This window comes from Haliotis cracherodii, unplaced genomic scaffold, assembly GCF_022045235.1.
Source record: "Haliotis cracherodii isolate W230 unplaced genomic scaffold, xgHalCrac1.p SCAF_6, whole genome shotgun sequence".
In the NCBI taxonomy this organism is placed as follows: domain Eukaryota; kingdom Metazoa; phylum Mollusca; class Gastropoda; order Lepetellida; family Haliotidae; genus Haliotis; species Haliotis cracherodii.
Genome location: NW_027266319.1, coordinates 11,652,850 through 11,724,938, shown reverse-complemented (window position 1 = coordinate 11,724,938; position 72,089 = coordinate 11,652,850). Strand labels below are relative to the sequence as shown.

General features: G+C 41.2%; 3 protein-coding genes across 5 annotated transcripts; 1 reads left to right on the top strand and 2 right to left on the bottom strand.

The window, feature by feature from the left end:
- Positions 1–4,345: 4,345 nt before the first annotated feature.
- On the bottom strand, positions 4,346–11,831 carry LOC139446775 (uncharacterized). The gene is made up of 5 exons (XM_071228098.1): positions 11,380–11,831; positions 10,592–10,812; positions 9,328–9,485; positions 7,665–7,849; positions 4,346–4,497 (listed from the first exon to the last, which is right to left on the bottom strand). The coding sequence occupies exons 1-5, from the start codon at positions 11,684–11,686 to the stop codon at positions 4,433–4,435; spliced, it is 936 nt and encodes a 311-aa protein (XP_071084199.1). The 5' UTR covers positions 11,687–11,831; the 3' UTR covers positions 4,346–4,432.
- Positions 11,832–27,785: 15,954 nt separating this feature from the next.
- On the bottom strand, positions 27,786–35,463 carry LOC139446237 (uncharacterized). The gene is made up of 5 exons (XM_071227588.1): positions 35,157–35,463; positions 31,516–31,736; positions 30,833–30,990; positions 29,167–29,351; positions 27,786–27,857 (listed from the first exon to the last, which is right to left on the bottom strand). The coding sequence occupies exons 1-5, from the start codon at positions 35,461–35,463 to the stop codon at positions 27,808–27,810; spliced, it is 921 nt and encodes a 306-aa protein (XP_071083689.1). The 3' UTR covers positions 27,786–27,807.
- A 15,849-nt stretch (positions 35,464–51,312) lies between these two features.
- Positions 51,313–70,861, top strand: LOC139445487 (uncharacterized). 3 transcript variants are annotated; one of them, XR_011651869.1, is made up of 5 exons: positions 51,313–51,961; positions 65,077–65,267; positions 66,233–68,043; positions 69,007–69,098; positions 69,446–69,531. XR_011651869.1 is itself a non-coding variant. In XM_071226628.1 (5 exons), the coding sequence occupies exons 1-5, from the start codon at positions 51,592–51,594 to the stop codon at positions 69,705–69,707; spliced, it is 2,715 nt and encodes a 904-aa protein (XP_071082729.1). In that variant the 5' UTR covers positions 51,313–51,591; the 3' UTR covers positions 69,708–70,861. The 3 variants fall into 3 exon arrangements, 2 of the variants coding, with proteins under 2 accessions (XP_071082729.1, XP_071082730.1); XM_071226628.1 differs by having other exon boundaries at positions 66,233–68,032; positions 69,446–70,861; XM_071226629.1 differs by lacking the exon at positions 51,313–51,961 and adding an exon at positions 64,345–64,457 and having other exon boundaries at positions 66,233–68,032; positions 69,446–70,861.
- Positions 70,862–72,089: the final 1,228 nt, after the last annotated feature.

The following is a 72,089-nucleotide window of genomic DNA, read 5'->3' as shown; positions in this document are numbered from 1 at the left end:
CTCATAGAGATAGCTCCACCGGCAAAAGTGTCTCAGGCATGAGCTTTGAAACCGACTTTTGCACAAGCATTGATCCAGCAACAGATCAGCCTGTTTATCTTGGACTCAGGTTTATTTTCTTACAGTTGTAACAGATGCTACATTTGGGATGCAATGGCATTGTGTATTCATTTCTTACAGTTGTTTGCAATTGTGATATCTATTGTTTTGGTTATTTTCGCTTCATGTTCTTGATATGATCCACAGTGATGCTGTTAGTTAAGTGATCTAAGTTAATAGATTGTTGTAAGAAGAAACATGATATTGTCTTTATTCGGTCATTAGTGTTTAGGGGGCACGAGTGGCCCAGTCGTCTAAGGCGCCACGATTCGCTGTGCAGAGTTGCGTCCTTTGGGCACGCCAGAAATCTATGAATGTGGGTTCGAATCCCGGTTCGACCCGATTATGTTTCTAGGATTGTCAGCACAATACCCGTGCTCGTGGGTTTCACCGAAGTGGTAAACGTCTTAGACTTGCATCAATTCGGGCTTTCCTCCCACATTAAGCTGACACGCCGTGATATAACTGGAATACTGTTAAAAACGGCGTTAAACCAAACCAAACTCACTCACTCACTCACTCATTAGTGTTTATTTGTCGAAAGGTTACGGATATTTCGTAGGGCTTCAGGCAAAAGAATGCAAGGGGAATGCTCTTAGTTTTATTTCAATTTGATGTATACTTTGACCTTGACATCTGGATCTATCCTCATTGGTAACATCGCCTATGCTGGCTACATGTAGAATTAGCAATTGTTTTCAAATGTACACATAATTTGCCTTGTCTAGAGCTGCGTATTGCATATGGAATGTAGATGTCATGTATCAGGATCCAGCGAAGATCTTCCAATCTTGAGTGGTTCACAACTGTGGGCCTCTATATAGGATAATTACCTCTTGAAAGTTATTGATACTTAGAATAACAGTAATAGCATTTGAAATTGCTTTAAATGTTCTGAATTACTCTCAAATGAGAAGACATTTTGTAAATTATACATGAAAATGTAATGCATCCCTCGTTCAATGTATAATTTTTTCAATCGCGTAAAATGTAAATGATGTAATTTGTTCAACACGTTTTTTACGGGTATACTTTTTTCTGTCCCCGTAGCTACTTCATGAGAACGAATTTAGCTTTCTTGCTTCAACACGTCTTTCAGTTTTGAATGATGACTGCTTTTATTTAGAAAATATAATATGTGTTATTATGAGCAATATCATTCTGATTTCTGCTGTAAAGATGATGTTGAATTTTAGTGTATATTTTGCTCAATTTTACTGGTAACCTGACCTTTAAATCACGCAGGATTGATAGATATAATTACAGTATACAATAAAGTCAATATTTTAAGTCTCGAGTAAGAAATAGTAAACATTACATATACGTGGGCCCATTGGTGTTCATTTAACCTGTATGTCATGCAAATGCCGCATTTTTCATGTAATGAGTTCAATTTAGAAATGGGCGGTAGATTAGCATAGCCTTGTGGTTAAAGCGTTTGCTCGTCACGCCGAAGACCCGGGTTCGACTCCCGACATGGGTACAATGTGTGAAGACTATTTCTGGTGTCACCCGCCGTGATATCTGTCGTTCAGCGATTCCATACCGCGCGTTTGGCCGACCCTGACGTAAGAACATCAACGTCGACGCCTCCTGTGCGATACACAGCACGTCAATGGAGAACGGTCAACTCAACTGAGTCACGTTTCCTTCTTCACCTGTCCGATCTCAGTGAGTGAGTGAGTTTGGTTTAACGCCGCTATTAACAGTATTCCAGTTATATATAACACGGCCTGGGAGGAAAGACCGAAGTGATGCAGGTCTCAGACGTTTACCACTTCGGTGAAACCCACGAGCACGGGTATGGTGCTGACAAACCTAGAAACATTATCGGGGCGAATCGGTATTCGAACCCACAACCATAGGTTTCTGGCGTGCCCAAGGACGCAACTCTGCACAGCGAATCGCGGGGCCTTAGACGACTGGGCCACCCGTGCCCCCTATCCGATCCCAGGACACGTGTCAGTGGGAATCGAGGTGAACGTTACGTGACAAGACGTGTTCTTGAAGCGATCACTTTCGATGTGGTGGCGTTATGATCTGAGATGAAATAACATCTACAGGAAGCTTTAGACACATATGATAGATGAGAATTTGAATGATGCTATATCCCAGGATAAGACTTTGCAAAGGTCCAATTTGGCGTTTTTGCAACAGAATGGCCCTTGCAGCGGGTCCCTTGTTTCTCGACTTGTGCGGCAATATGTGACCAAAAACAATATTATATGTTACCTGGGCCTGCAGACCGCCTCCGTGGTCTAGTGGTAGGGCGTCCGCCCGGAGAGCGGAAGGTCCGGGGTTCGATCCCCAGCCGCGTCATACCAAAAGACGTTAAAAGATGGTACTTGTTGTTACTCTGTCTGGCGCTCGGCTTTAAGGGGCTAAAACAAGGACTGGTCGGCTCGGAGTCAGTATACTGTGTCTGAGTGGGGTATTCATGTTAAACTGCGGCATGGTATCTCATTGAGCTAGCACTATAAATCGGCATCAGTCCGGACTTGTACAAGCAGCCACACAAACACACGTACATGCACGTCGCTTTATAAGCGCAATAGTCTTGGACGCGAAGTTAAAACCCATTTCACCTCACCTCACCTCACCTCACCTCACCTCACCTCACCTGGGCCTGCAAGATTTGTCTGATCTGCCTGATGTGTCATCAATCAAACATGTCAATCAAACACGTCTTCTAAATCCTTAAAAAAAACTTTGCCGGAACTTCTGCTTATCCTTCTTCAGACTGCCTTTCTCAACGCTTATTTTTCAACGTTTAGTCTTGTTGAGGCCAGGGGGTAAATCCTGCATTAATGCACAAGGTGGAAATACTCACTATTCAACATGCTTCTGAACCCGGTCGTGTGACAACTCATTTGCAAATGGGACCGCATCCGTGGTCTGGTGATGGAGCGTCCGCCTGCAGTGCGGAAGGTCCGGAGTTCGATCCCCGGCCGCGTCATACCAAAAGACGTTAAAAGATGGTACTTGTTGTTACCCTGTCTGACGCTCGGTATTAAACTGCGGCATGGTATCTAAGTGAACTCGAACTAAAAATCGGCATCAGTCCGGACTGGTACAAGCAGCCACGCACACACACACACAAACACATGCATGCATGTCGCTATAAAAGTGCAATAATCTTTGACGCGACGTTAAATCCAATTTCACCGACGTCCGTGGCATTGAAGGTGTGGCTTCACTGGAGCAGGAAATATACAAGGATGCTTCTTGTCTAAGTAAAGTGTCATCACTCCTTAATGAAACATTTATGTTTACAAAATGACCACGGTCAAGAAGTATTACAATTGATATATGTGGACCAGGTAATAAATTCACTTACCTGTGTTGCAAGGATATTCACTTGCATTTGCAGTTTGTCTTTGGCTTCTTACAGTCGCAAAATAACCATATTTATGGTGCAGCAGTGTATGTCAGTGTGCTGCAAGGAACCCTCCTCTCTAAACTTTGATTTTTAAAATGATTCAGGGGCTGTCGGGTGGCCCAATGGTTAAAGCGTTCGCCCGTCACGCCATAGACCCGGGCTCGATTCCCGACATGTGTACAATGTGTGAAGCCCATTTCTGGTGTCCCCCGCTGGAGTATTGATAAAAGCGGCGTAAAACCACACGAAATCACTCACTCACCAACTACGTGGTTCGATGCTCTTGATGTCAGTCACTGGATTGTCTGGTCCAGTTTTGATTATTTACAGACCGCCGTCATATAGCTGGAATATTGCTGAGTGCGGCGTTAAACAACAAACATCACATCACCTGTATAAATAGCACAGTATTTACTTCAGATATAGTTGAAATTTCCTCTTTAGAGTGTTTCTTAGAACTACTCTTTGGACTTCAAAAAGTTGCTCTTTTTAGCTTTTATAACTGTACACTTTTGTAAAATATCTCGGGTAAAAATTCATACATTTAGCATAAAATCACAGAACAAGTCATATTGTCATTTTAGTTTATGCAACCGGTACTTTCTTTTCCTTTTAAAATATAACATCAACGGCAGAGGATAACCTCTGAGGATAGTCTCGATTAACTGCCGAAACAGACACATAAAGCGAAAAAGGCAAGTTAGGGGTGAAAATATGAAAATCAGTGATGACGCCTTCTCTAAAAGTGTAATCCCTCCGCGCTGGCACCCGCCACACACTCATTGCTTAAAAACGTAAGTGAAACGCACTGGGTTCCAATTGGTATTTTCTTGCATACTTCATGTTCGTTGTAAATAGTCTAAAGTTGAACGGCGCCCTCGCCAGCCAGGAGCTGACTTATCGTTCTTCATTCAGTTAAAGGCGAGAGATTTAAAACCAAACAACTGATGGGTTTTATTCTTCGTAACCTTTGCTATGCAATTTAACAAGAATCACCATTGCATCTCCGTACTCGAAATCTGAAAGAAGCAAACATAATAATTAAACAGCTGCACTTAATGCTGAAAAGTTGAGCATCATACAGCTTTGGGCATCCCAGTCATACACCAATGCCATAAAAGGGCTCCTTAATTTTCACTGACTGTAAATAATGCATATGTACACCGATAGACTTGTGTTGCTTGTTTGTTGTTTAACGCTGCACTCCAGTTTTTCCAGGTCTACTGCCAGATAAACTCGTACACTTGAAAATTGGATTTGGCAAAAAACAACATCGTCAAAACGTTACTATGATGATATATTGTGTGAAACTTTTTGATACGATGCATGTGTTATCGCCCATGATACCCGTATCAAATACATCACCATCGAACATGTTTGTTTTATTTTCAGCCAACATGGATGTAAGCTTACTTTTGCCAAGCAGTTTTCCAGACGGTGGTCAACCGAGTCATCAAGCTTGAATAGCTGGTCAATGTATTCGCCGTGAAGATCCCGGGTAGAAGAGATCTTCAGCAACCCATGCTTGCCGCAAAACGCGACTATGCTTGTCGTAAAAGGCGACTAACGGGATCGGGTGGTCAGGCTCGCTGACTTGGTTCATGCATGTCATCGATCCCACATTGCGAGGATCGATGCTCATGATTTCAATCACTGGACTGTCTGGTCCAGACCCGATTTTTTACAGACCGCCGTCATATAGCTGGAATATTGTTGAGTGCAAAAGGGGGGGGGGGGGGGGGGGGGGGGGGAACGGACTTTTTATGTGCAGGCCACGAAAGAAGTAATTAAAAATGCCAGCACACACCAAGTCCACAGTTGATCTTCGTTCTCCTTGAAGCTGTCCGACCCGAGTGATATATTTTTGGGGGTGCAATTTTTGGGATACAATTTCAGAATCTGCACTATGATAATATTTTTTAAATATTCTTGAAAATTGTCTGTAATGAGCTAAGAACCCTACATTGTGAACAAAATTCCATTGGTAAATGCCCTTGGCAATCCTCCTTCAACCAGGAACTGGCAGATCCCCCAGTCTATTGATGTTTGCCCACACAACCGCAATTAACCCCCTTGGTGCCACGGCACCATATAAGGTCCCTCACTTTTCACCCCCGAAGAGTGCCAAGGGATCACATATGGTCCCCAGAAAATGCCCTTTGTAAACTGTGAATTTAGATATCAAACACTGAGTGCATAAAGTCAAAACTATAACCATCATCACCACAATCACCTTAGCTTTAACATCGTGCAACTCATACTTTATACAATGCTACGGATTGCGAAGTATGGAGAGATTAGTAAAGTGGCTACCGCGCTTCTCGGCCTTTCTCTGCCATGTTTGAACACCAAGCGAATGGCGGCGGATTTTGATTATGCACCCATGTCACATACACGTAAATATTTTCAGACAAAATCCTTGTTCATAAGAAATAATATGACCAGAGTGGTCAGAATACATGTTTCTCACAACTGTATACTTACTCACATAAATGAATTTCTGTTCACTCCTTTACGAACAAGTTTATTTACACGTTTTGTATATTTTTATCGACTATCGGTAATGGCGGAATGGTCGGTACACATGAGAAAACGACAGTGTATATTTCCATTACATTTATGACGTTCATTGAATTAAATTATAACCATCATCACCCTAATCATCTCAGCGTTAATATGGTGTAACTCATATCTGATGCAGTGCTACGGATTGCGAAATATGGCGAGATTAGTAACGTGGTTACTGCGGTTCTCGATTTTTGTTTATGCCATGTTGAACTTAATGCGAATGAAGGCAATTCGTAACACGTAACTATTATTATATCAGACAGCCAATTTGAAAAACCGGACTGGTCAGAAAGATTTACTAGTCCCCACTGTACAGTTATTGGCGTAAGAGTACTAACGTTTAGTCGGCCACGGAAGTTTTTTGTTCAAGTATTGCATATGCTTATCGACTGTGTGTCATGGCGAATTAGCACGGCGCTCGGGACGAAACGACAAGGTCAAGGTCGGTTCCACATGTGGTAGCTCGGCCCCCGTTTCTGTCGATGGTACACGCGATGCAAACATAATGCAACTACTGAAAAAATCAACATAACTTCTACAATGATGACATCAATACCTTTTTGTATTTGGGTTAACCGCTTATGGATACGATGTGCTGTTAAGTTCGATTTCGATTTGTTTTTCCTTTCATTGAAACTGTGATAATGGCGCTGTGATTGGTTTGCTGAAATAGTATTTTCCATGAGTCTAATGTACATGGTACATGCTGTGATTGTAGAAGATAATTGATAACCAATTGTGTATGCATATAAATCATCAAATACACATTACTAATCTCTTCAGAAATTGGAATATATTATCATAACACGACAAATCGTATTTCCAACATTCTGCCAAGGATATTAGATCTAATATAAATATTAGATTTACACATGATTGATATACACTGTACTCTCGATTAACGTATGATAATCTATTGCAAGGCTTCAACTCTTATGTGATATGTTATCTGAAATGTCAGCAATGAGTAAACTTTATTTAATTCGTTACAATCTGCAATTTTACCACGTTTGTGAAACCCCCGAGTACATACATGTCATATGTCTTCAGGGAATTGTTATCTTATACTTTAACTACTTTTTATGCAGTAATATTTTTACCAAAGACATTTAAGATTTATGTTTTGTTGCCCACCGTCTCGATAGAAATAACACCTCTATGGCTTTGTAGCCGCAGTGGTTTCAGAGAAGACGACGCACACCGGACACTTCATGGCCGACGACAAACAATCAGACAATGACAAAAGCCAATATGCTCTTCGGGCAGATTATACAAAAAATAGAAACAGAAAAGATTGATCACTCAGCTTCAACGAGGTTCCTCAAGCCATTCATAACGCCTCTCCATGAAAGGGGCGGTCGGGTAGGCTAGTGGCGGCGTAAAACCATACTCACCCACTCTCCACGAAAGGTTTAATCCCGTATGTGTGTGTGTGCGTGTGAGTGCGTGCGTGCGTGCGTGCGTGCATGCGTGCGTGTGAGTGCGTGCGTGAGTGCGTGCGTGCGTGCGTGCGTGCGTGTGTGTGTGCGTGTGTGCGTGCGTGTGTGCCAGTGTGCCCGTGTGCGCGAGCACATACGTACATACCGATGTAAACTTGTAGTCATAAATTGTTATTTACCTGTTAAATTGCCCGTGACACTCATCTCAGGCTTGGTGGTGTAGAGGAACTTGGGTGTGATTTCTGGGTTATCCCATGGACATACATGGCTTTTTTCATTTCCATCTATAACCACCATCCACATCAAATCTTTGGGGCACGAAATGTAATCGTGAATGATCGCAAAACGACGAGCACTTGGGTGTCTGTAAATAATGTTTTCGAGGATGTGTTAGTTTAGAAGTTGCGACGATTCCACGACCACTGGGAAGCTGATACAGACTGTTACTTACACAAATATAAAACGTCAATGCCAGGGAATAACCATCCTCGATTATCCGGGCTTCGTGAAAAATGTAAGCATATCCTGCTCTACAGGTACCACACAATTTGCATAAGAAAGCAAAATCACAATTCAATCCGGACCGAATCGATCTCAAATAAATCGTTCAGTTTAACAGATTTCCCGATCAACGAACCATGGCTGCCTTTTATGATATAACGCCCGAACTGAAAAGGCACGATTTCAGGACAAACCGGGTTTCGCTGTACATAATTAACCATAATGCACTCCGTTAAGATTAGGGTTAGATATGGTCTTCAGCAACGCAATTGGGATACGATGACATGCAACCAAGTCAGCGAGCCTGACCACCCGATCCCGTTAGTCGCCTTTTACGGCAAGCATGGGTTGCTGAAGACCTATTCTTCACCGGATCTTCACGGGCCGCACACACAATGTACTTGTTCTGATATGACAGATTTGGCAAGTAATCAGGAAATCATCTTCCAGAGGAAAGGGCGTTTAATGACATTAAAAGTCCAGTTTCCACCACTACCGTAAAAGCCTGGTATTATGGAGTTACATTTTGGCTGGACTAACGAGTCTGTGCATAGTCCAATCACAATCGCGAAACAAAATCGAAATCCGGTTCATAAACGGTCATGCAGATTTCGGTCGATTGCAGGATTTGCAAAGCATGTGCATCGCCAACTCGTTGTCAACAGATATTTTCCAAATCTTTTAATGTTTTTAATCAAGGTGCTCATGTGATTTGATGCACTTCGCGATGTAAGACCCGTTTTATCACAATATACATCTTTATTATCGATCAGATCGTCTTGACAGGGCGACGCCATTTTGTTTGAAGTAAATGCAAGTGACACGAGAGGTGGAATCTGACTGGTCAATAGGAGAGGCATAGAAGGGACATAACTCGTAAAAGCCACTGGTGGCGCTACGATCGAGCCCAGGAGTTCCAGCCTAGTTCGGCAAGGGTGGAAACTGGACTTTTATAGTCAGTTAACTCCCTTGCCTCGTGAAGATGTCAGGAAATCAGCATTACAGAAAATACTTCCATATACGTTTACGTGATCGAGACCAATTTGCTATTTTCAGACTGGTGATGACACGTTGTGTCGTCACTGATTTTCAGCAATCTATTGCTATAATTTAACATCCGTTTTCCTTTTACGCCAAATGGAATCTCATTCGACGGATAATCGAGACTGATTCTTCTACTTCTGGGCATTTCTTATTACATTGATTCTAATTTCATTCATTTTATTTTGTATTTGCCCTTATATTCAATGTATAATTGACCTCACGGATACACGAATACGATACGCAATTTAGTTCAGGAATTGTTAACAATGTGTGAACATCGATTTATCGACTACCTACCCCTTGATACTGAAATATTTGAAAGATGACGTCGTGAGATCCGTCCATGTGGAATTGATCACTCTATTCGGAGAAAACCAGGACAACTTATTGGTACCAGTTCCATTAAAGATGATTTCACTTCGAACGCGACTGTTCTTCATTAGAACAACCTTTACCTGAAAAACAATATTGTTTACTGATAATGTTGCAAGAAAAATGTTACTTGCCACACGCACACGCACACGCACACGCACACGCACACGCACACAAATGAATCGGATGATCATGCCCGGTGACATGGCTAATTTTGCCTCATCATGCCGCGATCACACGCATCATTGCTCACCATTCGATAGTCTGGCGGGGGCCTTGGGTATTGTACAAGATATTTGTTCAGCTACAGCTTCAAAAACAGATATTTTTCACATTAAAACTTCGGGCCTAAATATTTAAAAAAACACACATTGCAACAATGTATTTTTTGGCAGACAGTGTATTTTTTAAAACTATGAATCAAAATTGTTTTTATAAAGAATTTTCTGGGACAATGTTATTATTTCACCATCGAAATATTAAATGATCGGTACCTCAGTGACTCGTCTGTTTGGCCTAGATTCCATACTACACAAGGTGCCATGATATGGCGATATATTCCTGACGGCGTTTAACCACAATCCCCAAACTAATTATGTCTACGTATGTACGTGTGCGTGATATGTTTGTGAAAAAATGCAGACGTCAAAAAACAACTATTAAATGTTAAACTATTTCTCAAATTTACTTTTTTTTTACATTTTGGTTTGCTTGTTGGTTACGCCGGTCAGCAACATTCCAGCTATACTACGTCGATCTGTAAATACGACGCAATTGGGATACGATGACATGTATCAACCAAGTCAGCGAGCCTGACCAATCGATCCCGTTAGTCGCCTCTTATACGACAAGCATAGTTGCCTTTTACGGCAAGCATGGGTTGCTGAAAACCTATTCTAGCCCGGATCTTCACGGGTCATTGGAATACGATAACATGCCTTAACCAAGTCAGCGAGCCTGACAACCCGATCCTGTTAGTTGCCTCTTTCGACAAAGATGGGTTGCCGAAGACCAATTCTAACCCGATCTTCACGGGTCCTTCTATAAGTGAAAGGAGGAAACTGGCAAAGGAGAGTCAAACTTGAATAGTTCATCATTGAAACGAATACGATCGTTAATATTGCTTTGAATCCTGGACCATATCCGTGCGTACTATGCTCTTTGTGCAATAGACTAGATATGTACGTACCAGCTGTACACCAGCTGTTTCCCACGTGGAGACAATCTTGCTTCTGAAATGATTATCACAAGGACGAGATGTGTTGGATGAGAAACAGCCAGGCTTCAGTCGAGGTGGTAGGAGTGGGTGGTCCATGTAGACGGCGTCGTACAACCATGCTGCGTAGATGGACGTCCTTGTGTCACTCCGGGCCCTCAACACCACTGTCCACCCGTCCCAGGTCAACACATCTGTCAGGTCATATACAATATACAATTTGTACAGCGCACAGGTCACAAATCAGGTGAAGTTAAACAACGTTTCTCGCGGAGAGTCCTTGTGGACGTGTTCGGTAGCTTAGCTCATGAGCTAAGGTCTTCAGCAATCCATGCTTGTCGTAAAAGGCGACTAACGGGATCGGGTGGTCAGACTCGCTGACTTGCTAGATGCATGTCATCGTATCCCAATTGCGTGGATCGTTGTTCACGATGTCTCTCGTCGCAATATTGCTGAAACAATGCCGATGCGACGTTAAGTTTTAACTCACTCACACTCATGATGTCAATCACTGGTTTGTCTCGATTATTTACAGACCGACGTCATATAGCTGGAATATTGCTGAGTGCGGCTTTAAACAACAAACAAACAAACAACAATTTGTTTCACCTTCTTGGTTACATAGGTGCGCTTGAAAGTATGGGTACTCAATAGGTAGGTATGCTACAAGTGTACGTATACACAATTTCTTCGCGTTGTGTTCATCCTCTGGATCAAAGTTATCGTGTATAGTATAGATACATTTCTTTACAAAATCCTACCTGATTTTGGTTCCAAGTAAACCCAGTCGTTACTTTCCATGAATGTTGCAGTACTGTCGTATAACTTCACATTATGTAGTTCGCAAATCCCCTTAGTTTTACTAAACGAAGCACTTGCGCAATATGAAGCCAGACAGTGCCTGAGACACCATATTGCAGACCACGTGGAAGGTTTATAGCCCACAGTCGACATGGGTGGGTTCGTTAAACGATATCCACGGGCCACTGCATACAACTCCTGTCGTTTTTCTGCTGCAACCACAACCATAAGGAATAGCAGCTGCATTAAAGAGAGGTGTGTCTTCATTGTAACAAGTTGTGTTATCGTGGCTAGATAAATATTACCAATGTTTACAGGCAGAAGCTAATCACTGGTGATGTTATTCTGCTTAAACATATGATGAAGATGTTTTTGTTCCTTAAAATGTTACACTCCCGCGAATCCTTTTACCCGTCGGCTCCACGCTCCGTCGAAAGATATACTGGTTGCATTACTAGTTTCAGGGAAGGAATGTGGGATGATTGATCCATACAATGTAGGCGTCTAGGATTAATTTTGCTAAAGCTACTGAAAGTTACTGCCGAAGACGTTTAACAATATGATACCCATGTACAATTCTCTCAGTCGATACAGATTACAAAAAAAACAATAACCATTTATTGATAAAATGTTATTTGCCAATCCCGCTGCCCACATAAATGTGCTTTTCTTTCACTGGGTTGTTATGCGAGTTTTAATGACGTTAAGCAGAATTTGATTCGACGTGACTAGTCACGGCTCAAAGTGAGTTTATAATACCTGATTAAATGTTTTACAAGTATGTATAAGTTTAACACCCGTGAAGATTCCGGGGTAGAATAGGTCTTCAGCAACCCATACTTGCCGTAAAAGACGATTATGCTTGTGGTGAAAGGCGACTAACGGGATCGGGTGGTCAGGCTCGGTGACTTGGTTGCTCCATGTCATCGATCCCAATTGCGTGGATTGATGCTCATGATATTAATCACTGGATTATCTGGTCCAGACTCGATTATTTACAGACCACCGTCATATAGCTGGAATATTGCTGAGTGCGGCGTTAAACAACAAACCACCAACAACAACAACAACAACAACAACAAGAACATATCTTCAGTGTAGATATGATCATTATCGTTTATAACGGTTTTTCGTGTGACTACTGTTGATAATGTTTATGTGCAGTAAATGTATTTATTACTTACGAGGGCAAACTTATCGGGGTTCATAAAAATCATATGCCCTAGGTTCATATCACGTCACGAGACATAAGTGTATTATTTCCGTCATGCGGACGGCATTGTCGACGTCATTCGAATCTTATTGTGACGCGAGGTCGGAATGACGTCACACTAGAAACGATGTCATAGTTGACGATTGTTGACGTCATTCGTCAAATTGTGGTTCCGCTGCTGTTGCGACATGCTGTCCTTATAGGCAAACACTAAAATTCGTCTCTGACATCTTCTCCGGTAATAAATAGAACATTATATTCTCGCTCGGGAAATTCCGGAATTTAGACACTCGTGTCGTAAACGTAGTATCATTTCAAGAAGCATTTCAAGTCCACGTAAGGACCATATACAGGCTCCAGCAGATGACCGACCACGTAGTCGAAGATCAAGGGTCACCACCCGACGTCAGGATCGTCAGATTATGCGACAACATCTTCAAGATCGCTTTGTTACTGCTGCGGAAACTGCTCGACAGACCATGGGGACACACCAGGGACACATTAGTGCAGACACCTCCACTGTCACAGGCCACGCCGAGGACCCATTCTGACGCCACGTCATCGCCGGGACCGTCTTCAGTGGGCAGCACAGCACCAGCATTGGCGCCACCAGCAGTGGAGAAGAGTCCTCTTCTCAGACGTGAATGTATATGGTCCTTACGTGGTCTTGAAATGCATTGGCTACTTCAGGGGCGGTTTGTCCAGCTTGCAATCGTCCAAGGGCTTGGTGTCGCTGATTTCTGGTCAGTCTTGGCATGAAGTAGCAATTCAATAACGAATGGATGTTATCCGATCTGGGTGGATTTTTATAGGGCAAGAAATGGGGGAACGCATGTGCATTTCAATTTACACGGAACTCACGTGCATCGGGTTACCATGGCCGTTGCCGTATGGCGTTTGGGCGATCGGTTTTATTGTCATCTGCTTTGAATTTTTATCATCAAATTTCATTTTTTCGGACAAGGGAATGTTAAATTTTAGAAACTTTGAAAAAAATTACCCAGATATTTAAATGACAACTTTTCATGCAATGTTACTTGGGGTGACGTTTCTTTTGCGGTTCAGTATGTATATAAACAAATATTCGTCAGAACATGTTATTCTTGTGTAACGTAAAATGTGACATGTGTGGATTGACGTTTCCTTTTTAAAAACATTGTTCACTGTGTCGTCTTTATGCCAAACAGATAGCATATGGCTGAAACTAAATTTGTTTTCTATACAAATGAATGTTATGTAAAGTATTTATTGTATTGTCTAGTGATGGTTGGTTTAGTTAATACTGCCTCAACTTTGTATTACCCGAGTGTATTTCCCTCGCTCTCAATCAAGTCATCGAGTCTGACTACTAGGGGTTTACGAGATTCCCGGTTTACTGGTGTCCTGCAATACAAGTTTCCCTACACAACATACTGACATACACTTTTGTGGAACCGGGGTTTCCGCCAACACGTTTGGCAATTTTTGGCACAAATCATATCAGTAAAATTTGTACCGAAATATTATTCAAAAGCAGGAATGGCGGGATTATTGCTAAAAGCGGCGTTAAACCAAACTCACTCACTCCTTTTATTGCAAATTGTTGTGTGGCGGGTGCTGCTGATCTTTTTTCGCGAACACCTGGTGTCATAAATGATTTTCAGTGATCTATTCATTTACTTTCACCGCTGTTTGTCGTTTTATGCCCAATGCAAATCAACCAAACAGTTACGAAATACCACAATTGCACACCATGTTTCAGTTTAACAGGTGAAACATTTTTATTTGGCCACGCCGAGTGAAATCTGCGCAATGAGAATAGTTGTTTGGTCTACGCAATTGGGATACAATGACATGCTTCGACAAAGTCAGCGAGCCTTACGGGATCGGGTGGTCAGGCTCGCTGACTTGGTTGATGCATGTCATCGATCCCAGTTGCGTGGATCGATGCTCATGATGTCATTCACTGGATTGTCTGGTCCAGACTCGATTATTTTACAGCCCGCCGTCATTTAGATGGAATGATGCTGAGTGTGGCGTTTAACAACAAACAAACAAAACAAAACATTTTTCTCCGGTTCCTAAAACCGTATACATGTAACAACAAATACAGCAACCTGCATTTCATGGGATCTATGCATTATATCAAAGCTGCCGTAACAACACCAGTGTTGAGTCTGTGGAAGTTGGTTTGGTTTGTTGTTTAACGCCGCACTCAGCAATATTCCAGCTATATGACGGCGGTCTGTAAAGAATCTAGTCTCGACCAGACAATCCAACAAACCAACCAACCTAGTTTCAAGTACTCTGCCTTGATACTGTAGGCATGTTCTACTGCTCTACAGCTTCTCAAAGAACGTTCGTTACGTGATCTCCTACAAACAAATCTGAAAGTATTGTATTTTACAATAATTTCATCGAAATATTACCCATTAAGAATTTTACTTGATGTCCAGGATAAAGTTCATGCTTTACATTGCTATTAAGTGAAACTTGAAACAAACTCTTTTTCAAACTGATCTGTGTAATGGCGACTTACACAATGGTAAAGGTAAATGTCATATTTCATTAACAGAATCTGATGATAAATTTGCATGTGCCCTTTGTTTGAATATATTGCTGGCAAGCTTCCGTTCTCCACCGATGACGACAAAGGTAAACAAGCCATAGACGACTTCGTCGCCCTAAACTCCAGACATTAGTTGGCCACCTAGCTAATAATAAATTGATTTTAATGTAGAATGATTAATTAAGTCACTGCCACACATTCATCAAGAACACAGATAAAATGATTAAATTGAAAATAATACCTTACTTGTTAATTCTTATGTGATTTCTTGAAACATTAAAAAGTCTTATTCATGAGAATAAATCTTACAACTAAATTATAAATGATAATTTCGTAAAACAGTTTTAATGCTCGTAGTTTAATGTTCGTCGAACCATTCAACTAAAAACGTAATCGTTTTGCTTTCGCAAAATCCTTCTTCAGAATAATAACAAACTCCTGTTACCTGATATCGTGGATCAAAGGAATGAGAACTCTCTGTAAATTCTAGAGTGTCGACAATTCTGAACGGATGCAAATTTTGTGTGATATATCTGGCGTTATTTTCCGTGATCATAATCGCATGATCTGAATTAGATTTGAAGTAAGCCCGTTAGTTACCTTTTCCTCAAACTCTACCCCTTTGTTTTTTGGTTGGTTGATTTGGTTGGTTTGTTGTGTAACGCCGCACAGATATTCCATCTGTAAAAATGGAACGATGGGTTTCATATTTATTTCTAACCTGTATATATTCTTGTTGATATATCAACTGATTTGTGTCTGATTTTTTAAATTGAGAAAGGGTAAAGTCTACTTCCGGTCTGATCAGTTGCCAAGGAGGAGAAGACAATAGCCTGAAAGGAGAAATATTATCTATATTAATATTTGCAGCTGTAATGTGGGGTTTAATCCGAATGCCTAATGGTGGAACCAGCTTAGGCTTACTGCGAAAAAGTTCTTCATAAAGGGGTTGATGCAGGGTTTGATGGGTTAGAATGTAGTTTAGTTATGTATTTTAGTGATAATTTGATACGCCTTTGCACCAATGAAGGTTCATCAGCTTCAACATATGGGCTTTCCACGGGAGACGTTCGAAATGCGCCTAGACAAAGTCGTAGGCCCTGATGGTGAATTGTATCAAAGTTTTGTAAATTGCTCTTACGGCTCCAGCATAAACGATGGAGCCATAATCTAATTTAGAGCGGATCAGAGACCTATAGAAGTGTAGGAGGGTTGACTGATCGACTCCCCACTTTGTGTTGGCATCAACTTTCAACAAATCTATAGCCTTCAGGCATTTATTTTTAAGATAGTTAATATGCGGCCTAAAAGTTAATTGGTTATCGAAAATGAGACCCAGGAACTTGGCCTCTTCTACAACCTTGATAGGAGTGCCATGTAAAAAGAGCTCTGGATCTTTGTGGTGCTTGTATTTCCTACAAAAATGAATACAATTGGTCTTAAATTTTGAAAACTTAAAACCAGTTTCAAGACACCATTTTTCGATTTTGTTGAGACACAGCTGCAACTGTCTCTCGATGGTACGCATATTTTTTCCACAACATGAAATATTAAAATCGTCCACAAAATGGGAACCATCAATTGAATCATTGACTATCAATCTTTATACTAGACAGAATTACAGACAAAATACTGCCTTGCGGGACTCCCTGATCCTGGTTATAATGGTCAGACAGGGTGGAACCCACACGAACCTGAAATTGTCGGTCTGTTAAAAATTGGGATATAAATTGAGGCAAACGGCCTCTCAACCCCAAATTATGTAGATCTTTTAAAATACCATGCTTCCAAGTGGTATCATACGCTTTTTCTAAATAAAAAAAGATTGAAACTGCAGGCTGATTATTGACAATTACATTTTTGACAAAGGATTCTAAATGTACCAGATGGTCAATGATACTTCTATTTTGACGGAAACCACATTGAATGTTACTTATGAGATTGTTAGTTTCCAAGTACCACACCAGTCGATTATTTACCATACATTCCATGGTTTCACACAGCTAGTTAGTGATATTGGTCGATAATTGGATGCATCACTATGGTCCCTACCAGGTTTAGTTATGGGAACAACTATGCATTACGCCACGAAGGAGGAAAATTCACTGATGTCCAAACGTGATCAAATATATCCAGACGTGTCTCTAAACATGAATGAGGCAAATGCTTCAGGAGTTGATAGTGAATATTATCAGCTCCCGTTGGAGTATCGTCCGCTTGACCTAGTGCAGTATTTAGCTCGTGGAGCGAAAATACCTCATTATAATCTTCTCCATTTTGAGAAGTAAAATCAACCCTCTTCTTTTCCTGTTGTTTCTGATATATCTGATATATAACTTGGGATCATAATTTGTCGATAAAGAGTGTTTGGCCAGCGTCTCGCCCAATTTATAAGCAATGTCCTCTTTATCTGTAAATAAATGGTCACCTTCCTTGAGATGGTGGACAGTCGATTTTGAGCCTTTACCTTTATTTTTTGTAATCATGTTCCACACCTTGGATATCGGCGTGTGAGGATATATTTTAGAGACATAATTCCTCCAAGACTTACGCTTGTTCTGTTTGAATGTATGGCGTGCCTTGGCATTTGTGATTTTAACACAATCCAAATTATGTACAGTTGGATGTCGGCGGAAATATTTCTCTGCTTTTTTCCTGCACTTCCTTGCCTGTTTGCACTCTTGATCAAACCATTGTTTTCGAATGCGTGGATTTGCAGAGGACTTAGGAATGGTTATCTCAGCAATTTCATTCAACTTATCTGAGAACAATTGAAAAGGGTCGGTAACAGTTGTGAACATATCCGGTGTCAATCTATCAGTACAGAGTTCCTGAAAAGAAGGCCAATTTGCCTTGGTAAAATTCCACCTAGATGTAGGTGGAACATCAGTTGGATTATTTGCTGTTAATATTGAGGGAAAATGGTCGCTTCCACACAAGTCATAATGGACCGACCACGTAAATTCGTTTAATAGATTTGAATCTGTTAGGGACAGATCTAAAGTGGAATAGGTTCCAGTAGAAGGATCAAAATAAGTATTTGATCCATCATTGTAAATGCATAATTTTATATATTTTTTGGGACATCCTTTCAAAGGGTTGTAAATGCATAAATTGTTATCAGAAATAAAATCTTCAAGTACTTTTAACGTTAACACTTCCCTATAATGGGTTATGTCCGTTTAAGTCCCCCATGATCATGCAAGGTTTAGGGAGTTGTTCATATAAGGATTGAAGATCCGATCTCTGAAGCCAAGAGGAAGGAGAAATATACAGAGAACACAGAGTAAATGTAATGTGCAAAGTCAGTCGCACTGCAGCAGCTTGAAGATTGGTATGAAGTGAAATAGGGCTGTGGATCACTCCCTGCTTCATCAAAACAGAAGATCCCCCAGTAGCTTTAACACTTGGAGGAGAAAATGAATGGTAGGCTTTACCGACGCAAATCCAAGTTGTCAGTCTCTTTGAGATATGTCTCCTGGAGACAGATTGCTAATGGCGTAAAATCTTGGATTAATAAATGTAATTAATTAAAATTGGTCCAGAGACCTCTGCAATTCCACTGAATAAGTGGATTCATGATGTTCAAGTTACAGGTGGGTGAACCGGCCCCGCGGAGATCTACGTCTCCCATTTCTAGGCGACTACTTCTGTTGCGCCCATTAGGATGAGGAGAGACATCCATGTCCTCCAAGGTTTGAAACCTATTGTAAATTTAAATAGGGTCACGTTGACCCCTCGACACACGATCAGAATTTCTGGAGTAGTCTACTTTTTTGCCGGCATTTGTCACGGTAGGTGATGGATTTGGTGTTGATGACAGTGATGATGTCGGCGCTGCTGTCATATGTGGTGACAAAGATGTTGATGGAGCTGTATCTTCTGTTTGACTGTACCAAAGAAACGTTGTCGGAGTTAACCCAAGTAACATCCGTCTGGCATTGAACAGAGGCAATTGATTTCGAAGTTTTTGGAGGTGTACGGGTGACACGGGTGCAGTGGGGGTAGTGAGTGAGTGAGTGAGTTAGTGAGTGAGTATGGTTTTACGCCAGCAATATCACGGCGGGGGACACCAGAAATGGGCTTCACACATTGTACCCATGTCGGGAATCGAACCCGGGTCTTCGGCGCGACGAGCGAACGCTTTAACCACTTGGCTACCCGACCGCCCCCAGTGGGGTCAGTGGACGACATTACTAAACGTTTGGCATCAGAAAAAGAAACAATCCTGCAGTGCTTCATTTTTATTATCTGGTGTTGCAGTTGCCAGACAGGATAAGATTTGGATGATGCAACGTGATTCCCAGAACAGTTTGCACATTTTGGATCATTTGAGCAGTCCATTGTTTCATGAGCAGGTTTTCCACATCGATGGCATTCCTTTCTGTTTCTACACGATTGGGCGCCATGCCCAAACTGTTGACATGAGTAACACCGTAGTGGGTTCGGTATGTACTTATCCACACCAATATTACAGTTACCTTCTTTGATAGAATGTGGTGGAACAGGAAGAGAAAATGTTAAAAGGTAGGTATTCTACTTTTCAATTTGACGATTCTGTCGCTTTGTAAAACGTTTTACACCTGTAACACCTTGGTTGCTCAGTTCAGAAGTTATGTTATCTTCAGACATGTCTGAAAGACAACGTTCCCGATCTCTGACAATGCCTTTTGAACTGTTTAGTGATTTGTGCGGGGAGACAATGACTGGCACAGAGACGAGATGTTTGACAGCCAACAGCGTAGCTGATTGTGATGCTGATTTGCATTCAATCAAGAATATAGCCGGAACGTATCCTTTTCATTGTCACAACATCTCCAGCAATACCGTAAATAGCTTTAGAAAGCACAAATGGATTTAATTTCAAAGGTCTATCATCAGACGAAGAGATGACCAAAAATCGAGACCAAAATTCAGACTTGTTTCCTGTAAAAGAGTCATCATCAGATGAACTGTCATCTAAAGTTCGTATGAGTTGTTTTGGTGGAATCATAGTAAGTTTATAGTGGTTCGCCATCCCAGGTCCCCACCCACAACGGAGTATCATAAAGACAATGCTATGTGCTAGTGGGTTTCCAACTAACAGCACCAAGGATACTTGGATGGTATACTCAAGCAGAAATATCAATGTAAGATCAATAGATCCACCAGATTGACCCATGAGCCACCGCCCTCTGGGCAATTTTTGACTCTAGGCAATAATTCTTATTCATTTACAGCCAACAGGTACTGAAATACAATTAACATTTTCACCAAGACCAAAAATATAAACAATTGCATATAACAACTTTGTGCAAAATGAAAATAGAATGCACAGGGCTTGGCATGACCAGTCGATTTATAAAATCGGGCCCATTCTACCTCCCGTCTAGGTGAAGTCAGGGTCAAAGTGGTGTATTAGGCAGAGGAACGCTATTCCTGGAACAGGTGCCCTCAACCACTAGACTACAGGGGCGCAACCCACGGCAAACAGGTTGCCAAATTCGGTCGCCTTTTACGACCAGCAATGGGGTGCCGTGGACACATTCTACCCCGGGTCCACACTGGGGAAGAGCTATTGGCGTTACCCAGCACTCACCACGGGGAGGTTGCTCTTCACGAGTGCCTCCAGGCAGCAGAGGATGAGGACCAAGCCTATAGAGTGAGTGAGTGAGTTGGGTTTAACGCCGCTTTTAACAGTATTCACGGCGTGTCAGCTTAATGTGGGAGGAAAGCCCGAAGTGATGCAGGTCTCGGACGTTTACCACTAGACCGGAGGCGGTCTCAAACACAAACGAAAAAGTATTCTCAGCCATCAATTTCGTCGATATATGTTACTGTTAAACTAAGCTGCTGCTTGTTCGTGTAGTCCCGTGTGCATAATAGAACAGACTAGGTCCCATGCAGCTTTTCCGTGTTGAAATTAAGAAGGGGCTTAAATGAGGATCGGCTGGTCACAATGACAATCGTTTTTGGATAAGGACAAGCTGGGGTGATCTCATAATCCAACGTCCTCAGTCGATGCTCACGGTATCAGCCACTGGTTTGCTTGTGCTGTCGCCGATTACTAAACATAAAGGTCCGTGAAGATCCAGGGTAGAATAGATCTTCAGCAACCCATGCTTGCCGTAAAAAGAGACTATGCTTGTCGTAAGGGGCGACTAACGGGATCGGGTGGTCAGAATCGCTGACTTCATTGATGTATGTCGTATCCCAATTGCGTGGATCGATGCTAATGATATCAGTCACTGGACTGTCTGGTCCAGACTCGATTATTTACAGACCGCCGTCATATAGCTGGAATATTGCTGATTGAGGCGTTAAACAAACAAACAAACAAACAAACTAAATATAAATGGCACGATATTGTTTTATTGTTGAGGATGATGTTATCGGGAGTTTACAGTATTTGCAGACTTCAGCCACTTGTCAAACCGACGGCGTAGATTGAGGTTCACGCTATCGATCACTGGCTCGGGGTGATTCCTAATAACATGAAATAGCGACCATGGCGTTAATATCCGCTTACTTCCTCTCTGTGACGAGTTGTGAATAAAACTGTCAATAGTAAATTACACTATTAATTAATTAAACGGCATGTCGCATATAGGGAATGGGAGAGGTTCTGCCAATCTCACGTTGGTCTATTTCTGTCAAGCGCCGGAATGTTCTTATAACTATGCATTGCAAACTCGTTCATCAATGTAAGGTCATTGCACCTTATAAATTGAGGGAAATTCGTTGAAGCGCTCGTTTTTTGTCGATTTACGAATTAAATGGCACAATAACACATATAATGTATAAAGTTTGACAAAGTTTATAGCCATAATTATGGTTAAATTATTTTGAATGGCTTTTTAAATATTAATCATAACTTTATACGACTCTATTATAACACTATTAATGATTATAACACTATTAATGTTTTCCCTATTAACCTGTACATGTGAATGTGTCGTCTTTGTTTACAAGTGTGTCAAGCGCAACAAAATACACATGAAACACCCTTCCTTTTATTAACGATTTACGAACCAATCTTGGAAAAAGCACGGACACAGTTCCAATAACACAAAACAGCCGCTTACGTTAGGCAGTCATGGTGTCCCTTTCTCAGACATTTGAGAATGTCAGTTTCACCGTTTAAGCTGTCAATCAGCAAGGCCGCAGTGATTGTAATCCTCTGAGATAATTTACCGTTAATACAGACAAGCGGACATGCTTAATCACCCATTTCATAAAGCCTTTCTGGAAAGCGATGCATTATCTTATATTATTTAAATAGACTGCCTCGGTGAATGCTGATGGAAAACCGCTTACAGCTTCGGCATCAAATAAAATAGTTGATGAAGAGGGCGTACAATCATGATAAGCTTTCTTGGCTCGGCTCAATATGCCCATTTCGAGAAAGTTTCAAATGTTTATGTGAGTGAGTGATGCATTAGGCCAGTTAGAAGTTTCACTTTTTTCAGTAGTTGTTATTTTATTCCTTTAGTCGGCTACACATCTTGATTCTCATCTGCGACGTGAGGTATCTTTGACGAAGGCCAAGGTTTGGTTGCCCTGCGAAAGGGACATAATACGAATGGAATGGCGTGTGCAAAAAGTCGGAATCCGGTGCAATATGGCAATATAAGTTGATAAAAATTATTATAAAAAGCCCTAAGATTGCCAGACTAAAACAACTTGGTGGTGTGGTCAGTGTGGCTGATCGCATGCTATCTTGAGTGAGTGAGTGAGTGAGTGAGTGAGTGGTTTTTACGCCGCTTTTAGCAATATTCCAACAATATCACGACGGAGGACACCACACATTGTACCCATGTCGGGAATCGAACCCGGGTCTTATATGAGTGAGTGAGTGAATGGGGTCTCATGTATACATCGATGTGTCAGCTTGGCGATGAGGAAAGCCCAAAGGGATGCAGCAGGCATTTTTGTTTTTGTAACAGACACAACACGTCGCTGTGTAGAGTCAACAAAGCAGACTCAATGCGTGGTAGATACACCCAAGTCAGCGAGATTTCTTATGACAACGGTAAGGGTTTTGTCCCTTTTATCACTGATCGTGGGTCGAATCGGCTATTCTCACCAATTATGATTCTTGGCCTGTCAACACTGGCACCGTTCCCATGGTCACCTAAGTGGCAACAGTCCATGATTTGCGTCACTTGGGACATTAAACTGACACGCTGCGACATAACGTAAAGATTGTTTACAGCGGCGTTAAACTCACGCTCACTTTTAACGTCTTGTCTGACGCCCTCTTGTGACTTAATGAAGATGTTACTATATTTTAATGAAATACTTAACAACAGCCATTAGTTTCTAAGCGATATCATTGGCAGTTGAATGCCTACTAACCGTAAAACTGTGTATCCATGGTTCATTGTATTTTTCGACGTTAAAAGATGGTACTTGTTGTTACTCTTTCTGGCGCTCGGCATTGAGGGGCTAAAACAAGGACTGGTCGGCTCGGAGTCAGTATACTGTGTCTGAGTGGGGTATCCATGTTAAACTGCGGCATGGTATCTCAGTGAGCTAGCACTATAAATCGGCATCAGTCCGGACTAGTACAAGCAGCCACACACACCCGTGCATGCACGTCGCTATATAAGTGCAATAATCGTGGACGCGACGTTAAAGCCCATTTCATCTCACCTCACCTTTGCTGGTCGTAAGAGGCGACCGGATTGGGCAATCCATGCCATGGGTTGCGTCCCTGGGTCGGCGGAGGACGGGAGTCTGGTGGTTGAGGGCCCTGGTTTCAGGAGTAGCGTTCCTTTGCCCAATACACCACTTCGACCCTGACTTCGCCTAGACGGGTGGTAGGATGGGTCCTGGCCACGTTATCTCGTTATCAAGACTCTTGACAAATCACCAATAAAATATCAAACGATAGGGTACAGGCTCTCTACTAATAGAATGTAGCAGAAAACAGCAATCAAACAACCTGATGTCAACTGATATTTTCCTTTTTTAAATAAATGCTCCTAAATCAGTCAAAGCATCTTATTGCAATATCAATGTTGAAGTCTAAATCTCGAACCCTTTAAGATGCTTCAAATTCCCAAAGATTCGACCATGGTGTCACACATGTACATTGTCTGTTACATGTGATCAATGCAGTGAGAATATTCATGTGACGGAATATTGTGACAATAACTATAAAAAATACCAACTGGTCAGGATGTCACTCATCCTTCTCTAAAGGATGCTCAGTCTGGAAACAGCAAGTGGAGATACACAACGAATATTAGTTTTGCTGATGCCAAAACACTTGTTGTTCACCCCAAGAATCAAATGGATCTTATTCATCCGTTACTAGAATACCCTCTGATACAACCTATAAAGTAACCACATCGCCTGTTACCACTTCAATACACAGCCAAACAGCCTTGACATAGATGTACACGGATGCTTCTGAAGTCTTCTCACGTGACCAGTCCACCCAGACTGCAGAATCACTCTGTAAAACACCTGTGCTATCTCAAGTTCAATCACAGTCATCTTCTTCACCTCAGGAACAATCATCATCACAGTTGTCAATAATCGCCAACAGCTGAAGGAATGATGTAAATCCGGCTGGGGTCCAAGCAGGTAGCAAAAGTACTGTAAGTCCCCATGGACCCTAGCCCGGCGGTCTACCTTCAGATGCTGGCGATCTTATAGCCCTATTTTACATTGTACTGTTTTATATAGTGATAACTTTTTATGGTCATATGCTAGTTTTAAATATTAATCTGTGATATTCTAGTTATTTTACTGTCCGATGACAGGTTTTTATTTAGTTTAAATATATGTATAAAGAATGTATAACTTCTCGTCACGATGTGGCTGTAATATTGCCGATGTGACGTAAGCCATACACTCATTCACTCACTCACTCATCATCACAGTCTGCTCTTAAACCCGAATCTCAAACAAAATGTATGTGGAAACAGTTTAAAAAACAAAACTAAACCTAGAACTGCACCCTTAAAGAAACATCAAAGTGGCAGAGCCTCCAAAGGGACATATAACCAAATCCATCTTTTCAATAAGTTTGGGGGGCGGTCGGGTAGCCTAGTGGTTAAAGCATTCGCTCGTCACGCCGAAGACCCGGGTTCGATTCCCGACATGGGTACAATGTGTGAAGCCCATTTCTGGTGTCGCCCGCCGTGATATTGCTGGAATAGTGTTCAAAAGCGGCGTTAAACCATACTCACTCACTCACTGATAGGGAAAGAGGAGTTCCTTCAATCACTGTGAGATATGATGTTATCCATAGCCCTGTTATATATTTAAAACTAATCTCCAGGCCGTTGCAGTTCGACTTGCTTTGAACGTTGTTTTTGCTCTGTGCTCACTGTATACTCGCCATTATCAGCTCTCAAGCTGTCAGATCTTCAAGCTCTCTGTGATAAACTCCCCAAACCCTGCGTAATCATGGGCGATCTAAATTGCCCAAACCGACAATGTTGTGGAACAAACGCTAACTGTTAAGGTGAAAACCATGAGGATTTCATCTTAATGTAATAATGAAATAGTAATAATGATTCCAACACTTATCTCCATCCTGCAACTGGAACCTACTCTTCTCTAGATTTATCTCTAACTGATTCTAACCTACTCAACGAATTTAAAAGGTCAGTCTTCAGTGATCTTTATGGAAGTGACCATTTACCTACTTACATGAACAATAAATCCATCTGATATTTCACCGTCAACTAGGTGGAATTATACTGAGACTAACTGGCCTTTATTTTAAATATTGTGCTCAAATATACTAATTCATGAGTGTTTCAGCGATGTTGCTGATCCTACTTAGTTTTTTTTTTACGTTTTACATGAAATTGCTGATAAACGTGAATCCTCATTGTGATGATGGGTATAGTAAGAAGTCCTCTCTTATTCCGCCTCTTGGGATGAGAATTAAACCTTTGGTTTTTCTGCTGATAGTAAACTTGAAAATATATCTCCTTTCCGCCTGATTTTATTCTCCTCCTTGGCATTTGGTAGCCACAAGTGAATCTTACCTTATCTGAAGTAAAGAAATCTGAAACTTATCAACTACAATGTCAACAAGGATATTATCCGTTAAGAAGTGAACATGATACTTACAAATCTATTTACACAGATGGATCCATGGGTGGTGATACTGTTGCCAGCGCCAGTATCATTGGATCCAGATCTGTATGAACAAGTTTACCAGATAACTTTTCCATTTTCACAGCCGAATCTTAGTTTTTGTTTAGCCTTAATATATGTATCATTAATGTGTAACTTTTCGTCACGATTTGGCTGAGATATGCCGATGTGACGTTAAATACTCACTCACTCACTCACTCACCCAACAACAAGGTGATCCAATAATTTACTACATTCATTTACAGTGCATTTACAGCTTCAATTTAAAGAAATTAGGGTTCGCCCCTGATTATGTTTCTAGGTTTGTCAGCACCATAACCGTGCTCGTGGGTTTCACCGAAGTGGTAAACGTCTGAGACCTGCATCACTTCGGGCTTTCCTCCCACTTTAAGCTGACACGCCGTGATATAACTGGAATACTGTTAAAAGCGGCGTTAAACCCAAATCACTCACTCACTCACTCATCCTTCTTTTTCAGATATAGAATTTTTTTCCTGGACATTTCTTCAACGTTGAGTGCTGTCACTGAGGCGAGTGGGTGGGGGTTGCATCACTGGACAAGGTGTACACACCTGCTTATTAACAAGCCTCTGAACCCGGTCATGTGACAACTCATTTGCATATGCCAGGGACCACCTCCGTGGAAATACCTAGAGTTTCTCTGGTCGATACTCTTAGGATTTAACTAATAGTTCTTCTTAGTGAATGAGTGAGTGAGTGAGTGAGTTGGGTTTAACGCCGCTTTTAACAGTATTCCAGTTATATCACTGCGTGTCAGCTTAAAGTGGGAGGAAAGCCCGAAGTGATGCAGGTCTCAGACGTTTACGACTTCGGTAAAACCCACGAGCACGGGTATGGTGCTGACAACCCTAGAAACATAATCGGGGCGAACTGGGATTCGAACCCACAATCATAGGTTTCTGGCGTGCCCAGTTCTTCTAAGAGAGATTTTATGAATGTACAAGTAAAGTAAAAACCTTAGCTCAGAAAGTTTTCATGCAACTTTATTAATAATTTATTCGTCACGAATATGGCCCCCGGTCATTTGGAAAACTATACACAAATGGATACCGTCAAATGCATTCTTTTTACTAACATGTAATTCTATGCGTTTACCAAATATTCATAGAACAAGTAATATTGTCATTTTAGTTATCCAATCATTCTTCCTTTTCTTTTAAACATAAAACTTCAACGGCTTATTTCCGAAACAGATTCTATCGGACGTAATTGGGTGAAATTATGAATGGATCCCTGAAAAATAGAGTTGTCTCCAGGTGTCCACGAAAAGCATAAGTATGTCCCACTCTACCGGTAGCACCCATCTCTCATTCATTGAATGAAAAGGTAATCGAAAGCAATAAAGTCCATTTTTTCTCTCTTTTTTTCTCACATAGTGTTCTTTGTAAATATTGTTTAAGTGTAATGGCGCCTTGGCAAGACAGTAGCTGACGTATGGCCCTCGTCTAGTCAAAGGCGAGAGATTTAGACCCAAACAGTTGCTGGAGTTTTCTTTTCATAACCTTACTTGCCAAATTTTACCAGAATCACCATTGCATCTCCGTACTCGAAATCTGAAAAGAAGCAAACAATAATTAACAGTTGCCCCAAATGCTGAATATTTGAGTACCTTACAGCTCTGGACATACTTGACATGCATCAACTCCATAATAGGGGCCCGTGAAGATCTGGGGTAGAATAGGTCTTCAGCAACCCATGCTGGTCATAAAAGGCGACTATGCTTGTCGTAAGAGGCGACTAACAGGATCGAGTGGTCAGCCTCCCTGACTTGGTTGTTGCATGTCATCGATCCCAATTGCGTGAATCGATGCTCATGATATCATTCACTGGGTTGTCTGGTCCAGACTCGATTATTTACAGACCGCCGTCATATTGCTAAGTGCGGCGTTAAACAACAAACCAACCAACCAACCATGATAGGGCTACTCATTTTTCACTGACTGTACGAATGCATAAGTACACAAAAGAACGTCTTCACTTGAAAATTGGATTTGATAACGAAATTATTAACGTTATCAAAACGTTACAAGGCTAAGAAGTTATGAGTGAGTGAGTGAGTGAGTGAGTATGGTTTTACGCCGCTTTTAGCTTTTAGCAATATTCCAGCAATATTCCGGCGGGGGACACCAGAAATGGGCTTCACACATTGTACCCATGTCGGGAATCGAACCCGGGTTTGTGCCAAAGCTGGGCATCCACTCACAATGTGTTGGACAGTCTCATTAAATTCATTACATAATCTACATTTCATATTCACATTTTGATGCAAAATCACACATTGACGGTTTCGAGTTGGAAGTGACTGATCATGAGCAGCCAACAGAAAGCCTTCAGTTTCACTTTTCAGGCCAGACGACTTCATCCAAGTGAAGGACTGCAGGATTGCTGATCTTCTCAACACACTGCATATAAACTCGATGCAGTGGTCGTTCAGAAAGCCTCTCCTCCAAAGACTGGGCCGATTTGATATGGCACTTCGCTTGGTTGACACTCATTTCTGTACCGTCCAGCAGTACAGAACCATCAACAAAATCAACACCGACATTGAGATTATGTCCCACATCCTTGGCTCGTTTTAGAAAACTGTGGAATGCCTTGTTTTCTTCATGAGTCTTGACATGCTTCACGAGAGGATCATCGGACAAATAAATGTGTGCAAAAGTGCACAAAACAATTCTATCATTCTGTTCTTTGGGCAATTCATCAAAAGTTATAAATTAATAGATTATCCCTTTTATGGGCGAGCCCGTTCAGCTCCGACGCGGCGTGTGTGTGTGTGTGTGTGTGTGTGTGTGTGTGTGTGTGTGTGTGTGTGTGTGTGTGTGTGTGGATATATCGGGGTAATCATAAATTGTAATTTACCTTTTAAATTGCCAGTGACGGCCATCTTACTCTTGGTGGTGTAGAGGAACTTGGGTGAGTTTCCTGGGTTATCCCATAAACATTCATGGTTTATATCATTTCCATCTATGACCATCATCCACATTAAATCTTCGGGGCACGAAATGTAATCGTGAATGATCGCAAAACGACGAGCATTTGGGTGTCTGTAAAGAATGTTCACGAGTACAGAGCAACCACGAACAAGACGATACAGGTTGTAATTTACACATATAAAAACGTCAATGCCAGAAATTAACCAGTCTCCATTATCCGGCGAGATAGATTCACTTGGGCGTTAAAGGCAAAATAACGGTGAAAATTATACTACTAAAAACATCCGATTATTTCTGTTTACATGGTTAATCTGTTATGTCATCAGGTGTTCTTTAACTTCTTTTGAGTAGAATATATGAATTGATCACTGAAAATCAGTAATGACACCAGGTGTTTACATGTCCTGCGCAAACCGCAGCACCCACCACTCACGCAATTTGCATAAAAAAAGCCAGAAATACATCTATCAGGGGCGGTCATCGTCAACCTACGCTTTTCGTAAGAGGCGACTGTGTTGACGGATGGTCAGACCCGCTGACTTGGATGTTGCATGTCATGTCCCAATTGCATAGATCGATGCTCATGATGTCAATCACTGGATTGGCTGATCCAGATTTGATTATTTACAGGACGCTGTCACATATCAGGAATATTGATGAATGCGGCGTCAAACAACAAACAAGTGTAACAAACCAATGCGTAAAGACATACACAACGTAATTGTACTGGATGTGACCAATTTGGCAAATCAAAGATACGTTGGAAATCAGTTTTATACATAAGATAAGGTGATCAAAGACCATCATACCTATTCTATTTTCTGATTGGCAGAGACACCTAGTGTCATAACTGATTTCAGTGATCTTTTATCTATAATTTCACGACAATTGTTTTAAAACAGACATACAGTTTATTCGTATATGTGGCTATCAGACAGTAACAAGTAACAAAATACTTCTGTTCACAAACGGACTGTTCTCTTGTGAAATATATGATACAATGATTTCAACTTTTCCTGATCACAAAATATTTCATTATTTGTTACTGTATTCTGGCCAAATCATTAACACATGAGGAGGCACGGGTGGCCCAGTCGTCTAAGGCGCCGCGATTCCCTATGCAGAAACCTATGATTGTGGGGTCGAGTCCCGGTTCGCCCCTATTATGTTTCTTGGTTTGTCAGTACCATACCCGTGCTCGTGGGTTTCATCGAAGTGGTAAACGTCTGAGACCTACATCACTTCGGGCTTTCCTCCCTGACATGCTGTGGTATAACTGTAATACTGTTAAAAGCGGTGTTAAACCCAACTCACCTACTCCATTAATACATGATATTCATCCTCCGCACGATGGTTGCAGTAAAAACATGTGGTATTTTTTGTTTTGCCTTTCCGTCAAATAGAATCTGATTTAACGGATAATCGGGACCGATTCTTCTTCTGACATTCCATATTTCATTCACTATGTTTATTTGCGCTTATATTCAAGATAAAATTAACCTTATGGAAACACGAATGCGATACGCAGTTTAGGTCAGTTATTGTTCACTTTTCATTATTAATGAGCGTACATCAATACACTGTTTACCTACCCCGTGATACTGAAATACATGAACGATGACGTTGTGAGATCCGTCCATGTGGAATTGATCACTCTATTCGGGGAGAACCAGGACATCTTGTTGGTACCAGTTCCATTAAAGATGATTTCACTTCGAACGCGACTGTTCTTCATCAGAACAACCTTCACCTGAAAAACAATATCGTTTGCTGATAATGTTGTAACAGATATTTTGTTGAAGTAAAACTATGAGCCTACATATTTGTTTTAAAACACACCTCGCAACAAAGTATTTTGGATTTTGGTGTGCAACAGTCTCGAGCATAATATTTTTGGAATTCATACATGTTGTTTAACGTCACATCAGCATTATTCCAGCTAAACGACTTCGTCGATGTGTTTATAATCGAATCTGGACCAGACAATCCAGTTTTTGACATCATGAGCATCGATCCACGCAATTGGGATGCAATGATATGCATCAACCAAGTCAGCGAGCCTGACTACCCGATCCTGTTAGTCGCCTCTTATGACAAACATCGGTTCCTGAAGACCTTTTCTACTCCGGACCTTCACGGGTCCTCATGAAAGTAATCCAAACGTTAACAAGCACAGGTGAGTCAAACTTGAATAGTTTATCACTGAAATGAATACGATCATTAAATAGTCCGTGCGTACTATGCTGTTTGTGCAATAGACTAGATATGCACGTACCAGCTGTACACCAGCTATTTCCCATGTGGTGACAATCTTGCTTCTGAAATGATCATCACAGGGGCGAGATGTGTTGGATGAGAAACAGCCAGGCTTCAGTCGAGGTGGTAGGAGTGGGTGGTCGTGGTAGACGGCGTCATTCAACCATGCTGCGTAGATGGACGTCCTTGTGTCACTCCGGGCCCTGAACACCACTGTCCACCCGTCCCAGGTCAACACATCTGTCAGGTCATATACAATATACAATTTTTACAGCGCACAGGTCACACATCTGTCAGGTCATATACAATACACAATGTGTACAGCGCACAGGCCACACATCTGTAAGGTCATATACAATACACAATGTATAAAGTGCACAGGTCACACATCTGTAAGGTCATATGCAATACACAATGTGTACAGCGCACAGGTCACACATCTGTAAGGTCATATACAATACACAATGTATACAGCGCACAGGTCACACATCTGTAAGGTCATATACAATACACACTGTGTACAGCGCACAGGTCACACATCTGTCAGGTCATATACAATACACACTGTGTACAGCGCGCAGGTCACTCATCTGTCAGGTCATATACAATACACAATGTGTACAGCGCGCAGGTCACACATCTGTCAGGTCATATACAATACACAATGTGTACAACCCACAGGTCACACATCTGTCAGGTCATATACAATACACAATGTGTACAGCGCAAAGGTCACACATCAAGTGAAGTTAAACAACATCTGTCGCAGAGAGTCCTAGTATGGGTGACTTCACTCGGCAGCTTTACTCTTGAGAGGTTCCAAAGCTTCGGTCCTGCCCCACACTGAAGCACATAGGCAATTTACATTTTTTTAGAAATGTCCCTCTGTTCACGCAGCAGCATGAGATGTTAAGATGAGTTAACTTTCTAGGGTAACATATGCAGCTTATTGTCCCTAGGGAGATGAGTGAGTGAGTTGGATTTAACGCCGCTTTTAACATTATTACAGTTATATTGTGGTGTGTCCGAAGTGATGCAGGTCTCAGACGTTTACCATTTCGGTGAAACCCACGAGCACGGGTATGGTGCTGACAAACCTAGAAACATAATAGGGGCGAACCGGGACTCGAACCCACAATCATAGGTTTCTGGAGTAAGAGATATTAGTTTCTAGAAATAGGTGTATGATCATAATAAACTAAATGGGAAATATATTTCAATCGGTCGAGAAGTAGCAAAAGTAGATCTTAAATGACGATCGGGGTACGATTTGTCAAACATTCATTTATGAGGCATGCTGCGCAGGTGTCTCCTAATGTCGACTTGCGGGAGTCTGTCCCACACTCCTTACAGCGCCTGGCCAAGTTTAGCAAATGTGTCCCAGACGTGTTCAAATTGAACTTCAATGGGGGGGGGGGGGGGGGGGGGGGGGATGTGTCTGGACTCATTGCTGGCCATGGAATTCTATGGCTATTGTGCTGCTGGGGGTGATCATTGACGATTCGTACACCGTGAGCACGGGCGTTGTCGTCCTGAACGACAAAACGTTGACCCACACACGTTGCAAACAACTGGTGTGTATGTTGTCCCGATAGTACTGTCCAGTGGCCCTACCTTGCACAATATGGAGTGGGGTTCGCTCAGTCATAGTGATGCGACCCCACACCATGACGAGATTCACCGCCGAACCCATTATGAGGTCCCTCGGCGCCAGACACGACCACGGCTATCAAGGAAATGCAAAGTGAATCGGGTCTCATCTGAAAACATGACACCAGACCAGCGACGATTACCCTAGTTTTGACGTTGTGTACACCATTGACGTCTGTAGGCCAGATCACGATTTGTAATGAGCAGTACAACACGTACAACTCCATGAGGTATGGAGCTGAGTTTTCTGATCGTCTGACGGGTAGCTCGTACTCCACTAGCCTGACAAAAGTTGGCAGCAATTTAATTTGATTCGCCGTTTGAGCTCGATTAGGTAGAGCAGGGTTTCCGGTAAGTCGATCCCCTACTCTTGTCCTTGACCTGGGACGCCATAAACGGCGTCGATCATCTACATTTAGGGTTGTTTCTTGGTACCTGTTATATTGTCTGCTAATCTCATTGAACGTATTGGCCACTGCATGATGACTTGTGCCAATTTCCGCCATGCCAAGATCCCGAAGACGCTCCGCGCGTTGCAGATGCGCATCGCTAGTTCATACACAAACGAAATCAAGTAAATCACAACTTACGATATGCAAATTCAATAAGATTGACAGAAGTAATGGTCAACAGAGACAAATCGACCTTCCTTGAAAAAGTCAAAATCAGGAATGACACCCTACACACGTGTGTAGCCCTACTGCGAGAGGCACGTGCAAACTATCGGATGTGTTTTGGTGTTATGTTTTACAGACAAACTTTCTTTTTACACTTCATAGTTGTTGTTCTAATACAACAATCACAAAGTAATCACATATATGATATACAACGGACAAATGTATCAGAGAAGGTAATTTTTAATCATTAATGTCCAAAGAAGGATTTGAATTAACGGTGGTAACCATAATTTGTTCCAAGCACCTACGGTATTCGGTAATAACATCAACAGTTTAAATCATAAGTCCCAAGCACGAGATTCTGATGGCACACAAGTTCAGTAGCGTGTATGGCCACCATGTGACAACTGCCACACAACGCCTCCGCATGGACCTTGTGATGCTTGTGAACATATGATTAGGAAGACGACGTCATTGTTGCTGTAAAATAGTGCCAAGATCTTGCAAATTCTGTGGTTGGTTCTGGAGAGTGCGCAGACTTCTGCCAAGAGCATCCCAGACGTGTTCGATGGGATTGAAGTCGGGAGACCTTGACGGCCTGTCCATGATTGCTGTATGGGGTCTTGCATTGTCGTGTTGGAAGATCAAACCGGGTCCATGTGCTGCCATAAAAGGCAGAAGTTCTGGTGCCAGTACCTGGTCGCGGTAAGCAGCAGCGTTGAGGTTGCCTCGGATGACAAGAAGCCTGGAACATGCATTGCCACAGAAAGCACCCCACACCATGACACTTCCGCCTCGAAATCTGTCAACTTCCTGTACACAACACTGGGCGTAACGTTCATGACGGCGCCTCCACACCCTCGCCCTACCATCAGCAAATCGAAGATTAAATCGGGATTCATCACTGAAGACGACATGATTTCAATTCCTCTGAGTCCATCGTAAGTGTCGCTGTGCCCACAATTGACGTTGACGTCTGTGTCAGAATAGGCCCGCAGTATGGTGAGCAGTTCTCAGACGGTTTCGAACAGTTTGCGCACTCAGTCTATCCCTAAACAGTTCATTTCTGGTTGATGTAGCCGTCAAAAATCGGTTACGGAGGTGACGTAAGACAATCTGACGATCCTCTGCATGTGACGTCACACGTGGTCGACCTGGCCAAGGGCGATCAGCGGTGGTACCCGTTTGCTGTAGACGCGTCTGTAACTCATAAACAGTCCGTCGACTACAACCAATCGCACAATAGGGGCCCACAATGATAACTGGTCAAAATGTTAAAATTTTAGGATTGTGAATTTATTAATTTGGTTCAGGATATTTTCGAGAACAGATGAATATGATCTTATGAAAATGATTTCATATAGTTTTGAGAAAAACATGTACAAACTCCTACCTGATTTTGGTTCCAAGTAAACCCAGTCGTTACTTTCCATGAATGTTGCATCACCATCGTATAACTTCACATTGTGTAGTTCGCAAATCCCCTCAGTTTTACTAAACGAAGCACTTGCGCAATATGAAGCCAGACAGTGCCCGAGACACCATATTGCAGACCATGTGGAAGGTTTATAGCCCACAGTCGACATGGGTGGGTTCGTTAAACGATATCCACGGGCCACTGAATAAAACTCCTGTCGTTTTTCTGCTGCACCTACAGCCATCAGCAATAACAGCTGCTTTAAATTGGGTTGTGTCTTCATTTTAGTAATAATTATCTTGCCACGATAAACCAATGTTTACAGGCAAAAGACAATCACTGGTGATATTATTCTGCTTAAACAAATAACGAAGAGCTTCAGTTCCTTCAAATGTTATACTCCTGGCACCAGGCTGCGTCGAAAGAATGTATACATGATATGATGTTTGCATCTATAATATCACGGAAGGAACGGTGGAGTATTGATCCATGCACAGAATACGTCTAAGACTAATTACTAATGTACTGTACGAAGGCACTGTAACGTACTGCAATGTACTGCCGAAAACGTTTAACAGTTATGTTATCCTTGTACGATTCTCACAGTTGATAGGTAACAATAATCATTGACTGATAAGATGTAAGTCGTCAATCCCGTTGCCCCTACATTTGTACTTTTCTTTCACTAGGTTAATGTGAGAGCTACGGATACAGAATTTAATTCGACATCAGTAGTCGCCACTAAAAGACATCTTATAGCACCTTTTTAATGTTTTATACCAGTATATATAATTTTATCATTCATCTCAGTGTGGGTGTGATATTTTCCGATTGAAACGTCATGGGTCACGAGCCCCATTTTCTATTTATCTGTCACTATGACAAAATGACAGAAAACAGCTAAATAATTTCTAGTTCTAAAAATATGTATTCATCGGTAAAGGCTTGTATTAAAACACAATCTGGTAGAACACAGTGCTTCTTAACATCTAGTGGTGTATGCCAGGGATGTATATTAAGTCCAGTTTTGTTTATTTTTTTCATTAATGAGCTCGTGACAGAAATATATTACGAATGTCATCATGGTGTGCTTGTCAAACAAGATATTAGAGATTTAATGTTACCTTTATTTGCTGATGACATTATAATGTTTTCATAGTCTGTTAGTGGTCTACAGAAACAATTGAATGTTTTACATTCTTTTTGCAGTAGATGGGGATTGGAAGTTAATTTGTCAAAAACAAATGTAATTGTTTTTAGAAATGGAGGTATCATTGCCAAAAATGAAAAATGGACATATAATAATATCGCCTTAAAAATTATTACTTACTATAAATGTTTAGGCTTGACGCTATCATCTAAACTATCATGGTCAGTTGCGGGCAAACAACTAGCATGGCAAGCATCAAAAGCAATTATACCCTATTATAATTTTTTCAAGCAAAATATACATGTATCCTTTTCTACAGCTTGTACTATATTTGGCGGCACAATCGCGCCAATCTTGATGTATGGAGCAGAAATATAGGGCGCAAAAAAAAGACGCTATTGAAAAAGTACATGCTTCCTACTTTAAGCGCTTTTTAATGGTTGGAAAAAATGCTTCCAACAAAGCTATTTTAGGTGAAACAGGAGGTTATCCCAAGGCAAAATCAGTCGGGTGTCCAATATCAGATATTTATTATTTTCATGTGACTTTTCCTTTGTGTGGATATCCCAAGATGTAGGGGATACAAATTTGTTCTTAAAAGCTTTTAAACAAAGGTTATAGGATACGTATAGTCAAAACTGGCACGATAGTATATCTTCTTCTCGTTTCTTTAGCCATTACAAGGATATCAAGCCTGCTACAGAACCAGAGAAGTATATAAGTATGTTAGATGATAAATCGCTTGTTAGGGCATTATGTAAATTCAGAGTGTCATTACACAATTTCAGTGTAAATCTTAGACATAGATGTGAAAAAAGGGACGTTGAAATGGGCATCTGTAATAACTGCAAGTTAGGAGAAATTGAAGATGAATTTCATGTTTTATTAGTATGTGATAAGTATGAACATCTTAGAGAAAAGTATATTCAAATGTTTAACAATAGGCATAAAAACCTGATGTTAATAATCAGTCTTATAAAATCCAAGAACTCTGCTGTTATACGTTCATTAACCATATTGTTGAAACATATATTCTCTGTCAGATAGTTTTTATATACCATGTATATCACGTGACTAAACAAATGAAACTAAAAAATGTCAACTGTACAATGTGGCCTAAAATACCGAATAAAATATCTATCTATCTAATTGGAGAATATTTTGACATTTCAATAAATATGTACAAAACGAATTTGCTTTTTAATAGTGAAAGATTAGGAACACTAAGAATACTATTCAGATTTGGTAAAATTAAAATCAAAATCACTATGTCTTGTAACTGAACCCTATCATGCATCTTTATTTATTGAAGCCACTGCTTGGTAAATCTGTTGATAAATATTGTATATTTGTGTATAGTGATGTATATGTCAACGTATCAATGCATCAATGTTAATGTACCTCTAATGCCGCTGACAGAGCCCTGAGTGTAATGGGAGATAGGGGTGTGGTGGTCCAGTCGTCTAATTCGCCGCGATTCGCTGTGCAAAGTTGCGTCCCTTGGACACGCTAGAAACCTATGGGTTTGGGTTCGAATCCCGGTTCGCCCCTATTATGTTTCTAGGTTTGTCAGCACCATACCCGTGCTCGTGGGTTTCACCGAAGTGGTAAACGTCTGAGACCTGCATCGCTTCGGGCTTTCCTCCCACATTAAGCTGCCACGCCGTGATATCACTGGAATACTGTTAAAAGCGGCGTTAAACAAAACTCACTCACTCACTGAGTGTAATAAAGTTCAGTTCAGTGAGACTGGACTCCGTTGACGGAGGGCTTGTATTCGCATCCCACATCACAGGCAGGCACGTTTGGATAGGGTTGAAGATCACGTCAATCTCATCAAAATCATACCTTAGTTCTCGCTGCCGCTAAACAAAGATCTGAGGACATCCCATTACGGGTCACGTCAGAACGACCTTTCACGAACTTTGACAGACCACTGAAATGACTAACAAGAAGTCGACATCAGCCAATTAGAAAGCAGCTTTCTCGAGCTTTACGGCACTCTTTTCAATCTGGCGACTTCCATTTCAGACTACGCTTGAAAATTATGTTGACACAGTTCTCGATTAAAAATTTGAAAACTGAACAAACGAACATTCCGGAATGTCTTATATATGGCTGAGATTGTATGGCAGTGCTTCCCACGTACTGTACAACGCCTCCTCCGTTCAAATGTTTATCGACGATAATTTTGACGGAATCAGTCGTACGGGCCATTACTGTCGTTCGGAATACCCCGTGTTAACGTTTTCGAGGTTGCATGATTAGAAAGCACATTCCGAGTGTCACTTTCATGATCTGGTAAGCGACGCTTTGATTGGTCGGATGAAAGGTCGCTCTGACGTGACCCATAATGGGATGTCCTCAGATCTTTGTTTCGCGGTAGTGAGAACTAAGATCTGATTTTAATGAGACTGAAGATCACGTCAGTTGAACAGTGCATTAGGGTCCGATTGTATAATCCTCCGAAAAGGTATCAGATGGATGTCAGACAACGGGAATTCATGTTAAAGTAGCATGACAAGTATCCCTGTCCAAAGGCGCTATCAATATTTCAAACGCTTAACTTTAAAGCTTTTCTGACTGGGAATGTTATTGTATGGCACGTGGAGGTAAGTTTCTAACACTCTCGCTGCCTTGATAACGACCGCATCCGTGGTCTAGTGGTATAGCGTCCGCCCGGATAGCGGAAGGTCTGGGGTTCGATCCAGAGCGGCGTCATACCAAAAGACGTTAAAATATGGTACTTGTTGTTACCCTGCCTGGCGCTCGGCATTAAGTTACTAAAACAAGGACTGGTCGGCTTGGAGTCAGTATAATGTGTCTGAAAAAATAATCAAGTCTTGATCAGACAATCCAGTCATTAATATCATGAGCATCGATCCACACAATTGGGATCGATGAACATGCATCAACCAAGTCAGCGAGCCTGACCACCCGATCCCGTTAGTCGCCTCTTACGACAAGCATAGTCGCCTTTTATGGCAGGCATGGGTTGCTGAAGATCTATTCTACCCCGGATCTTCACGGGTCTGAAGTCAAATAAGCGCCCTTTTTTAAAATCTAGATGTCAAGTAATTCATATCGTTAACAACAAGCACATACCCTAACATCGATAGACATATGATATTTATCTAGAATACATTCATTGAGTTTTGGCTGTGTGTTTAAGTTACCGACCAAAAACCCCATGAAATTGTCAGTGTTTCTGACGTCAAAACAAATTAAAGTGGTCGTGATTAGTTCATACGCAGACTGTTTGGAATATATCCTGGAGAAATATCAGACCAAAAATAAAGTTGATCTTGAGCAAGGTTTCAGTATTCAAATTTAAGGACAGTCATGTCGAATATTTGAGCATATAATGATTTGTTGCAATTAGTAGCTTCACTCACAATAAACACAAACACACATACATAATTATACATGTACCTCTTAGACAAAGTTAAATACTCTAAAATACAAAACAGAGGAATATTTAATTAACAAAATCATACGAACTCAATCTTTCAAAAAGTCATGCATTAACTTATATCGTTTAAATCAACTCCCTCGGTTATAATCACACAGCCTTTAATGCGGGTAGCGATATATTGAGAAGCGGGCGTACAATCACCATCGGCTTCGCTGACACTTGCTTTCCAATTGTTCATGTGAGAGAGTGAGCTTCAACTCAGCTTGCACGGAAAGTCGGAGTATGGTTAAACGTCGCTTTTAGCAATATTCCAGCAATATCACGACGGGGGACACCTGAAATGGGCTTCACACATTGTACCCATGCCGGGAATCGAACCCTGGTCACCGACGTGACGAGCGAACGCTTTAACCACTAGGCTACCCGACCGCGCCGTTTGTTTTGTGATAGACAGAAGACGAGGCTGGTGATATTGGTGTTTGGGGCATCTTCCCAAGGCAAGTGAGTTAACTGACTATAAAAGTCCAGTTTCCACCCTGGCCGAACTACGCTGGAATTCTTGGGCTCGATCGTAGCGCCACCAGTGGCTATTACGAGTTATGTCCTTGCTATGCCTCTCCTATTGACCAATCAGATTCAACCTCTCTTATCACTTGCATTTGCTTCAAACAAAACGGTGGCGCCAAGTCAAGACGATCTGATCCATAATCAAGATCTATATTGTGATAAAACGAGTCTTACTTCGCGAAATGCATCAAATCACGTGAGCACCTTGATTAAAAACATGAAACGATTTGAAAAATATCTGTTGACAACGAGTTAGCGGTGCACATGCTTTGCAAATTCTGCAGTCGACTGAAATCTGCATGACACTTTACGAACCGGATTTCGATTTCGGTGCGCGATTTGGATTGGACTATGCATAGACTCGTTAGTCCAGCCAAAATGTAACGCCATAATACCAGCCTAGTTCGGCAAGGGTGGAAACTGGACTTTTAAAGTCAGTTAACTCTCTTGCCTCGGGAAGATGTGTTTGGGGATGTGTCCATGATATATCGGACAAAGTGTTCACTTCAGCAGTACAACGTCAAATGGAACGACGCAAGTTGACACGTTTTCTTGATACTGGAAAATATGAGTTGTTATTTTCGAATTTTCTTTTATTGTTTCGTATCAGTTGTAATTGTATGAATGTATATACTTTTTGCGATGTGTCAGTTGCGTTGTGGCAATGGTTTATTTCTTGCAAGGTAACAAGACATATAACAGAACCATTTGGCTACATGTTTTGAACATAGTTTGTGTTTGTTTGTTTGTTTGTTGTTTAACCCCGCACTCAGCAATATTCCAGCTGTGTGACGGCGGTTTGTAAATAATCGAGTCTGGACCAGACAACCCAGTGAATGATATCTTTTATGACCAGCTTGGGTTGCTGAAGACCTATTCTACCCCGGATCTTCACGGGTCTTTTGAACATAGATAACACGACTAGAAAACGCAAATTGATGTTAATCATTTGCATCCCTGAAGCATGTTTTCTCTTAAGTGCACCCCGCCCCATAAGGTATACTATTTTAATACAAGGGATTTGATGGTGCAGTAGAGCACATTGTAATGATGTATTTCCATTCAAGATTGGTGCGGTGGGATAGCCTAGTGGTTTAAGCGTTCGCTCCTCGCGCAAAAGAGGCGGTTCGAATCCCGACATGGGTACAATGTGCGAAGACTATTTCTGGTGTCCCCCGCCGTGATATTGCTGGAATATTGCTTAAAGCGGCGTAAAACCATACTCACTCATTGAACATAGCGGCGATCAGCTATTTATTGGTTAACTATAATCAAATACAAGTCTTTTGTGGCGATAGGTAAATATCATGTTGGGCACGAAATTCACGTGCAGCACGTGTTGTAGTGTCTGTTGTTCATTCATCGGGAAATATATGTCCTCCATAAAATCACATGGCAATATTCATTGCCCATGAGCTGTACAAATGATTTGATCACTGTAAATTTAGGATGTTTACGTAAAATATCTTGTGTAAACACGCGAAGATCGGTTTGGCAACTCCGGGTAAGAATATAGGTCCCCAGCAACCTACATTGTATGCCTGTCGTGAGAGGCGACTTAATGTGTCGGGTAGTCTGACTTTAGTTGTTTACTTGTCATTGTATCCCATTTGCGTGCATCGATGCTCATGATGTTGATCATTGGATTGTCTGGTCCATTTTTTTAGCATAAAAACACTCAAAAATCTTGGCCACTGTTAACATATAACGGGGTTTAAACATGGCGGAATGGCTGCAAGGGACTAGGCGCTTAAAATGGTTCTGATGGTCAGGTTTGGTGTCGTCTATACTTGCTTGTCATCGTGACCCTACGGAGAGGGGCGTTGTTCATATATCAACCACTGGTTTGTCTGATCCAGAATATTTGAATATTGCTAGACAATTGCTGAGTGCGGCATTTAACAACAAGCAAACAAGCTGTACGTTTTTCAGTGATAGGAGAGACTAATTGATCAAGGAGGATTACAATCCCTACGGCTTTGCTGGTCAATATTCTTAAGAATGGGACACCTGTAATTACTGTCCGTGGTTTGCCTGTACGGTCAGTGGCTATTTTTTGTTTTTCGAAATGCGTCCGTATTTAAAAAGTAAAACTTTCACAATGAATACAGGCTGGCTGTACAAGCTTTTATTTTTAACCTTCAAGATGTCAAAAAAATGTCCATGACCGCTTGTGCATGTGACACTAACATAAACATTTCTCTTTCTCTCTGTGTATAATTCTGGTCTGGTGTCCAGTTAATTGAAACCGATTATCACTCATCCTCTTATCAACACAAATCCCCAGGTAATCCCCATGTGAGTGAATTGTGGTTTACGCCGACTTGAACAATATTTCAGTTCCACCACAACGTGTCAGCTTAATATGGGAGGAGATACAAGAGGTTCAGGGTGAGTGAGTTATTGAGTATCGTTTTACGCCGCTTTAAGCAATATTCCAGAAATGGGCTTCACCCATTGTACCCAAAGATTTCCAGAATAAAAAAACTTGGTGGTGTGGTCAGTGTGGCTGATCGCATGTCATCGAGAGTGAGGGAGTGAGTGAGTATGGTTTTACGCCGCTTTTGCAATATTCCAGCAATATCACGGCAGGGGACACCAGAAATGGGCTTCACCCATTGTACCCATGTCGGGAATCAAACCCGGGTCTTCGGCGTGACGAACGAAAGCTATAACCACTAGGCTACCCGACCGCTCCAGGAGGTTTAGAAGGTTGACACGTTGATGATACATTACAAGCATTACATTGAACTCACGAGCAGCGGATCCTGGCACGGCACGGCACGGCACGGCACGGAATGGCACGGCACAGCATAGCACAGCACGGCACGGCACGGCACGGCACGGCACGGCACGGCACGGCATGGAATGGCACGGCACAGCACAGCCTAGCAAAGCACAGCACAGCACAGCCTAGCACAGTACGGCACGGCACGACACGGCACAGCACAGCAATAGTTGGGATGAATTAAACAGCTGGACCACGCGTGCCAGCTGATGTACATTTTGAGATGCCGGCACACTGCTAGAGAGGGGAAGGGGAATTCTCGAATACAAACATATATAAACTAGCGGGCAAAAGAAACGCCACCAAATAAATAATGGTTTTCAACAAATTTGCAAATAAACAGCACGAAAACAGTTGGGTACACACAGCTGGAATGCAACTTACCTATTCCCTGTAAACATGTGCACGTGCTTCACGTGATTTGAGAGAAATGTTAATTTAAATACTAAAAAATGCAAAATGTGCACAAAGTTACCCGTATGTAACTGGTATAAAACATAAGCAGAATTGTACTCTCTCATCACATGAAGCCGTTTATAACAACGAACATGCCTCGACTAACAACAGAGCAGAGAGAGAGAGAGAGCCATCTGTATGTTGCAAATGGGAGCGACGCAGGAGCACGTCGCCTGGATCATGGGCTGCTTCAAGTGCACCATCGCCAGACTTGTCATACGTCACAGGCAAACTGACAGTACAGCTGCAGACAGGCCGAGGACTGGGAGACCCAAGGTCACGACCCCAGAGAAAGACCAGTATTTACGGGTGCTTCACTTAAATCCAGATTCCTAACTGTGACGTCATCATACGCAAACAGCCATGGACATCCAGTCAGCAGAAGGGCCGTTGCTAGATGACTCCACCTGTATGATCTCCGTGTCTATGGACCTTTCAAGCTTAAGCGCATGACGTTAACGTTTCTACACCGACGTCATAGACTGAAATGGGCCAGGACTGTACAGCAGTGGCAGCAGAGAAATTGTCGACGAGTGCTCTTCAACGACGAGAGTAGGTGCCAGCTCTTCATGTCTGATTGGCGGGTTCCAATCTACCGACGACATGGTTAACGGACGGCACGTTGTTGCGTCCAAGAAGCGGAGCCTTATGGAGGTGGTAGTGTCATGGTCAGGGGTGGCATCTGCGGGGACCAGAAGGCAGATCTGGTCATCGTCGACGGAAATGTCACTGCTCGTCGTTACATTGATGAGGTTTGGCGACCTGTGGTACTGCCTTTCCTGCAACGACACCCACGGATGCTGTTTCAGCAGGACAACGTCACCCCTCACACCGAGTCACACCGTCACCCCTCACACCGCAAACAACGTGACCGCCGTATTGCAGTGGCCAGCCAGATCGCCGGACCTGTCGCCCATAGAGCCCCTCTGGGACCAACCTGGGCGCAGGATTCGGAAACGTGAACAAACGGCCATTGGCAAGGGATGCCTTGGCAATTGCCCTGCAGGAAGAATGGCCTAGGGTCCCAAACCAGGATGTCAGGAGACTCGTGTACTCAGTTTGACGTCGTGTTAAGGCCTGCATCGTTGCTGGAGAGGGTCACATCCGATACTGAGCCAACTGTGTAGCACGGGATTTTAAAAGAGCTCGACGTCGATTCTGCGGGTGTGATCGAATCCTTGACAGTGCACCCAGCATGATCAACGTGTCTGCAGAACGTTAAATACATGGTTTTTGATCTTGTCATTTTCAAATACCGTTTTCGAATAATTGTTTTTTTTTATAATAAAGCATCAACTGTTACTAACTTTTGCGTCTGTTTTGTTTAAGAACAGAAAATTGTTTGGTGGCGTTTCTTCTGCCCGCTAGTGTGTGTGTATGTATATATATATCAATCAAGTTTTGGTTTTATGCCCACCTCGGAGATCCTGAAGAGGTCCCCAGCAACCTATGCTGGTCGTAAGAGGCGATTCAGTGGATCGGGTTGTCATGTTCGGTGACTTGGTAGATTGCGTGTCATCGTCCCCTAACATCTTCCCGAGGCAAGGGAGTTAACTCACTACATAAGTCCAGTTTCAACCCTTGCCGAGCTAGGCTGTAGTTTCTGGGCTCGACCGTAGAGCCACCAGTGGCTATTACGAGTGATGACCCTCTTATATTCCTCCTATTGACCAATCAGATTCCACCTTTCATATTACTTACATTGATTCAAACAAAATGGCGGCGCAGAGTGAAGACGATCTAAGCGATAATCAAGATAAATATTGTAATAAAACTTACTTTGCAAAGTGCATCAAATCACGTGAGAACCTTGCTTAAAAACATGAAAAGATTTGAAAATATCTGCTGACGGGTGTTGACGGTGCACATGCTATGGAAATCCTGCAATCGACCAAAATCTGCGCTACAGTTTACGAACCGGATGCATACTAGACTCGTTAGTCCAGCCAATATATAACTCCTAGTTCGGCAAGGGTGGAAACTGGACTTATATAACAAGGGTAACGCTATTTTCAGGGCATTATCTTATCTTTTCAACTAGCCTCCTTCGTCGGTCAGTTAATGGGAGACCTCGGGCTTCTGCAAATGATAATGCCCTAAAAAGAGCGTTACCGTTATTACAGCTAAAATTGATGGGATTTGTTTTCAAATAAAAAGAAATAACAATATCGGTTTTGAAACATTTACTGCAATCAACAGGAATGTCACTGACCCACTTTAACAAATATGGAAACTCCATAGAACAAACCAGATGATGTCACTATTGAACGTGACGTCACCTATCCCTACCCTATGACGTCACCTAACAACGGGGGTGATAATGGCCTGTCGTCAAGCAATATAAGGGCATTAACAAGTTACAGTAGCCCGCTGATTTATGATAACATGCGGGGGTTTAATGATAATTCTATCCATTTCAGCTATAAAGTCAGTTAACGTTCTTGCCCAGGGAAGATGTTGTAGTTTCCACAAAACTGGAATTACAGAAACAATTGCATGTTTTTAGCGAATATTGTGATGGATGAAAGATTAACATAAATCTTGAAAATCATGATATTCAATGGAAATAAGAAAGAATATGAAAATATATTTATCTTACAAAACAACAATATAAATAATGTTGAAAGAGTATGATGATCTTTGAGATATATTCCATAAAAAATGCACTTTCATATCAACAACACTATCACTATGTGAAAATGACCTTAAGGCTATGAACTGTCAAATATCATAATCTATGAACTAACAACCTGTCTATAAAGTTCCCAACTGAAACTTATGATACCATTGTAAGTCATATACTAACATTAGTGGTTCCATATGATTAAAAATGTTTACCTGACTTTCATAAGAAAATTACTTCTAGTAAAGAAAAACACACCCCTATATCGGAACATGGAAGTAAGCACACTCCTATATATATACACTGATGGGTTCTCTAAAATGAGCAAGTGGGCAAAAACATTTCAAAGATAAATATTAATAACAAAAAAGCCAGGAAACAAATTGCTCATTTGTATTCAAAATATTCTCTCAGACAGGAAACAATTTCATTTGGACATCTCATCCAATAGAAAAAAACAAATGTACTGAAATTGAAAGTACAAAACTGTGTTGAAGACCAAGATGTTTAAAAATGGAAATCTGATATAGACTCCTCATCAAAGGGCAATTTCTATAAGATAATTGATATTTAGATAAATGTTATTTACAAAATATACCAATAAATGTACACTCTTCAAAAAAAGAAACGCATAGGTGTTTTGAGAATTCCAATTAGATTATTTTTCCCAGCAATCGTCATAAAAACAATTCTTATGTTTGATTCCAGTTAATCATGTCATGTTTGTTGTGCATTGCGCACAAACACACCTCAAAATGTTTTTTAGTAAACGTTTATCAGCAAAAATGCAAAGGATGCACGGAAATTGCCCTCCGAAAAAGTTTTCAGCACAATGCACGTGCAAAATGTTGGAAACAAGAGTAGAGACACTGACTATAAAAGACCGTAAAGAAATTCATCAGTTCATTACGAATTTTCTGACGTGAACGGAGATCGCAAAATGCCAAGATTAACTGCTGCTGATCGAAATATCGCCATCGGACGTTTGGAAGCAGGGGAGTCCCAATCTGCTGTTGAAAGACACTTCAACGTTCACCAAAGCACCATATCTCGACTATGGGATCGATATACCCACATACCCGATATACCTACTTCATTATATGCTTTGTTATGTAGCCTTGAGAGAATACAGTTGTGTTCTGTTCTGTCCTGTTTCACTTCTCTTTTCCGCGTATCTATTCATCTATACAATTATGAATGAAATAACTAGTTCCATCATACGGAAACTGATAATCGCATTTGCCGTTCACATATGCCTCTACGTATGTCCTTACGTCGTTCATGTTGAACCTCGTGAATAATGAATACTGTTGAACCTTATGTATACTGTTGAACCTCTTTAATAATGAATACTGTTGAACCTCATGAATAATGAATACTGTTGAACCTCTTGAATAATGAATACTGTTGAACCTCTTGAATAATGAATACTGTTGAACCTCATGAAATAATGAATACTGTTGAACCTCATGAATACTGAATACTGTTGAACCTCATGAATAATGAAAACTGTTGAACCTCATGAATACTGAATACTGTTGAATCTCATGAATACTTAATACTGTTGAACTTCACGAATAATGAATACTGTTGAACTTCATGAATAATGAATACTGTTGAACTTCATGAATAATGAATACTGTTGAACCTTATGAATAATGAATACTGTTGAAAATACTGAATAATGAGTAAACAATTTTGAATATTCATTTATCATATTTGCATATCAAACAATTTGTAGAGTCAACGTGTACATATTACATACGACAGAACAAATATACTTGAGCAGTTGCACTGTGGGGATTCCGTGATCAATAGGTTCCGAATAGGGGTCGATATAGAGGGGGATCGGGTTGTCTGGTGCTGGTCCCAACAAATCACATTTTGAAATTTCTATGTCTCATAAATATTTCCTCCTGATATTATGTCACCATGTAACCCGTGCAAATCACACTGAAATTTGTCATATCCGATATTTGCACAGATCATACCTCTCGCTGTCTATATATATATATATGTTGGTTGGTTGGTTTGTTGTTTAACGCCGCACTCGGCAATATTACAGCTATATGACGGCGGTATGTAAATAATCGAGTCTGGAACAGACAATCTAGTGATTAATATCATGAGCATCAATCCACGCACTTGGGATCGATGACATGCATCAACCAAGTCAGCGAGCCTGACCACCCGATCCCGTTAGTCGTCTCTCATGAAGCATAGTCGTCTTTTATGACCAGCATGGGTTGCTGAAGACCTATTCTACCCCGGATTTTCACGGGTCTTTTGAACATAGATAACACGACTAGAAAACGCAAATTGATGTTAATCATTTGCATCCCTGGAGCATGTTTTCTCTTAAGTGCACCCCGCCCCATAAGGTATAATATTAATATAATACAAGCATAGTCGCCTTTTACGGCAAGCATGAGTTGCTGAAGACCTATTCTACCCCGGATCTTCACGGGTCGTCTATATATGTTTTCTTTGTATAGTTCCCCACGCTTGTGCGAGAATGGCCGAGAATAGGTGTTATTTGGTATGAGTGAAATTACAAGAACAAAGAAAATCAAGTTTTTGTTTTCTCCAGTTCGCAAAGCCTGCGGAAAATGTAAAAAATCTACTTTAATATACGCGAGGTTTGTATGCTATTGTACACATGCTTATTTTTTTATTGTTTCGGTTTCTGTTCCCACATGCCTCCCATGGAGATTCTGGTTAGGACTGGTCCCCACCAGCCTATGCTGGTCGTAACAGGCGACTTAATGGTTCGGGTGGTCTGACTCGGTGACCTGATATATCCCGCGTCATCGTACCCAGATGGTGCGGTAGTTGCTCAAATATCAGTCACTTGATTGTCTGGATCATATTCGATTATTCGCCGTCATATAGCTGAAATAATGCTGAGTGCGGCGTTATACAACCAGCAAATCAAACCAGTCCTGTTTGGTGCAATGGGTATAATAACACATAACATTACATACAAAAATCAATCTGATCTGATCTCAGCGCAAACTCCCTTCAAACTTTGCAAGTGTTATCCGCTGCGTATAGGATGAGAAGTTGTGTATGACAACTTACCGCTCTTCTGACAGGGAACAGTTATTTAAGCTAGTCCTGAGATAAGGTACATGTAAACACGTCTGCACTTCAGGATTGTGGACATAAATATTGTTTATGGTTGGTTTGGTTGGTTTGTTGTTTAACGCCGCACTCTGCAATATTCCAGCTATATGACGGCGGTCTGTAAATAATCGAGTCTGAACCAGACAATCCAGTGATTAATATCATGAGCATCGATCCACGCAATTGGGATACGATGACATGCTTTAACCAAGTCAGCGAGCCTGACCACCCGATCCCATCAGTCGCCTTTTACGACAAGCATAGTCACCGTTTACGGCAAGCATGGGTTGCTGAAGACCTATTCTACCCCGGAATTGTTTATGCAATGCCATGCTTCTGTATTCATTTACATTTACATCACATGATGCATGTCATTGATCCCAATTGCGTGGATCGAGGCTCATTACCACTGGATTGTCAGGTCCAGACTCGATTAACTGTAAATAATCGAGTCTGGACCAGACAATCCAGTGATTGACATCATGAGCATCGACCCACGCAATTGGGTTACGATGGCATGCATCATCCAAGCCAGCGAGCCTGACAGCCCAATCCTGTTAGTCGCCTCTTACGACAAGCATAGATGCCTTTTACAGCAAGCATGGGTTGCTGAAGACCCGTCATGTAGCTGGAATATTGCTGAGTGCGGCGTTAAATAACAACTAAACCAAACAGACACGCTGCAGTCATAAATATGTACTTTTGTTGAGAGCGGCGTTGAACAAACAAACAACTACTGCAAACATCATATTCTTATAATGTGCGAAACATGTACCCCATTTTACCCCACAGGATCTGCCGATGTATATATATAAGATTATTATGTCCAAGATTATTGCATAGCGACGTGTGCGTGTCTGTGCGTGCGTGCGTGCGTGCTATCGTGCGTGCGCGTGTGTGTGTGTGGCTGCTTGTCCGGTTTAATGCCGTGATACCATGCAGTAGTTTAACTGAATACCCCACTCAAATACAGTATACTGACACCGAGCCGAACAGTCTTTGTTTTACCCTCAATGTCGAGCGCCAGACAAGGTAACAACAAGTACCATCTTTTAACGTCTTTTGGTATGACGCGACAGGGGATTAAAACTCTGACCTCTACCACTAGACCACGGAGGCGGTCTCGATATCATGTATTTCATAAAAATAAAAAACAGGTACGCATTACCCGAGTCAACTTCCTTGTTGATTCACAAGGCTGTGTTCGCTGAAGTATGTCATAATGGATACCCGGTCTTTTTTATGCAGAGTAGAAATCAACTAACCTAACTTCGTTTCCTTGACAGGTATTAGTGAATTTTCTTAACGGAGTTTTGAACAGTATTTGTGGACGGCGTGACCAATCATGGAAAATCTAGATTTATACAAAGGAAATCTTATTTAAGAGCACACTATCACTTAATCTCACATGTATCTAATATTTGCTGACAACGTTTTTCTTCAGAGTCGACAACTGTGTTTTTTATGCTCAATAATTACCTTACTTACTCTTGACTGTACATTATAGTTGATGACATTGTATGTAAAACTAAAGCGATATGAATTTAAGTCGTTACTTGTCTACCAATCCAGGTTCACACATTTTGTAAAAATAAATATTAGGCTTAAAACATTCAAAGGAAGTACATCTGTAAAAATATCATTCATTCATTCATTCATTCATTCAGAAGATTAACTGAAACAGGCCGGTTTAGTGAAGTTTCGCTGTATGGTACTACGTGTAGTTAGATCCATCCACAAAACCTGCATAAAAGCATGAACACACTACAAACATACATCTGTATTAAACCGTTCGCTTTGTCATTATTTCGTCAGAATTTCATCTGTGTAGCTTCTCTTTACATGGTGTCAATCAGAGCGTGTCGCAAGACGATCGGTAAAAGTTCATGCACACGACCTGCTCTTGGTCATGACGTATTGTGTTGACAATAGAACGACTTCCCCCGACCTATTTACAACAACCAATCAGCAACCAGTCTTCTTGTGACGTGTGTAGGCATGTTTCAAGTCACAACACCTTACGGCGAAACAGTAAACACTCGTTTACAACGGCAAACAGCGTTCAATATCAACAGAAGCTATGATGAAAAAGAAGGCATGGCTTGATTAGCAGCCAGATGACACATCCCGACATCATATCAATACAATGTGATCGTGGACCTGTTGCGGTGTGACGAGGCCGATTGAGGTCGGGCATGTCATCCAAAGGGACTTCCGCGATTGAAAGATAACTTTCCAAGAAGGACTTTATATCCGTATAGATACGAACGGACTACATTGTTCATCATGAGCGAAAGTTTGAGGATGGATTTCGAAAGACGGGTGTCCTCGATCGAAAATCTTTCCCCACAGATTTTGGATCTCCGGGTGGATCAGCTACCCGGTCAGGCCCTGGATAACCTGGGGTTGCAGCTATTCAATGAGGTCCGTGGGGTGACTGGGAATTGGGAAGGGGTTGCGGAAGAGCTAGGTATCAGTTCTGTAGCTGAACTGGAGCAGATCAGACGCCATGCGCAGGTTGCTCAGGTATTTCCAGGATGCCGTATGCTCCGAGATTGGGGTAAAAGAAGTGGAAGCACCGTCTTCGTCCTTCTGAATGCATTGAGACGACAGAATAGAGAGGACTGTGTCGATCTAGTAGTGAAAGCATGCAAAGGTACGTCTAAAAATTATATCTGAGCCTCATGTTTTGTTTAAGGCTCATGGTGTATTAAAGTTGTTTTACCCTGATATAATATGTAGGTTATCAAGTATATTTTGTATTTGTATGTTCGAATGAATAACTTGAATTTTTTATATTGTTCATGTATATTGATTGGCATCGTGAAAATATGTATCTATGTAACATCTGTTGAAGTGACTCACTACAAGGCAATGTGCGAATATATTCAATCTTTTACCATCTATTATTATATGACTCACGTTTTCAAGTAATCTGGCTATGAATAAAACCTAATTCACCTGTCACCCTTAAAAGTGTCTATAGTTATGATTTATGAATATATATTACGTTTGATATAAATTTGCATAAAACAAGTATACGACTTACAATATACTATGAAGGATGTAAAATACTGAAAGCATGATATCTGTTGCAAAACGGTTCCATATTAAATGTAGTATATCATTAGTTTGAGCAAGGCCAGTGGTCAGTCGATGGCCTCAGGGCCAAGATCATGCAATGTCTCCAGTAAAGCTTTGCTGAGAACGCTATCATGTACCGGTGTTTCCCACTGCAATCCTTCAACAAATTACACATTTCTGACAAAATAAAATTAAAATTTTCAGTGTTGACACATTTGAATAATTGACCTGCCTGTGCATGTGTTTGTGACGGGGTCCACCCTCAGGGCAGGATAAGCTTATCTTTTCGCAAACACCTGGTACATCAATATTTCACAGTGATTCATAAACGCATGCCCATGTCAGAATCGTACAATGGACTCTGCTTCCAGAAGAGATTTCTGATGATTATTGAAATGTTTTCGTCGCTTGTATTTATAATATTTGCTTGGCCATGCTTGATCAATCTCAATAATGGCATGTAATTTTCACAAAGAGAAATTTCGATCTGTTTGTAACAATGCTGCGAGTTCTATCCAAACATGACTGTCTTCAGAACGGGAAATTAAGACAATAATCAATGTATAGGCACAATTTCATAAGAAAAATCGTTTTCTATGAGTCATTCATAATAACAATGACAAGTGACAATGCCACACCAATGTCATGAATTATTCATTCTTCTCCTCGAGCTCATTTCATTGTTTCCTTTGGAATCCTTACTCCCAGTGAATTTTCTATGAAAACATGCATCATTTACAGGCTTTCTTAATTAATCACCTCAGGAACCAGAATGAGTTCTTCTTTTATATATCTTTATTGAAATATATTATTTATTTATTTTATACTTGAAATGTTACAACCTAATGCGCTATTTGTTGATTGTTTGCATATCGTTCAAATGATCATGAATTCAATAAAAAAATCTAATTGACGTGATGCTCATAATATGTGGTTACACACAAACTGATGTTTGGGTGAACAGAAAGGATTTGTTCATCGGGGTTTTAATAATAGAACAGTAGGTCGATCTGAGCTGACTCATGATTGTAAATGGTTATCTGTAACACATTTCTTCGAACACCAAACTTAACTCGTCCAAACCCTATGAAGGCGGAAGTTAGTCGTTTCGGAAATGATGAACGGATAACGCGCTTGAAGAGTAGTCAGATGCGCCCTTTCGCTTTCATTCCGTATATTGACCACCGTGACAAGAAATAATACTTTGAAACTATCAATACCGTGTATTCCCTTGGGGAAGGTTGAATGAAGATTTATATATCATGAAATTATGTTAACATTTAGCTTTAGACATGCAGTGAATACTGTTATACTCCATGAAATACCCTTTGCAGACGGGTTATGCCAATATTGTCTTCTGAAACATGAACATTGCACACAAAAATGAACATCTCCCACTGCATATTAGGAGAAATACATTTATTTTAGAGATATATGTTATCTAATTTTCTTTGCAGCGTTGTGATGTGATTACACATGAGAAAATTGAACTATTTGACAATATCAGCTTGTGCTGCCTCAATTGTTCACTTTATCATTCACGCAAATTGTTTTTATTATTACGTACGCTGTGTTAAAGGGGTTGACCTTAACAATGAAAGACAATTCTGTATCATGAAGCTTAAAAATGTAATCCACATTACCAACAATCTTCACGAAGCATTTGTAAATCACTGCAAAAGGTCTAATAGGATTTAGTATGGATGTAACCACCCAGGGGTATATTATACGCTGGAGTGACAACTGGCCGCGTTGGCAGATAATCGCCATGAGCACGAACAATAGAGTGGATGGAATTGACGAGCTGTTACCGATATCACTTCCTGGTGTTCATGCCACAGTTGCGATAATATTAGGTAACTGGCGACAGGAAGCATGTCCTGGGAATTGCTATCTCATTGATTTCTTTATGTCGCTTATTGTTTGAGCTTAAAGACACAGAACTGTACATATAAATATTACTGATTGGCCTTTTGGAAATTGGGGATAGAGATTGTTCTTAATGATTATAATGGTTATTCAAAAACAGAAAATACCTGCAGAATTTACATGTTAATGTTTTACTATTGTTGAATCAATATTATTCCATTATTGTGGTCAATATCAATGACTTTTTAATGAATTAGAACCGTTAACTGATTATCAGAAGGTTTATCCACGTTATATAGCAGTGTCATTTCCTTTAAAATCTATTTTTGTTTGAAATTTTATTTGACAAGAAAAACACGATAAAATGCTTTTCAATCTCATATAATCGTTTATCCGATATAAAGCATACAGATATATGATCCTGTCTTACCCTTAATAAATCCATCTGTAAAGTGCAAGTTTTTTATGAACAAATCATATGAAATGTTATTTATAATACAGATTATTGTATGGTTGTTTTTACACGTGTCATAATATGATATGTTATAAGCAGCAAGAGCGGATACATTGTTTGGTCATCTGGGATGACACTTAACATACAATGCTAAATGAATGCAAATATGTAGTTACGTAGTCGTGTTATTTTTGTTGCAACATATCCCCAAATGAGTTGTAGAAATGTTAGACGTTTACAGCCGATCACCTATAAAACTTCAAAATGCATAACGTTTCTAGTATACTTTAAAATTGGGTGACAGTTGTCCCATCTTCCGGGTGCAAGGTTTAAATGTCTACGGGCTAGGGGTAGGATTATGTCCTGTCGTGTACTGCAGCACAGTATTGTTGACTTTATTGTGTGACTCATCGACATATGACTAGCTTCGAATATTATGCACTCCAATCTACAATATGACACGCTAACCGTTTACACTAAACCACAGAGCTGAAATTTACTATTTATAATGTCGATTTTTAAGTTCAACATGACAATATGTTACAATTGTCTTTGTGTCATTAAGATAACTACCGGGTTGTGTTTAAGCTTCTGTAAACAATATATATGTTTAAGATGTGGATTAATACATTTTCATAGACTTTATTCAAACATATATAGATGCACCACTAACTCCATTACTTCTTATACGAAACACTTAAATATTAAAATCAATGAGCGTGCTTCAATTAGTAACATCTGTATTTTTATGATAGTTTGAAACAATACGAGCGGGTGTTACATCGTATTTATTGTACGTATATGCATTTCTAGTAAATTGATCAATTACACAGAAGGAAGCATTGAATCACGATCAGCTGTTTGCCCAGACACTGTAACGACCTCGTGTCAAGGAGTACCCTTAAGCTTGCATGGTGACCACGCCCTGACTGGAATTTGCTATCAGTTGACTGCGCATGCCCCTCCGAATCAATGATTTACCTGTAGCTTAGCAACAGGGATGCCATGTTGCAGGGCTGCCTCGTTAAACTGCTGGGATAGAGAGTGCCACACATACAAACACAATCAATACCATTAATAAACTAGTGAAATGACTCATGCGTTATACGTGCATAGGCAACATATTCAAGGAGATCAGTACAAAGCGAATGTGTTGCGTTGCAAGGCCGAAAGCCAAGTATGACTCACTACATGTTAATTCGAGTAATTAGTAAGACGCCAAGGTTAATGAGTTTCAGAACAACGCATTTATCAACCTAAGGGTATATGTCTCGCACTGTACACATTAAAACTCCTGATTGTTTTGCGGTCAATACGCACGCAATCTAAATTGATTTCTCAGGAGATTCGGTAATAATGGACGTATATATATTGCTAAAGGCACATGAATGCTACTATCACAATCACGATGTACATGTATATGGGACCCGTGGAGATCCGTGTTAGAATAGGTCTTCAGCAGCTTATGCTTGTCGTAAAAGGCGACAATGCTTGTAGGAGGCGACTAACGGGATCTGGAGGTCAGGCTCGCTGACTTGGCTGCTGATGTTATCGTATCCCAATTGCGTGGATCAATGTTCATGACGTCAATCACTGGATTGTCTGGTCCAGACTCGATTATTTACAGATCGCCGTCATATAACTGGAATATTGCTGAGTGCGGCGTTAATCTACAAACAAAACAAACATAGTATAGATGATCACAGCCTTATTACAGTTATGGACATATGTGTGTGTCTGACTACATATTGACCGAACAAGTGTGTTTCTAAGGAAACTTCCAATACATACCTGGACACGCCTACAGTAACAGCTGTTGCTGCTAGTATAGATGTGGTAATAGGAGTCATACATGCATAAGAATGTACCAGGCCTTGGTGATGGCTTCAGTCAGAGGCTCTGTTAGATCAAACAATGGTGATGTTTGGGGTAATACAAGTAAGTATGAATATTTTAGATTATGTTCAGGTGAGATAGAAACGTTTAACTTCGCGTTCAAGATTATTTCAATTACACAGCGACGTGCAGGCACGTGTGGGTGCTTGTACTAGTCCGGACTGACGGTTTTATAGTGAAGTAAGACGAGTTCTATGGATGAACAACTTCTTTATTACAATTAGTGCGACGTTTCGGTGTAGATCCTAACACCTTTATCAAGCAAGTGATGGATAGTGCTTACTAACTTACTTACTTACTTTGGAGATTTAACGTGCGCTTTCCGACTGATGCGTATTTCGCACACGGGCCCGGCCAGGCCATTTAATGTGTTTCCGAAAGGGGCGAAAGTGGTGTGTGCAACCCAAGAGGGGCTTTAGGGGTTGCTTATATAGAATTTAGGAATTTTGAGATTTGGAATAGATGCCGATGGGGTTGGGGAGGAGAACTAAGGGAGCTTGGTATGGTGGATGTTTGTTTGTTTTTGTGATTTTGATTTGGTAGATTATAGTGTTTTTAGATGCGTTTTATTAGTTCCGTTTTGATTAAGAATACGCCTAAGGCCTTGAAGTTTTCTGGTTTATTTTGTGGGTTTAGTATTGCTTCTAGAGTGAGAGCCTTGTTTAGATTGAGGGTGGTTTGGAATGCGGTTCGATGTGTTAGGTAATGTGTGCAGTGGATGAGTGCGTGTTCTGGGGTTTCTGGTTGTTTGCAGTGTGGGATGTTACCTGTAGTGTGTTTTTTTAATTTTTTTAGATGGTTATTTAGGTTGGTGTGTCCTTTTTGGAGTTTAGTGATTACTCTGTCGATTTTTTTTGATGGATGGAGAATTTTTGGTACTTTTTTTATTTGGCTATTTGAGTTTAGATATAGGTTATGCCATTTTGGGGTGATTTTTTGCTTGTTTACGCTTTTAATTTCTGATTTTGAGATGGGTAAGTTTAAGCTTATTTCTGGGATTTTGAGGGATAGTTTGGCTGCCTTATCGGCGTTTTCATTACGGTATATTCCTACGTGGGCGGGTATCCACAAGAAGGTTATTTGTTTGCCTGCCTTAGTTAGGTCGTTGGAGCTTTTAAGTATTTGATTTATTAATTTAGGTCGGTTTTTGGTATTTTTGTTTTGGAGGGCTTGCAGTCCACTTAGAGAGTCGGTAAGTATTAGGATTTTTTTGTGGTTTTTGGATTCTTGATTATGGGGGACTGAGGCCATGCCCATTAGTTCTGCCGTGAATATTCATTGGTTGTTTGGGAGTCGGAAGGATTGTGTGGTTTTAGTTGGTTGTGTGGTATGGACTCCGAAACCTGTATGTTTGGAGGTCGGATCTGAAGATCCGTCCGTGTAAATGGGACACCAATTTGGCCAATTTTCGTGTATGTATGCTAGTGTGGTGGTTTTAGCTATGTTTGGGTCGGTTTGTTTATTTATTTGGCTAGCTAGTGTTGTGTCTATTTGGGGTATTTTAAGTTTAGGGGTGAAGATATTTGATTGTTTGCAGTTTTGTTTAAGATTTTTAATTTGGTGTTCATTTAGGTAGTTTGTTATTCTTTGGGATATTGGGGTAAGTAAGGGGTGTTTACGAGCTAGGGCTTGGTTTTGGGGGCTGATATTTTGGTTTATTAAGTTTTGGATGAGAGGGTTTGATTGGGACGCGGCCCAGAAATTTAAGCTTAGCTGTTCCCTCCGTAGATTTAGTGGCATTTCTCCTGTTAAGGCCTGAAGTGAAGTGTAGGAGGTGCCATGTTGGGTGCGTGTAATTAGTTTGAGAGCCTGATATTGTATTGAGTCAAGTTTTTTAGATAGAGAATTGTTTAGGGTGTTGTATATGGCGCAGCCGTAGTCTAGTTTGGATCTAATTAGTGATATGTAGAGAGAGAGGAGGGTATCTTTGGAGGCTCCCCAGTCATAGCCAGTTAGGCATCTGTTAGGGTGTTAGGGTGTTTAGGTCTTTACTGCATTTAGTTGTTAGGTTTTGGATGTGAGCATCCCAGGTGAGATGTACATCGAAAATAAGTCCTAATAGTGCTGACTGACTGACTGATATAGAAGATTTAACGTGCGCTTTCCGACTGTAGCGTATTTCGCACACGGGCCTGGCCAGACCATTTAGTGTATTCCGAAAAGGGTGAAAGTGGTGTGTGCAACCCAAGAGGGGGCTTTTAGGGGTTGCTTAATTATATTGAATTTTTGGAATTTTTAAATTTGGAATAAATGCCGAGGTGGGTGGAGGAGGGAACTAAGGGAGCCGGGTGAGGTGGGTGTTTGTATGTTTATTGGATTTTAGATTGGTAGATTAATTAGTTTTTAGATGCGCTTAATTAGGTCTGTTTTGATTAGGAATACGCCTAGGGCCTTGAAGTTTTCTAGTTTATTTTGAGGGTTTAGTATTTCATCTAGAGTAGGAACCTTATTTAGATTTAGGGTGGTTTGTAGTGTGGTTCTGTGTGTTTTGTAGTGGGTGCAGTGGATGAGTGCGTGTTCTGTGGTTTCGGGTTGTTTGCAGTGGGGGCAGTTGCCTGTGGTGTGCCTTTTAAGTTTTTTTAGGTGGTTATTTAGGTTAGTGTGTCCTGTTTGGAGTTTTGTAATTGATCTGTCAATTCTTTTTGAGGGGTGTAGGATTTTTGGTTTGGCTAGTGGTTTTCTGAGCACTTTTTTGATTTGGCTATTTGTGTTTTGATATTGATTATGCCATTTTTTGGTTATTTTTTGTTTGTTAACACTTTTTATTTCTGATTTTGAGATGGGTAGGTTTAGGCTTATTTCTGGTATTTTGAGAGATAATTTAGCTGCTTTATCGGCGCTTTCGTTGCCGTAAATTCCTACGTGGGCGGGGATCCACAAGAAGGTTATTTGTTTGCCTGCTTTTGTTAGGTCGTTGGACCTTTTAAGTGTTTGGTTTATTAATTTAGGTCGTTTTTTGGTATTTTTGTTTTGGAGGGCTTGTAGTCCACTAAGGGAGTCGGTGAGAATTAGGATTTTATTGTTGTTTTTAGATTGTTGGTTTTGCAGGGCTGAGGCCATGCCCATAAGTTCGGCCGTGAATATAGATTGGTTGTTAGGGCTAATAGTGCTGACTGACTGACTGATATAGAAGATTTAACGTGCGCTTTCCGACTGCAGCGTATTTCGCACACGGGCCTGGCCAGACCATTTAATGTATTCCGAAAAGGGTGAAAGAGGTGTGTGCAACCCAAGAGGGGGCTTTTAGGGGTTGCTTATATTGATTTTTTGAAATTTTTAAATTTGGAATAAATGCCGAGGTGGGTGGAGGAGGGAACTAAGGGAGCCGGGTGAGGTGGGTGTTTGTATGTTTATTGGTTTTTGGATTGGTAGATTAATTAATTTTTAGATGCGCTTAATTAGGTCTGTTTTGATTAGGAATACGCCTAGGGCCTTGAAGTTTTCTAGTTTATTTTGAGGGTTTAGTATTTCATCTAGAGTAGGAACCTTATTTAGATTTAGGGTGGTTTGTAGTGTGGTTCTGTGTGTTTTGTAGTGGGTGCAGTGAATGAGTGCGTGTTCTGTGGTTTCGGGTTGTTTGCAGTGGGGGCACGGTGCTAAACAACATAGGTATATATACACTTATTGACATCTAAGTTTATACAGTGACTAGTTGATGGACACAGAGAGGTGATTAAGATAATTTGAAGCCAGTGGATGACTAATGAACACAGAGTAAACAAGCAGAGTAAACAAGCAGACTGATAGAGATGATGGAAGCCACTGGATTAATTGGATGGACAAAGGGATTTAGCAATTAGGTGATGGTAAGCAGGCGGGATGTAATAGCCTTGGTCTCTGTTCATTGCTGGCTGGATCCTTTTGATGTAGATGGCTTCTAGGAATTTCCTGATTTTGTAGTCTGATTGGTTGTTGGCCAGGATCTTGATGTTGTTCCACTGGATGTTGTGGTCGGGGTGATAAAGGTGTTAGGATCTACACCGAAACGTCGCACTAATTGTAATAAAGAAGTTGTTCATCCTTAGAACTCGTCTTTCTTCATCACACCATCACAACTTCTAAATGCCACTAAAACACGGATACCCCCTCATACGCGTTGTGCTGACTCCAACCCTTGTGTTATCCCCTTGACGCGAACGCCGGGTGGGTAACAGCAGGTACCATCTTGTGTTATTTGAGGTGAGGTGAAATTGAGTTTAACGTCGCCTCCAAGATTATTGCACTTATATAGCGACGTGCATGCACGTGTATGTGTTTGTGTGGCTGCTTGTACTAGTCCGGACTGATGCCGATTTATAGTACTAGCCCACTGAGATACCATGCCGCAGTTTAACATGAATACCCCACTCAGACACAGTATACTGACTCCGAGCCGACCAGTCCTTGTTTTAGCCCCTTAATGCCGAGCGCCAGACAGGGTAACAACAAGTACCATCTTTGAACGTCTTTTGGTATGACGCGGCCGCTCTACCTCACGGAGGCGGTCCAATATGGATGAACGTAAGCAAAACTACATATTTAGGTTTAGATTACCATATACATATATATTATATATATATATATATATATATATATATATATATATATATATATATATATATATATATAATCTGAGACAATCTAGACTTGCCAAATCATTCTAGACTTCAGTTGGACTCCCTTTTTAATTTATTCACGCGGAGTCTTGAGACTCAGCGTGGTTGAGTTAAGCGTAGATGTTTTAGCACAACTCGTGTTGAGGACGGCAGGAAAATGTAATGAATTACAAATCTTATTACTCAAACAATTGTCTTAAAACTCGTTACGAACTTGATGAAACACGACAATTAAATAACCTTCGCGTCTATATACAAGAGGAATTAACCATTGCTATTTTAAACTGCACGGGCGGTCCAGTCGTCTAAGGTGGCACGGGTGCCCCAGTCTTCTAAGGCGCCGCGATTCGCTGTGCAGAGTTGCGTCCCTTAGGCACGCCAGAAACCTATGATTGTGGGTTCGAATCCCGGTTCGCCCCGATTATGTTTCTAGGTTTGTCAGCACCATACCCGTGCTCGTGGGTTTCACCAAAGTGGTAAATGTCTGAGACATGCATCACTTAGGGGTTTCCTTTCACATTAAGCTGACACGCCGCTATATAACTGGAATACTGTTAAAAGCAACCCGACTCACTCACTCATCTACAATCGGACGAGTGGGTTCTTTTGAATGCACACGGTGAATGTACTGTGCATTATGGGTAGTGACACTGTAAATACCTGTAAACATTGTTAGTCCCAAGGCTGAATAACAACCCGGGCACTAGCGGGATACGATCTCAGCACCTGTTTACTGGTCCGGACCTCTAGTCCTTCTTTAAAAAGTTTAGGCTAATGTTCACATCCCTAGATTAAGAAAAAACTATTTTCTCAGCTTATGTGCAAATGTTACAAAATAATATCATGAAACATCAAAGCCAGAGAATCCATCTTAATTATCTACCGACACAGATTCTGTTGGCGTAAAAGGCTAACTCGTTGTATATAACTAAGTATATTTCTTTACACTTGACAATCTTCGCGATGGAGAAAGTTTGAACCATATATAAATCTATGGAACTGAAAGTGTTTAAATGTGCACATTACCTTCACTTTCAAGAACAACCTTATTCAAAATCATTCACGTGATTTATGTCATGCATGGAGCTTGCATCCGTAACAGGATTTAGCTTAAACCGGATATGGCATTCACCTGGCAGGTGTTAATGACAAACCGAGTTTATGGTAAAACCCAACCGCACAATGGCCGGTTACGGGACGGAGTGGATGTTCAGAAAAGCCTTTTACAGGAAATGTTCACCTTTAACATTGATTTCCCATTTCCTCCTGGAATATTAGTTAGCGAGAAGTTGTCGATCTGGGTGAACGCGTTTGTGTGGCACCGAAACAAATGTGATGCTGTGTTTTACAGATGGATTTTGTACGTATAAGAAATTATCTGCTTCTTGAAACTACCTTCTTTTCCTTTAACATGATTTTTAATTACAAAGCTAACAACAGTGGCCATTATTTTTTGTGATAACGTCGTTCAAAAACATAACATTGATATAAGTGTTGTTAATTTAACTTCGACCCGTTGAAGATCCGGGTTAGAATAGGTCTTCAGCAACCCGTGCTTGCTGTAGAGGGTGACTATGCTTGTCGTTAGAGGCGACTAACGGGATCGGGTGGTCAGGTTCGCTGACTTGGTTGATGCATATCATCGTATCCCGTTTGCGTGGATCGATGCTAACGATATTAATCACTGGATTGTCTGGTCCAGACTCGTTTATTTACAGACCGCCGTCATATAGCTGGAATATTGCTGGGTGCGGCGTTAAACAACAATGTATACTGGATTGTCTGGTCCAGACTCGATTATTTACAGACCGCCGTCATATAGCTGGAATAATGCTAGGTGCGGCGTTAAACAAGAAAGGTATACTGGATTGTCTGGTCCAGACTCGATTATTTACAGACCGCCGTCATATAGCTGGAATATTGCTGGGTGTGGCGTTAAACATCAAACAATGTATATGGGTTGGGTTGGGGTGTTGTGATTTGATGTGAAATGTGAGTAAAGAAAAGAGACGAAACCATGTTAATATATAACATTAACGTCAGAGAATGACTAGACTCGACCATCTGACAAAAATGTTACATTAGACATATAAGGCAAAATTACAGTTAAAAGTATATAAAAGGATCACGGAAAATCAGTGATGACACCAGGTGTTCGCGTAAAGGGTAAGCATATTTCCGGTTCTACGGTAGCACCCGCAACTCGCACAATTTGCACACAAAAAATGTGTTTGCTGCCTGACAAACATTTGGTTGGTTGGTTGGTTGTTTTTAGGCCTCAGCAATATTTCAACTATATGATGGCGTTCTGTAAATAAACGAGTCTGGACCAGACAGTCCAGTGATTGATATCATGAGCATCGATCCACGCAATTGGGACCGATGACATGCATCAACCAAGTCAGCGAGCCTGACCATCCGATTCCGTTAGTCGCCTTTTACGACAAGCACAGTTGCCTTTTATGGTAAGCGTGGGTTGCTGAAGACCTGTTCTAACCCGGACCTTCTCGGGTCAACAAGACAATCAAGTGATGGACCAGAAATCCTGTAACACTTTTACTGATTTTGAATGACGCCTGTTGAGTAAAAGTTCCGTGTGCATGCTGAAGAGCACGTCCATATTATAAGCATGCGTTTATAAATCACTATCAGTTAGTCACCATGAACTATCCATGAGAAAAAAATACACAAAATTTATTGAGCACTGGACTAACTTCCCTTTTCCCGGGAATAAAGTGCGGTACACATAAATTCATTTCATAAGGAAATAGATCGACGCCTGTGCAAACAACTCGTGATGCGACCAGAGTCAGCAGTAGCCATTATGTTAAATCATGTCCTTGTGAGCTAGGGAAATATACAGTATCTATCAAAACATCTGGCTTGAAACGCCCCCGGCACCTGACAGCATGTAAGGCTATAGCATCGTTCTTCAACATCTCCCTTTCCTATCACAAATGATGTGGGCTGTTTATTTCTGGGGAATACACTGGCTGGGGAATGCCCACACAGGCTGCATGCACAGCCGAGGGGAGAAAGTGGAGAGCGAGGGCAAAACGTGATTTACATCTGACCCCTTATGACCCTGGGATCGAGTGCCAGGTCCTGTGACGTAGATATCCGTAGTTATACGACACTGCTCTGCTTTGTCTGGAGGCTTAATAATGGGATCGTTGTATCGCCCTCCTTCAAGTAGCATAGAAGATTCCTTTGCAGAAAACACGCCGCTGCAACAACGCTGAAAATGAAATTCGGTGTGTTGGTGAAAATATTACTTTTTTGCTTGCTTTTTCACCTTTACGTCATATTTTAGGATGCTTGATTATGTATTTATTATGTGTTTCCGTTTCCAATCCAACAATGTGCAGGCAAGTCCGTAACACTCAAAGCAAACTGATTTGAATTGTTAATGACTTCATCTATCATTGTTAGTTTCGCCTTCCTAAATAGCAGCATGTGTCAGATGGTCTTTATATGTGTGTCTATGTCAATGAATTGCCCAAGCATTAAATCCGATACGCGCTTACAACTCGTCAAAGGTCATCCCGACCCCTTATACATGTATGTAATTACAGAGGACTGTCTCAATCCCCAACCGCGAGCACGCCCAGTCTGTCTCCAAACTACTGACCTGGAACGAAATGTTCTGTTTTGAGTGAATACCTGAACTATCCATGGTGTAGACAATGGATGTATTTTGAAGTGGTATTTGCAAACAATTATTACTCATTCACGAAGATAGAAGCTTCTGTTGGACAATGTGTTTGAAAAGCAGGGCACGTGTTATGAAGGTGTGCCGACACAGGTGTGATGATATAACGCTGAATGTGTGTTGTTAAATAACTGTAAACGCATGTAAACCCTTCCTTTCAGATTTACATTCCATGCAGCTTAACGTCAAGATTGAAGACGAAAGAGGACAGTTCAAGTACCTGTCGGTGACCACGAAGAAAGATTCTACTTTGGCAGCAAGTCTAGAAAACGTTCTCTCGGGTCTGCCCAGCTACGTTATTGCAGGTCCAAACCCCAAGATAACCTGGCAAACGCCTGCTTATCATCTCAAGGTACATACTACATTTTTCTTATTGTATGCCTGGGGCTCCATGACACTGATATTATATTGTATGTCATCAATCGCTTACACGGACTTATAATAACATTATCACAGTCATGTAACGTCCTTCTTTATTGATATGTGCCACTTTGTAATGATTAATATGATATTGCGATGTAACTGATTTAGTTGATTATATATGAGCACATACCAATAACAATTGCCAACTATTCTTAACTTCTATGTCGTTTGTGCACCAATGTAATTATTATTTGTAAAATGTTATTTGACATTATTCTGAGCTTGTGTTTGAGAATATGTAATAATTTACTCGGTATGTTTATAATAATATCGTTACTGTTTTACCTGTGAACAGAACAGATCTCGTGTCTTTAACTATTCAGTAACTATCCTTACCCTGTAATGGGACTTGTTTACCTTTGAGTCGCGAGCTCACACAGGATTGTCTCGCTGGCTGCTCGAATAATAATGCACGCATTTCGTGAGGTGGCCTGTATAAATTACCTCAGGTCTTCAGACCGAGCTTACATGCCCTTGCGCGTTTAGGCTGATTGAGCGTTGTGGACTATTTTGAACCACACGACACAGAATTAAGTGGAAACTAATAGCATGATCATTGAAGAAACTACACGGATTAACATATGTGGATATAAGAATGGGTTGAAATACAAAAATATGTATAAAACATAAAATCTAAAAATAATCAGTCACGATTTCTTTGGACAGAAAAGGCAACAATGCAGTGAAAATTATATACATGGATCTCTTAAAATCAGTGATGACGCCAGGTGTTCGCGAAAAGGGAAGGATATCCTGCCTACATGTACCACCGCCACTCACACAATTCTACCACTCGAACTAATTATTCTGTCATGTTGTTTTGTAGATTTGTTCTTAATGCGAAGACTTTTTGATTTTAATTATTAATTTTATTTAAACTCGCTTTTATTTCAGGGAACACAGCTATCTGTTAAGAAAGGAGAAATTACAGATGAATCCGAGAGAAGCGTCTATGGCAGCTTCCAGATATCTACTCCCAAACCATGTGTGGCTGAGGGTGCACCAAGTTACCCAAGCGGGTACGACCCTGGATACCGTTCCACTTCCCAGGCAACATCGCTCCCTTTTAATATACCTGTGACAGATGAAGCATCAACATCTAACAATCTATGTTCTGTCACTGCACCCAAAGTCCAATTAAATACAGGTTATGCTCATCCTGAAACTTATGACAGATACAATAATCTCTCAGAGAGAGAATCTGCAATAAAACCGCTGCATTGTCAGAACTTGCCAAGCTCCTCAAACTCAAGTCCGCATCATTTCCCAAGTTTTGAATGGTCATGTAGTTCATCACATGTGGACCGTCAAACGTTGTTGAAGAAGCCATCTTGTTCAGTGGTTGAAACGTATCCGACTCTAAGAACACTGCCCTCGGGTACTTACCCAAAAGGGTACTTATTCGAATCTGATCATTTCAGATCCGCATCCTTTGATGATGATGATGACATGACACTAATGAAAAGATGTGAGCCACAAAGAAAGTCAGCAGACTCTAAGCCAAATAGGCACACACCAAAAGTGTCTGATTACGTTCCTCATACACACCCTGTGCTCCGATTTTCAAACCAGTCTGCGACATTTCGTCCAGAAAAACCAAGCTCTATGGCATCATCTATGCCTCATTCAAAGCCTTTGCCATGTGTGAAAAATGAAATTTATGTTAGTCATGACAGAATGCCCCCACCTTCCTCCTTCCCACGCATGCCTATGACGAATGTTAAGCCGATGCCGTGCGTTCTTCAGCAAAGGAAGGATGGTTATATAGATGTTGTGGCTCAGGAGAAAGGAGAACTCCAGGGTATGCATGGGTCGCATTCTCTTCCAGTGTTAAGGCAGAAAGGTGAACCCACTACTGTTCCTGCTAAAAGAGACAGTAAGGAAGAGAAGGAGAGACCAAAGTCAGTTCCAGACGAGTTTAAGAGACCTCCTGATCAGTGTGTTGTTTCAAAGGACAGCCATGGCTATGCAACATTTGCCTCGCAGAATTCGCTGATGGAAATTGATATTGACAGTCGCAGCAGACCGACTAGTGATGCTTCAGCTTTTACCGTAATAGACACTGATGCTGATGGATACCTTAGTTACAGAGGAAACAGTGGGTCAATGACATCTAAACAGGACAGTGCAATGGAGGGTGAGCCAATGGAGAGTTCAATGGAGAGTGAAAATTCTAATAGACACCAGACAGTCCCGTTAGTGATTCAACAAGGCAGCAGTGGATATTTTGGGTTCTCAACCTCTTCAGGCGTCAACCCACCCCAAGGATTACCCCATGTGCAATTAACCGAGTACATGGCAATGAATCGGTCGGAGAGCATGCCTGCAGAAATGCCATCTCAGATGAACTCAGATGGACTTGTGTACGCACGATTCAGCGCTGAAGATGAAGAACGGGATGCATCCTACTTTGACATGCAGCAGATGACCAAGTTTCCACCCAAAAAACAACCGATCCCAATGAACCGACACTGGAGTGCTAATGATATGGAATACCTAGAGGGTGTACCTGATGACTCACAGTATACTTACATTGATGACATCTCCCAGAACCAGCTTCGGTCTCTCCCACCTACACCGTCTCCACCCATACCAATGAAGAGACTGAGGACAAGCCATGACAGGCCTATCGTCAGGGATTTATGTGATCTGGATGCAGTGCCCGGATGGTGTCCACAGGAAACGGAGGAATCGGTAAGAAACAGGTATATTTACATTTCAGGGAATTTTGAGACACTGATTATGTTTTGTTATTTTGGATTTAGCACCGTTATTCGGATAATGAGTGGGTTGCATGTCACGCCGCATTGCATATTATACCAGCCATATTAAGGAGGGGACTTGTGAAAAGCCAGGATAGAATAGGTCTTCAGCAACTTATGCTTGCCGTAAAAGACGACTATGCTTGTCGTAAGGACGCGTCTAACGGGATCGGGTGGTCAGTCTCGCTGACTTGGTTGATGCATGTCATCGTATCCCAAATGCGTGGATCGATGCTCATGATATCAATCACTAGATTATCTGTCCAGACTCGATTATATACAGACCGTCGTCATATAGCTGGAACATTTCGTTCCACAACAACAACATATTAAGGAGGGTAACACCAAGAATAGACTTCATATATTGTGTCAAACATAGGAGTCACTTTAACAACTTAGCTAACCTCTCTACGTGCTATTTGACCACTCAGAATTCGTAAATATGCCATATGGGGTCGGAGTATTATGAAAACGGAACTTGAACATACCCCTCCCCCTTAGATAGAGAGAGTACTGATAGTTGGTTGGTTGTTTAACGCCGCACTCAGCAATATCCTACAAAATTGTAATCGATGACGTGCATCAACCAAGTCATGGTGCCTTACCACCCGATCCCGTTAGTCGCCTCTTACTACAAGCACTGATAGAGACTCAGGTACATATCCCGGTTCTTGCACTGGACAGGTCTCACGACTATTGGTTCATTTAATTCATTGATAAAGTACCATGATAGAATACATATCGAAGACAAACAGAAATATATTCGGACACTAATAGCGGTGAACCCTTATTTGTGGAAACAATTTCATATATCTACGAAACAATTTCATTGCATTCTAAAACGGTATTTTCAAAAGAAGTAAAGATCTTCTGATAAGTTTATACATTTAAAATTTCTTTAACCAGATCTGCTCAACCATGAAGCGTTACCAGCAGGAAGATGGCAACTTCATTGTTTGGTGGATTGGGCGCAAAAGACAATACGTCATCACAGTTAGGTAAGTCATAATTGTGTTGTGATGCGCAGAGTTGCTTCCCTTAGGTAGGGAAGCCTGTGATCGTGTGTTCCTATCCTAGATGTGCCGCCATTATGTTTCTGTGTTTGTCATCACCATACCAGTGTTGTAGGGTTCCACTGAATTGGTGAATGTCAAAGACACACATGTAAACATTTACTTGTTTCATGTAAACAATGGTCTCTGATACGCGTGTATATAGTAGTAAATGCATTAAAGGATTTTCTTCAATACCTCTTGAGGAAGATTGGGTCTTACTTCCCTTTTGCTTTTATATTTTTATTATCATACATGGCGGAGATTTAATATGATTCTTTTCGTTCTTCCAGCCATCTCAATGCACTACGTAACTATCTAATCTTCGAGCGTCAGCATGGCACCCGGGTTCGTCTGTACATCTTTCCTGGTGGCACAGATTTTGACAACCTCAAAGAACTGGTGGAACATTACATGAGAGAAGGATTGAAAGGGCCGGATGTCAACCCAAGTGAACACAGTAGAGGCAAGCGGTGGCAACAGTTCTCTCACGTGAAGCTCAGAAAACCCCTCAGAGTCAAATATTCACATACCATTCGGAAGAAGGCATCTTGAAATCTTTGAGGAATCTCTGGAATCAAATTCTGGCGATCCCGTATGATCACTAAAGGTCATTGGGAAACCACTGTCCTTGAGAACAAATGTTCATTGAAACAGCTCCTGACACTGAACTTTTGAAGATTGTCCGGCAATGACATACACTCGAGATGTCTAGCTTCACAACACGTTACGTTTGTTGACGTTTGGAGAACCGCAGAAGAAACCCCTGTCTCATCGTGTGAACTGGTGTCTTGCCTTGAACAGGAGTTCATGACCAACCTGGCTCCATGGTCCTGTGATGTTTGGTCACACACATTTAACAGACAGTTGTGAAAGACGAGGAAAGCGAAAAGAGAACCAGAGAGATATTTATGGACATGATTTGAGCTGGGACGTGTGTCTCACATTCCATGTAGAGCTGTGGATGCTTTGGGAAGTACTATGTGATGGGTTAGTTGGTAAAGTAATACCAGTGTAAGTGTTGCCATGATATTATTTACCCACAAGTATTTTAACACGGTTTAACATTGTTTCTCTTCTAAAGGCAGGATCTGACAAAAGCACGGGTTATTGAATGATCACTGAAACGACACTGAAAGAATTGTTAGATCTGACTCACCGCTGTATTCACTCAGACAGCTGTAGGCTATTCACATACAGATATGCATGATATGCAGTTATTCAAGCAACGTGCACAGACAGTGCATTTCATGTACACTCGAACCTCATTGTGAATATGTATATACTTTTATTTACCTCGGCCTTGAAGAGACACGGGTGACCTAACTGCCATTGTCAGTTTGTTGTGCAGGGTTGCGTCCCTTAGGCTTTATAGAATTCTATTATCTGGGATGAGAGTGAGTTGAACTCTCGACGTCTTAAGTCTGTATGATTCATTGTATGCGCTTCAGAAAAGCTCAAATCTGATTTACGTCCGTCATCGTTGATAATTACAACGACATCTGCAAAGTAAAACACCCTGTTTTTAATGCCATATTTCCATGGCGTGCCTTCAAATTGTGATTACCAACAGAGCAATTTATCCCCCCTAAATTGTATATTTGGGAACTACATAACAAACCGTCCATTGTTGTTAAAATGATATAGGCAATGCAATATTCTTTCATATGTTAATATATGTGCGGAGCTTCATACATGAATAAACACGTAATGTGATATAGAATGTGATCTGTTTTTTTTAATCTCGTCAAGCCGGATACCCTCATTTGTGGTATACCAATGCGCCAAGCCTGATACCCGCATTTGTGATACAATGTATACCAATGCGCCAAGCCTGATACCCGCATTTGTGATACAATGTATACCAATGTGTCAAGCCTGATAACCGCATTTGTGATACAATGTATACCAATGCGCCAAGCCTGATACCCGCATTTGTGATACAATGTATACCAATGTGTCAAGCCTGATACCCGCATTTGTGATACAATGTATACAAATGCGCCAAGCCTGATACCCGCATTTGTGATACAATGTATACCAATGTGTCAAGCCTGATACCCGCATTTGTGATACAATGTATACAAATGCGTCAAGCCCGATACCCGCATTTGTGATACAATGTATACCAATGTGTCAAGCCTGATGCCCGCATTTGTGATACAATGTATACCAATGTGTCAAGCCTGATACCCGCATTTGTGATACAATGTATACCAATGCGTCAAGCCTGATACCCGCATTTGTGGTACATTTGTATACCAATGCGTCAAGCCTGATACCCGCATTTGTGATACATTTGTATACCAATGCGTCAAGCCCGATACCCGCATTTGTGGTACATTTGTATACCAATGCGTCAAGCCTGATACCCGCATTTGTGATACAATGTATACCAATGTGTCAAGCCTGATACCCGCGTTTGTGGTACATTTGTATACCAATGCGTCAAGCCTGATACCCGCATTTGTGATACATTTGTATACCAATGCGTCAAGCCCGATACCCGCATTTGTGGTACATTTGTATACCAATGCGTCAAGCCTGATACCCGCATTTGTGGTACATTTGTATACCAATGCGTCAAGCCCGATACCCGCATTTGTGGTACATTTTTATACCAATGCGTCAAGCCTGATACCCGCATTTGTGATACAATGTATACCAATGTGTCAAGCCTGATGCCCGCATTTGTGATACAATGTATACCAATGCGTCAAGCCTGATACCCGCATTTGTGGTACATTTGTATACCAATGCGTCAAGTCTGATACCCGCATTTGTGATACAATGTATACCAATGTGTCAAGCCTGATAACCGCATTTGTGATACAATGTATACCAATGTGTCAAGCCTGATACCCGCATTTGTGATACAATGTATACCAATGCGTCAAGCCTTATACCCGCATTTGTGATACAATGTATACCAATGTG

Coding starts and splice junctions, on each gene's coding strand:
- LOC139446775 (XM_071228098.1), bottom strand. CDS start 11,686: ATGAAGACACACCTCTCTTTAATGCAGCTGCTATTCCTTATGGTTGTG. Junction 10,813..11,379: donor TTACTTGGAACCAAAATCAG/GTAGGATTTTGT, acceptor ATGACCTGACAG/ATGTGTTGACCTGGGACGGG. Junction 7,850..9,327: donor AAATATTTCAGTATCAAGGG/GTAGGTAGTCGA, acceptor CATTATTTACAG/ACACCCAAGTGCTCGTCGTT.
- LOC139446237 (XM_071227588.1), bottom strand. CDS start 35,463: ATGAAGACACAACCCAATTTAAAGCAGCTGTTATTGCTGATGGCTGTA. Junction 31,737..35,156: donor TTACTTGGAACCAAAATCAG/GTAGGAGTTTGT, acceptor ATGACCTGACAG/ATGTGTTGACCTGGGACGGG. Junction 30,991..31,515: donor AAATAGCTGGTGTACAGCTG/GTACGTGCATAT, acceptor ATTGTTTTTCAG/GTGAAGGTTGTTCTGATGAA.
- LOC139445487 (XM_071226628.1), top strand. CDS start 51,592: ATGAGCGAAAGTTTGAGGATGGATTTCGAAAGACGGGTGTCCTCGATC. Junction 68,033..69,006: donor CACAGGAAACGGAGGAATCG/GTAAGAAACAGG, acceptor TTCTTTAACCAG/ATCTGCTCAACCATGAAGCG. Junction 69,099..69,445: donor CAATACGTCATCACAGTTAG/GTAAGTCATAAT, acceptor TCGTTCTTCCAG/CCATCTCAATGCACTACGTA.